Source organism: Panthera pardus, unplaced genomic scaffold (genome assembly GCF_024362965.1).
Source record: "Panthera pardus isolate Hobbes unplaced genomic scaffold, ASM2436296v1 HiC_scaffold_17, whole genome shotgun sequence".
NCBI lineage: Eukaryota > Metazoa > Chordata > Mammalia > Carnivora > Felidae > Panthera > Panthera pardus.
Window position 1 is genome coordinate 100,559,423 of NW_026526732.1, and position 72,089 is coordinate 100,631,511.

The window sequence follows — 72,089 nt, forward strand, 5'->3', positions numbered from 1 at the left end:
AATAAAGTACATACATATGCCTAGAGAAAAAAGTGCACAAATCACAAGTGATCAGCTCAATATTTTTCTCAAAATGAACACATGTAATCCTAGATCAAGAAAGAAAACTTTACCAGAATCTCAAAGTCCATGGCCAGACCACAAGCTCACACCCTCCACACTATCCTAATTTCTAACAACATAGATTGAACTTTATATAATACAGTGTGTATTCCAATGTACCTAGATCTTTCCTTCAATACTATGTCTGTGAGATTCATCCATGTTGTTATAGGGAGTAGTAGTTGATTTATTTTTGTTGCTAAAAAGTATTCCATTGTATAAATAATATACCTCACTGTATCCATTCTGCTATCGGTGGACATAGGGGTGTGGGGCTATAATGTCTAGTGCTGCTGTAATTGCTCTTGTATTTTGGTGAATGCACATAAACATTTCTGTTGCATACCTAGGAGGAGATTCACTGGGTCACAGGATGTGTGTATTTGGCTCGTGGACATATTAACAAACGGACTTGCATTTTGCAGTTCCAGTTGTTCTATGTCCTCAACGATACTTGATATTGACTATTTTTTGCATTTTTGCCATTCTTGTGAATGGTTTCCACATACATGTTCCTAAAGAATAATAGCTGAACAACTTTTCATATCTTTGCTGGTCATTTGGATCATCTCTTGGTAAATAGGTATTTATTTAGGCCCTTTGCCCACTTTAAAAAGCAGTCTGTTTATTTTATTTTTTACCAATCAGTAGTTCTTTGTATTTCTGGCTATGTATGTTTATTACATATATTACAAGCAGCTTTTCCTCTCCACCGCCTCCTTTTTACCCACTTGACGGTATCCTCTGCTAAACAAAAGTCCTTAGTTTTAATGTAAATTTCACTATTTTGTAGCTAGCACTTCTTGTTTCCTGCTTTAAAACTCTTTGCCTTCCCAAGCTCATGAAGATATTTATCTATGTTTCTTCTGTTACCTCAGTTGTTTTGTTTTCAGATCTCTAATCATTCCAAAGTGATTTTTTTTTTCTGAGTGGATTTTTGTAAGCAAGGGGTCAAGATTCATTTTTTCTTTTTCCATATGAATATCCAGTTAACTTAGCACCATTTTTTGAAAGGATTGTCTTTTTTCTGCCACACTACAGTAACACCTTTGTTGTATGTCAGTTGCCCACATGTGTGCGTTTCTGGACTCTGTTTTATTGGTCTATTTACCTTTTGTTGCACCAGTAACACACAGATTTAACTACTAGAGCTTCACAGTATCTCTTTCCTCTGGGTTTATTGAGGGATAATTGATAAATACAATTGTAAGATATTTAGAATGTACAGTGAGTGCCTGCCTATTGTCTTGCTTATTTATATAACACATCCATCACCTCACACACTCACATTTTTCACTTATTTACTTATTTATTTAACTTCTTGAGAACATTTAAGTTCTACTCTCTTAGCAGATTTCAATCATACAAACAGTGTTATCAACTCAAGTCACCATGTTACCTATTTGATTCTCAGGCCATATTCCTCTTACATTGAAAGTCTGTACCCTTTTACCAGCCTCTCCCTATTTCCCCCACCCACCAGTCCCTGGCAGCTACTTCTACTCTCTGTTTCAGTTAATTCAACTTTTTTTCATAATAAGTCTTGATGTCTGATAGTTTAAATCCTTTATCTTTGGGGTGTCTGGGTGGCTCAGCCGGTAAAGCATCCTACTCTTCATTTTGGCTCAAGTCAATGATCTCACTGTTCATGGGATCAAGCCCCCTGTCAGGCTTCATGCCAAAAGCCCAGAGCCCGCTTGGGACTCTCTCTCTCCCTCTTTCTGCCCCTCTCGGGCTCACACTTGCATGTTCTCTCTCAAAATAAATAAAGTTAAAACAAATTTTTTAAAATAAATCCCTTATCTTTGTTCTACTTCAGGGTTGCCTTGGCTCTACTTGGCCCTTTGAGTTTCCATATAAATTTTACAAGCAATTTGTCCCTCTTCCCAATGCCTTTTTAATCTGAATAATAGCATAACAAACATACAGGTCTGCATCTTGCTTTTTTCCAACTTAACAAGATATATCAGAAGGCTTTATATAACTACCTAAAGAGCTTCCCTATTTTATTTTTTGAAAGCTGAATAGTATTCTATAGGATGGATGAGGCATAATTTATTTTATCAACCCCTGTTGGGGGAGAATGAGGTTGATTCCAAGATTTTTCTCTCATTCTTACTTCCAATGAAGACATTTAGGCTTTATGTAAATTGTTTTATCTGGTGGTCATAAATAGAAGTTCACAGATATTAGTAAATTTTTCTTATTGTCTATCTACTGGGAATAATAAAATATAACAATACAGAATATATTCAAAAAGTCCTTTCTGGGGATTAGGAAGAATCCCGTGTAGCTATTGGCCAATATTCACCATTTAGCAACTATAGTAGTTGATGTTAAAAGTAACATTTGTACAGAGATTTAGGGCCATAGAGTTATTTAATACAGTCATTCTAGCTGCATTAGTCTCACCAATGAGTCAGGGATGTATTATCACTTTCATCTTACAGATGAAATGCAAAGAGGTCAAGTGACTTGCCCAAGGTCTGTAAGCAGTGACATGGGGTAGCCAGGATTTGAATTCCAGTTGTCTGATGTAATGTCTAGCAAAAAGGCAACTGAGCATGTATATTATTTAACGCATTAGAGCTCACTCCATACTGGTTCCATGACATCATTTTTTAGACTAATTGCTCAAAACTAAAGCCAAGCTTTCCAATTATAATCATGACTCTCAGGATAGTTATAGTTTAGGTCTGTCTTCTTAACTTAGGTTAGCACATTTTGAACAGATTTTAATCAAACATATTCTATTGATCCATTGAGGGTTAACATAAAGACATCTGCAAAGGGATCTGACTCAATATTTCCCACATCAAGTACAGAGGGGGGCCAAAACCTAATTCTTAGATTACTACCCATTTATTTTACTAAATAAATACTTAATCCTACTTAGTGAATATTTTACTTAACTGTTTTACTTAACATTTTTTTAAATGTTTATTTGTTAGAGAGAGAAAGAGAGAATGAGTGGGAGAGATGAAGAGAAAGAAGGGAACAGAGGATCCGAAGCAGGCTCAGGGCTGACAGCAGAAAGCCATATGTGGGGCTCAAACTCACGAGCCATGATATCACGACCTGAACTGAAGTTGGACGCTCAACCGAGTCACCCAGGTGCCCCCATTGACTTTTATTTTAAAAAACAGGGCAGACAAACCAGAATCCCGCATCCTGGGGCTTCCGGGGGAGCTTTACCTGGGTTGAAGGAGTTGCATTGGTCAACTCATCTGCACCCAATTCCTGATCAGGGACTGGTTTTGAGTCCCAAAGGTCAGTAATAGACCCAGGCACTTTCCCTTGGGAATCACTTCAATTCTTTTTTCAAAAGGTCTGTATTTAACAATTTCAAGGAGCCCTTTAAATGCAATTATCTTAGGTAGGAGGGGCAGTTCAGTCTAAATGGCCCTGACCTCTGCACCCTCCTATTCCATTTGATTATGTGCCTGCCTATTGTTTTTGCTGTCTAACACAAGTAAGCTTGGGAGCAATGAGGAAGAAAGACAGCTAGGGGCTCTCCAGGTCCACTAAAGTGTCCTATCTATCCTTTTTCACATTGCATTATTAATACAATAGCAATGCTTACTTAGTTATCTGCAGCATATGATTTTTTTAAATGCATACTACTACTGCTGGATTGATGTTTCTTGTATTTAATTATTAACTAGTAGAGATTCTGCAGTTTTAATGAGAACTAATGGTAACATATAAAACTGTCTTCCTCCCCTCTCCCTACAAATCTTAGGGCCAATTCCAGCCATACCCACGTATTGGAGGGGGTGAGTGTACCTTTGGGCACAGCAGGGGAGTCTGTTTACCACTCCCCAGACTCCCTCCTCCAAAGCTTCTGATGCAAATCTGAGACTCCAGAGCGGAAGTGGGAGGAGCTTGAGTTTGGGGTTGGTAGTAGCTTTTCTACTGGTTTGGTCCTGAATTTCTCTTCTAGGTAAGATAATCTAGATCTGGACTGTGGCGTTTGGTTCTCCTGAAAGCAAAAGACATCGTGTGCTCTAAACAGTCTTTAGATTTTCTAAAACAAAGAGAGGTTCTCTGAGATCATCTGCCACTGGTGTAGCCTAGGGAATGTGATCTGTTCAAATTATTTAGGTAACATTTTTTTCCCTGTATTTTTTCTGTCTCCCTTCATTCTATGTTTTTTATTCTCCAGCATTTCCCTTTGCCCCAGATCTCCCATCAGGCCTCATCCAGTTCACCTCGAGTCTCTTCAACTACAACATCATCAAGGAAGCCTTTAAACCTGAAAAAAGTAAGTGGTTTGTTATATGTTTACTCCTTTATGTATTTTTTTAAAGAATCCTACCTATTTAAATAATTTGAAGTTAATGTTATTTAAAGGTGTGAATTATTTTAGGGACAAATGGAATTATAATTATGAGCAAAGGTCCACTCCTAACTTTTCCTTTGCTCTTATTTTGGGAAGTCCTGCCTTGGTTTGCAGAAATTTGCTTTCCTTGTGGACTCCAAGAGCGCATCTTGGGTGTGAGTGAAACTGGCATTCTCCTGACCCTCACGAATAGGAACAGGTAGCCACGCCGGAGAGCTGGAAACAACAAATACAATGTGTGGGGTGAAAAAAAAAAACTGAAGTTCTCAATTTCACTTTCGAACAATAACTTGTGATTTGTGCAGGCTACTTAAACTTTTTGAACATTGGTATCCAGACAGGTCATTAAAAGACAAACTGAGGTATACTACCGTTTTGAAGTCAGTGAGCTAAAATCGATTCCATTCGGGCAGCCCCACCCCGGAAGTGCTTCGGAGCCCTCTGCTGACCTGAGGCAGGGGAAAGACTTGGGTGAAGCCCGCAAAGGAAATTATTTGATTGGCTACCGCTTAAGGCCTAACTGGCTGTGATTGATTATCTTTAGGTTTTGATTTCTTAACCTTGAGGCACTACAGGCTTAGGTTTTGGTTTTCTTACGAAAGCCACCAACGTGTGAGGGCCATTTCGGTCTAATGGCCTCTTTGCTCAGTTAACAAGGTAAACTGGAGATAGCGCGTAACTCTTAAGGCTATTGAAAAATTGAGTAAAAACGTGAAGGTGAAATCATGTAGTAAGTAGACATTCAATTCATTCGACATGTATTTGTTGTGTGTTGGTTTCAGGCTTGGAATGAAATACTTGAAGAGAACAAAACAGACCTAAATGTATTGTTTCGTGCAGTTAACGTTCTAGTACATTGCAGAATAAGTAGGTACCTAGGAAAATAAGTCAGAAGTTGTGTTTTGTTTTTTTTTTAAGTCTGTTTATTTTGAGAGAGCGCATGGGGGAGGGGCAGAGAGCCAGAATCCCAAGAGGGCTCTGCGCTGTCAGGGCAGAGCCCAACGTGGGGCTGGAACCCACCCACCATGAGATCATGACCTGAGGGGAAACCAAGAATCGGTTGTTAACCGTATGACTCATCCAGGCACCCCAATATGTCAGAAGTTAATAAAGCAATGTCAGACAGTAGAGCAGGGTCTGAGGGGTAAGGAGGTCAGTCAAGGTAAGTCACACTGAGAAGGTGACATCTGAGCAGACTTGAGGGTGACAGAGGTTTACCAGGCTGCTAAGTAGGGAAAGGAAAAGCATTGCAGATAGAGGGAATAGCCAGCACAAAAGCCCCAAGGGGAGCAGCCTTGTCTTGTCCCAGAAGCAGTGAGCAGGCCGGTGTATTGCGCTGAGTTAGGGACAGATGGGATGGGGTCAGAGAGGTGAGGGGTCGGGAGGCAGCGCGCTAGATCAAGTAGAGCTTTGGAGGCCATTAATCCGCTTTGGCTTTTGCTCAGTGAAATGGGGAGCCACTGGAGGGCTTGATAGGACTTCCCTTTAAAAACGCAAGGGCGGAAGGAGGGAGCGCTGCCAGGGGAGTTTGCTTTAATCTCGGTGAGATTAAAGTGAGGGGAGGTAAGGTGAGAAATGGTGAGCTGCTGGACAAATTGTAAAGGTAGAGCCAACGGACTCTCCTGACGGATTCTAGGTGGCACAGAAGGGAAGAGCGGTCAAAGCGATTGCAAGGATTGAGGCCTGGAAGGAAGGGCGGGCTTGCCTGTCACCGGAAGTGGGAACACAGGCCGCGGATGGAGAGGATGGAGAGGAACGCGGGTGTCAGCCCCGGGCTGACGCGGGGACTGCCAAGTTGATGTTGCTGTCTGTTAGAAGCTGGCCTGGCCAGGCCGGTGGGCAGCAGGGTAATGAAGCTCGGACCTCAGGACGGGGTTCAGGGCTGGGGGTGTGCATTTGGAAACATTAGCGTAAGAGCCTGCAGGAGCCTGCGCGCCAGAGAGCAGGGGTAGGGACAGAGGTCCTGGGGCCTCTGGTGATAAGGGGAGAAGAGGAACAAGGAAAAGAGATAATGAGGAAGCGCTTAGGAGGTGGGAAAAAAATCTAGAGGGTGTGGTGTCTCTGAAGCCTAGTGAAAAGGAGCTTTGGGGCCAAGAGAGTGATCCACTGTGTCCTGCTGCCCCCCACCAGGTAAGATGGGGTGAGAACTGGCCCCTGGTGCAGCCTCACCGTGGCCGTGGGACCGAGGTGCGTGCGGTGAGGTCTTCAGGGGGAGTGAAGGGCGAAGTATAAGTGAGACGTGGGGAAGAAGGCGTGTGGCCCTCAGGTGCAGATAATTGGGGATTTTTGCTGTAAATGAGAGCAGTTAATTAGTAGGGGCAGAAGGAGGCCAGAAAGAAGTATTTTTTGGTTTGATCTTTCTGTTTTTTGGGAGGTTTTTTGGTTTTGTTTTTAAGATTGGAGAAACGACAGCTTTTTGGTATGCTCATGGGAGTGATTTAGCAGACTGGGAAAAATTGATGAGGCAGGGTTGAGTGGAATTAGCAGGGCAATATTCCTGAGTAGGGAAGAGGGATGGGATTAGGTGGCTTTGGATTGGAGCACAGATAGATGAGGGGTCAGCAAACTTTTCTACAAAGGGCCAGACAAGTAAATATTTTAGTATGTGCGGATATACAATCTCTGTTGCAACTATTCATCTGTGTTGCAGAGCCGATATACACGATATACAAATGAATGGGCATGGCCATGTTCCAGTCAGACTTCATTTAGGCTCACTGAAATTTTAATCTCAGATGGTTTTCACATGTTGCATGATGGATTCTTGTGATTCCCCACCCCCACCCCAATTATTTAAAAACCAGCAACCATCCTTAGCTGGCATGATGTACTGAATGGCCCCCAGGCCATGGTTTGCTGACTCCCAATCTAGGTGACAGACAGGAAAGTTAACACAGATGGATACAAATAAACTGGGATATAAGTGGGGTGAGGAGAATCTGGGAATTCTCCCGAGTGCTTCGATCTTCTGTTTGGTAGGGCCCTGAGAAAGAGGAGAAAGTACAGAGTTTTGAGGAGAGGAAGAAAGGGCAAAAATACAGAGTGTGACTTCACCAGGAACCTAGTAAGTAGAATGATTCTCCATGCAGCATGAAGGCCCCCTTTGAGGTTTGTAGTCATGAATCTGAAGGGAGATCTGTTCAGTGGGATTGTGTTTTTCTCCAGCCACAGTCGGCCACACAGGTGGGGACACAGAGGTGTCAGAAAGTTGGGCTTTCGCAGCTGTGGTTTTGCCAAGGGAGTTTCAAGGCAGGAGGCCTAAGAAGTTGAGTTTATACAGGAGAGTGATAGTGTAGCAGGATTCTCGCACAGAGAGTCGTGACACCAAGACTTTTCTTTCCAGGAAGCAACTTTATTCCTACCGGCACTGCTCAGTTGGGTTTGCACCGAAGAACTGAGTCCCGAATGCCACGTGGCATAGTTTTTTACATATTTTCCACTTCTTTGTCTCCCATATATGATTACATACAAACATGTAGTCTAAGTGGTCTCATGTTACAAGGTTGTGAGGGATGTCACGTATGTGTATAACCAGGTTGCCTTGAGGTTTTTGTTTTTGTTTTTCTTCCTTTCCTTAGGGAGGGGACCCTACCATGATAGTCGTAGGGTTGTGAGGTCTAGCTAATAAACCAACAGGATGCCCAGTTACATTTGAATTTCAGCTAAACAACAAATAATGTTTTAGTATAAGTATGTCGCATGATTAAGAGGGAGGAAGAACATGAAGCAGTCAAGGCAGTGTTATGTGTTGGGGCATCAATGGATTGGAGGTTCTAGTCTGGGGGAAGAATGTTGGAGAGGGCCACCAGGAAGCCGGGAGGTAGAACCGAATGCTTGACCTTGAGATTATGAGCAGTTGCAGCTACTGGTGACAAGGTTTAAGGTTTAGGGTTCAGCCATAGGGATGAGCGAGTAACATTGGGTAGAGGACAAGATCCTTGGTAAGGAATTCAAGGAACTCACCGTTCTTCACAGGGATCATATGCATAGGTAGCGTATTGATAATGCTGGAAGAGGGCTGGAATAATTGCATGCTTCCCTTGTATCCAGCACCATGTCAGGACGTGAGATAAAGATGAATCAGTGTTCGAGTCTAGGTTGACACAGAAAGGCCATTTAGAACTAGGTCAGGGAGGTCCTTGACTGTTATGCTAAGAAATTTAGGAGCATTAGTTCAATATCCCTCCCCTCCCCTATGACAAGAAATAATAAAATCAGCACAACTCATCCATTTGACCTACCTGAATATGATAGGTTTTATTTTTATTTTTAAACTTTTTTAAGATTCTATTTTTAAGTAATCTCTACACCCAACAAGGGGCTCGAACTCACAACCCCAAGATCAGGAGTTGCATGCTCTTCTGACTGAGCCAGCCAGACACCCAGAGAGGCTTTAAATATGGACTCTAAACATTATGTTACAGTATTACATAAACTGGGGTTGGGTAAATTGCAGTTGGTTCTTTTTAAGCTTTCATAATCTTCTGGTTACTTCTAAAATGAAAGTAATTTAGAAAAGAGTTTAAGGATTTTGTTTTGTTTTGTTTTTTGACTGGAACAAGTGAGTAAAATCATACTGAACAGAAAGAGGAAGCCCTTGCGCCCTTAAAATTTGCACCGACACCTGTGGCCAGCCCCTCCAGGTTGACCTAAGGACGGGTTGACCTAAGGAGGGAGCCAGCATGGGCGGGGTCTGTGACCTGAACCGAGGTGTCAGGTCAGACCTTTGAGAAGAAGGAGGGGCAAGCTAACATTTTTTTGCTAATTAATGTCTCTGTACTGCTTCAGTATGCACTCACTGCCCCCCGCCCACCAAATAGTAGGTACAAGTTGTAACTGTCATTTGGAAACAAACTAGGAGTCAAGGAAGACATAAAGGGGCCTTTAGAGGTGCCGGGTTCTCAAACTACAGTCCGCGTTCTGCAAGATGTTGGCTAAGATGTGCGGCCGCTGCTTAAGGAGAAGTAAACTTCACCTTGTTGTCCAGTCAGAAATGGAAAATTACTGGCTTATTTGCACAGTATTGATAGACTAAGTTCAGGAGGAAACTGCTGCTTCAGTAGAAAAGCAGCAAACCAGCAGCACTTGCAGAGACCGTTACTGGGGCCTAGAAGGGATGCCCAAGCCTTAAGTGAACGGGAACAGGTGATGCTTAAAAACCCCCAACCTAAGTCCAGAGACTAAGGCACAGAAAGCAGAGAAGGGGTTTGTGCAGAGCGCATCCTCAGTCCTAGCACAGCTCTTGGCACTGATGGATCAGTAAATACTTGTTGAGTGAATGAATGAATACAGAATAGTGAAAGAAATTCTCTGGAATTTCCTAGGTTATATCTTTTTTAAGTTTATTTATTTGGAGAGAGAGAGAGAGAGAGAGAGAGAGAGAGAGAGAGAGAGAGAGAAAGAGACCACAAGCGGGGGAGGGGCAAAGAGAGGGGGAGAGAGAAAATCCCAAGCAGGCTCTGCATTGGCAGGGCTGGAATCCACGAACCCAGAGATCATGACCTAGGCCGAAACCAAGAGTCTGATGCTTAATGGACTGAGCCACCCAGGTGCCCCTCCTAAGTTGTTTTTGACTATTAACCAGATATGTGGCCTTGGGCAAGTTAATTCACATCCCTGAGCCTCAATTTCCTCATCTGAATAATGAGACTAATTCTGGTCAACACCTCCACACCTTTTGCAAAGATCAAATGAGATAGCACTTCACAGTTAAAAGTTGTGACTGTTGCTGTTGCCCTTAGGAAAAGACCTAGGGAGCAGTCATTGGTGGGAGCAGGTTTTTAGAAATAACTTGAGAATTAAAGGCGGGGGGTGGGGGGGGTGGGGGGGGTGGGGGGGGTGGTCTTTAACATTTTTGGAAACTGTGGAACCTAGGAGAGAATTTTCCAAGTAAAGTTAAAAAAGTCGTTTGCTTTCCACTACATGTCGACTCCTGTGGAAGACAGTTTTGTATGTGTTACCTGGAAACAAATCCCTGGAGATTTCAGGTAACATCCTGAAAAAATGTAACAATGTGCAAACAGCAGCAGGTAAACAGTGGAATAAGGACTTCAAACCAGACTATCAGATGTCAAAACCCATATTATTGGGGCACCTGGCTGGCTCTGTCAGTAGAGAATGAGACTCTTGATCTTGGGATTGTGAGTTTGAGCCCCACATTGGGTGCAGAGTTCACTTAAAAATAAAAAATAAATAAAAAAAAATAAACCATATTATTTCTACTCCACCAACATTTAGCCTCAAGTATCTTAGAATGGTAAAGGTGACTTTAGTCCAGCCCCCAGTACAGCCCACATCTCAGCAATAGTGACTTCTAAATTGGGGACTATAATTAGATCTCTTAAGACAGTCTTGTTCATTTTGAATGGTGCTAATTATTAAAAGATTCTTTCCAAAAAAGTGAAATTAGTCTCTATCAATTTGCCCCACCTTGGCACTGGCTCTGGCCTCTGGAGCTGCCCCGGGGGTAATCCAGACCTGCAGGACATGGGACCACATCCTTATGATTGCCCTGTGATCGTCCTTATGATCGTTGTGTTGCCATTCCACACAGCCGTGCACACAGTGGACACTCAGTGCTTGCTACATCAGACCTATCCTTGCCTTTTCTCACAACAACTGCTGACAGATGAAACAGCTCCTGTTTCAGTCACCCCAAGATGATTGTGTGCTGGTAGTGCATCATGTGAGATGCCGGTTCCAAGCCACAAGAACCCTTATGGGAAGATAAAGTTATGCTCTCCTTGATTCATTCAGTCATGAAGCATTTATTGAGGGGCTTCTGGGTGGCTCAGTAGGTTGGGTGTCTGGCTCTTGGTTTTGGTTCAGGTCATGATTTCATGGTTCATGGGTTCGAGCTCCACGTCAGGCTCCGAGCTGGTGGTGCAGAGTCTGCTTGGGACTCTCTCTCTCTGGCCCTCCTCTCTCTCTCTCTCTCTCAAAATAAATAAATAAACTTAAAAAAAAAAAAAAAAAAGGAAGCATTTATTGAGCACCTACTATGTACCAGGTGCTATTGTAAGTACTGGGAACATGTCACCGAACAAAATCGATACCTGCCCTTGTGGAACTTTTCTCTTGTGAGCAAATAGAGAATGCTTTTAGAAAGTGATAGGTACTAGGGGAAGACATTGAAGCAGGTAAGAGGAATTGGAAGTGTCAGAATGAGAAGTGTGCTGGTTTCAGTTTAAGTGGGATGGCCACGTAAGGGAAGACAAGGAGGTGAAAAAGGCATCTGTGAGGTTGTCAGGGGAAAGAGGAGGAAGAACAAAGGGAATGGGCTGTGCAAAAGTCCTGAGGTGAAGCCTGCCCAGTGGGCAGGAGCTGAATGAGCCAGGTGAGGGGGAGCAGGAGGCCCCAACAAGAGATGTGGGCTCGAGCTGTACCATCCAGCACGGTGGCCTCTAACCATGTGTAGCCCCTGAGCTCTTGAAATGTGCCTGGTCCAAACTGAGATGTGCTGTATGATTAAAGGGCGTGCCACACGTCAAAGACATTGAATGAAAATGAGAGTGTAAAATTTCTCAATTTTTATATGGGGTCCATGTTGAAATAATGATGTCTTAGAGATACCACACTAAATAAAATGTACTATTAAAATTGGGGCACCTAGGCGGCTCAGTCAGTTAAGCATCCCACTCTTGATCTCAGCTCAGGTCATGATCTCACTGTTCATGACTTGAACAGTGCCCTGACTTGGGCTCTGAACTGACAGCATGGAGCCTGCTTGGGATCCTCTGTCTCCCTCCCAGCAGGGGTTGGGGCAGGGGAGGGGCAGAGAGAGAGAGGGAGATAGAGGATCCCAAGCAGGCTGTATGCTGACAGCAGAGAGCTCGGTTTGGGGCCCGAACTCACAAACAGTGAAATCATGACCTGAGCGGAAGTCCGACACTTAACCAACAGAGCCACCCAGATGCCCCTTAAAAAACTTGGAAAAATATATACTACTAAAATTCATTTCACCTGTTTCCTTTTACTTTTTTATTATGACTACTTGAAAACTTAAAATGCCACATGTGGCACCTATTTTATATATATATTTAATATATTATAGATATATTATATATATATGTTATATATTTTATAATATAGATTACATTTATAGATTATATATTTTCTATATATTATAATATATATATAATTTTATATATTTATTATATATATATATATTTATTTTAATATTTATTTATTTTGAGAGAGAATCCCAAGCAGGCTCCACGCTCAGCTCGTAACCCGACATGGGGCTTGATCTCATGACAATGAGATCCTGACCTGGGCTGAAATCAAGAATCGTGCTCAACCGACTGAGCCACCCAGGCACCCTTCTCCTATCATATTTCTTCTATTAGACAGTGCTGGTCTAGAGTCCTATATACCTTTCTAAGGACCTTGCTTTTATTCTGATTAAAATGGAGAGACCATGGAGAGTTTAGAACAGAGGAAAGACATGATCTGGCCTTTTATAAAAGGATCAGTCTGGCTGCTATATTGGGATGAAATTGCAGAAACTCACATGTGGAACCAGGGAGACCAGTCAGGAGGCTGTGCACTAACTAATTCTGGGAGGGATGATGGTGGCTTAGCCCAGAGTGGAATCTGGATATAAGTGAAGGTAGAGCCTGTAGGATTTCCTGCAGGAATAGTCATGGGATATGAGAAAAAGGAAGGAGTCAAAGATGTCTGAAGATTTTGGTCTGAGAAACTGGAAGAACAGGCTGCCATTAACTGAGATAGAAAGACCATGGACAGAACAGTGGAATATCAGGACATCAATTTGGGTGTCAATTGAATGGTCATGTGGATAATGAGTAGTCAATTGGATGTGTAAAGTATGGTGCTCTGGGAAGAAGTCTGAGCTCGAAGTGTATATTTGGGAACAGTAACATCTAAATGGTATTTAAATTTAGGAGGCTAGAGGAGCTCACCAAGGGAGTGGGATTATGTTTAGAAAAAGAAGTCCAAGGACAGAGTTTAAGAATAAGAGACTGGGGAGAAAAGGTGGAAAAATCAGCAAAAAAAACCTAAGAAAGACAGAGAAGTCAGATAATGGTGACGCAGGAGACAATGAAGAACGTGTCATCAAGAAGCCAGTCACCAACTGTGTCAAGTGCTTTCTGTAGGTAAAGTTAAGACAAGGACAGAGTCGACCAAGTTGGATTTAGGTGATGTGCAGATCAGGAGGAGTTTCTTTGGAATGGTCTGAACAAAAGCCTGATAGCAGTGTGTTTAACGAAGAAAGGTGGGGAAGGCTTTGGAGACAGTATCCTCGAGCGTGGAAAACTCCAAAAATTTTACTGGAAAAGGAAGGAGAGAGATGAGGCCATAAGCTGATAGGTAATTGGGGCTAAAAGAGAGACTATAAATAATGTTGGGACAAATAAGAGCAGGTTTGTGTGTTCATGAGAGTCACACAGGAGAGAAGGAAACTTGATGATGTGGACAAAAAGGTGGAAAATTGCTGGAGTCCTGTTCCCATAGAGATGAGAGAGGATTCTAATCGGAGGCACAGGCAGGGTTGCCCCTAAAAGCCTGGGCAGTTCCTCTATAGTAACACGCAGGAAAGCCAACTATCAGGGTGTGGCTGTTGGCGAGGGTGTCTGGGAAGCTCTCTTCGAGCTGCTTCATTTCCTCTGTGAAGTGGGAAGCACGCCCATCGGCAGAGTGGGGACGTTGGAGGTGTGCGGAGTGAGTTGAAAGTATAAAATAGATGACTAGGAGAGGGTGTGAGAGTGAACACACGGCGACATAAAAGATGATTGAGGGTCCTCTGGGTATTTGTGGACACGGGTTTAAATTGAGAGCGGTTAGCACGGTGGTATGTTTTCTTTGACCACGTTCTGTGGCTATGGGCCAGGACTAGGGTAAGTGGAGAGTGGAATGACCCAGACCTACAAACGTTGAGGGTGTATTCAATGGAGTGGTCTTTTTTTTTTTTTTTTAATGTTTATTTATTTTTGAGAGAGAGACAGAGAGAGGCAGAGTGCAAGCAGGGGAGGAGCAGAGAGAGAGGGAGACACAGAATCTGAAACAGGCTCCAGGCTCTTGTGCTGACAGCTCAGAGCCTGACTCAGGGCTCAAACTCACGAACCTGTGAGATCATGACCTGAGCCGAAATCGGCCGCTTAACTGACTGAGCCACCCATGTGCCGTGGGAGCAGTCTTAATGATTGGTCATAGAGATCACTCGTTCCAAGAACTGTTTGCTGAATGCTCACTGCCATTCCAGCGGCAATGGAATCAACATGCTCTTTCAGCTCAGCTGCCTCTGGGATGACCCTGTTTGCTCTCGCACTGCTCCCTCCGGCAACCCGGGCTGAGGCTCCAGATAACACAGGGCTGCTACCTCCTGGCCTGTTGCTGCTACTGCAAACATACCAGGCCCACCTCTACTGTTTTCTCACCGACCTAATTTGGTGACTGGGAAAAACAAAGACCCGGCCAAAAGCTAGTCCCAGGAGGCCACCACCTTAGCCTTTCCCCACCCTTCAATTTTCCATTCTCATGCTCGGTAGCAAGCAAAGTAATTCCTGCTAAGGGGCTCTCCTTCCCTGGGAAGATTTCCATTTTAGCAGACAACTTTGAATATCAAAAAGCCCTCAAGAACCAAGGAAATGAAAAAGTCATTGAATTTCAAGTGTCCTATGGGAAACCAATGGAGGAAATATTTTAGATTGCAAGGGTCTGCAGTGTGACCATTCCCGCCCCCCACAAACACACACATACTACCTTGCAGATGAGGCACTACACTCAGAATAGTCTTGAGCATGAGTTGTTTTTTGTTTTTTGCTTGTTTGTTTATTTTTCAGAGACAGAGAGAGAGTGCACATGCATGCATGCATGGGATTCTCTTTCCCAGAATCCTCTGTTCATGATTATGGTCTCTGCTCATAATTATGGCCTTCTAGATACCTGCCCTGATGGGCTTTTCTTCATTGCTCTCCTGGAACCCTTTCTTATCCAATTTTCCCTGTTGGGGGGGGGGGGGAGTGTGGGAGTGTGGGGGTGGGTGGGAAGCATATCCTTCAGTAGCTTCCAGTGCACAGGAAGCAAAATCTTAATCGCAAGGAGGCTTCCTGCTGCCAGGGCAGAGTGCCCAATGCAGGGCTCCATCCCATGAACTGTGAGATCATGACCTGAGGGGAAATCAAGTCGGACAGTTAACCAACTGAGCCACCCAGTCGTCCCAAGTTTTATTTTAAGGTTTTTCAATCAGAATTTATATTAGATGTTTACTGATGGGGCGCCTGGATGGCTCAGTCGGTTAAGCTTCCAACTTCAGCTCAGGTCAAGGTCTCATGGTTTGTGAGTTTGAGCCCCGCCTCTGGCTCTGTGCTGACAGCTCAGAGCCTGGGGCCTGCTTCAGATTCTTTGTCTCCCTCTCTCTCTGCCCCTCCCCCACTTGTGTTCTGTCTCTCTCTGTGTCTCAAAAATAAATAAATGTAAAAAAAAAAAAATTAGGTGTTCACTAAGACACCATGATGCCCTAGGTCTCAAATAACATACTCATCACCCAGTGGTTTGGTTTAAAAAGCCTTGAATATTCTCCACTCTTCACACATATTGCCTGTCTTGATTTAAAATTTTTACAGTTAGTCTTTTTAGTATAATAGCACTGAAACCCTTTAAAAATTAAATAAATTATCTGACAGGAGTGGACAACATATCAAGCTTTATTTTATGGCTACATCAGATTAATTACCAGAAGGAATGGAGCTGCAAGTGGGCAAGCATTTTTCAGTTAATTTTAATTTTTATAAAAATAATAACTGAATATAAGTTCAAATAGTTAAAAAGGTTTATGATGAAAAACTCTAGCTGTTCTGCCTTTTCTTACCTCCTACCCTTGTACTCATGGAAAATTACCCGTATCCTTTTTTTGGCAATTTTTCTTAGCATTCATCTCCATGTTTCTGAACAATATGTTTATATTGTGTTTCTCAATTTATCAGTTTTAGATTTTACTGATTAATTTCCCTCTCCTCAGATAATTATACAAAGATTTTTGGCTAGTCAGTCGTAGGCATTTACATTTCCTTGACAAGCCACTATTCATTGCTGAGGTACAATCCTTTGTTTTTCCTGGAATTAATAATTATCTTATTTTTTTATTTGCCTCATTTTGCATGTTCCCTGAGTTAATTTACTTTATTGAATCTTTGCCACACACTAACTGGTAATATTTTCCATCCTTGCAAAGGCACTGTTTCTCGTTTTTTCCTGTAGACCTCTGTATTAGTTAGCATGTTCCAGAGAAACAGAATATATCCATATATCCATATATATATATATGGACATATGGATATGTACATATATGTATATATGGATATATGGATATATATGGATATATATATATATGTATATGTATGTATATATATATGGAGAGAGAGATTTCATTTTTAGGAATTGGCTCACATGATTTCTGGGGACTGGCAAATCCAAATCTGTAGGGTAGCCTGGTAGGCCAGACTTAGAGAAGGGTTGATATTGCAGCACAAGTCTGAAGGCAGTCTAGATATAGAATTCCCTCTTGCTCAGAGGACATCATTCTTTTTTCTCTTAAGGCCTACAATGGATTGAATGAGACCCACCTAACTATATAGGGTAATCTGCTTGACTCAAACTCTATTGATTTAAACATTAATCTCATCGAAAAAGTACTTTCTCAGCAAAATCTAGATTGGTTTTTAACCAAATATCCAGGATCTTGGACTAACCAAGTTGACGCATTAAAATTAACCATCACCAAACAAACAATAAAATTTAACTATCACATTCTCTTTCCCAGAATCCTCTGTTCATGATTATGGTCTCTGCTCATAATTATGGCCTTCTAGATACCTGCCCTGATGGGCTTTTCTTCATTGCTCTCCTGGAACCCTTTCTCATCCAATTTTCCCTATTGGGCGGGGGGGGTGGGGAGTGTGGGAGTGTGGGGGTGGGTGGGAAGCATATCCTTCAGTAGCTCCCAGTGCACAGGAAGCAAAATCTTAAAGTCTTTGAATATTTAACATTTTTTTTATTTTTTTATTTTTTTTTTTATTTTTTTTTTCAACGTTTTTTATTTATTTTTGGGACAGAGAGAGACAGAGCATGAACGGGGGAGGGACAGAGAGAGAGGGAGACACAGAATCGGAAACAGGCTCCAGGCTCCGAGCCATCGGCCCAGAGTCTGACGCGGGGCTCTAACTCACGGACCGCGAGATCGTGACCTGGCTGAAGTCGGAGGCTTAACCGACTGCGCCACCCAGGCGCCCCGTGAATATTTAACATTTTTATTCTTCCCTCACATTTGAATGATATAGCTCACTCTAGAATTCTGGGCTGAAGATACTTTTCTCTTGGAATTTTGGAGGCATCATCACTCCATCATCTGCTGGTTTGGAAGAGTTGGTACTTTTGAAAAATCCAGTAAAATTCTGATTTGCCTGCTTTTTCTCTCTGGAAGTGTAAGAATTCTTTCTCTTGACTCCCAGTGTCCTGAGATTTTGCAGTGATATGTCAGGGTAGGTCTTACCACGTTGAGCATTCAGTACAACTTTTCAGTCTGGAGTCTCATGCCCTTCAATTCTGGCTGGGAAAATTTCTTGTATCGCTTTGTTATTTTCCTCTTTCAATTATTTATCTTTTTGGTAGCTTTCAATTTTAGTTGGGTGGATTTTCTAATCTGATCCTCTAAACTTGTTTCCTACTTTTGTTCTCTTTCACTTTTTTTTTTTTTTTTTTTTTTTGAGAGAGAGAGAGAGAGAGAGAGAGAGAGTGTGTGTGTGTGTGTGTGTGAGTGTGAGAATGCACACACTCATGAGCAGGGGAGGGGCAGAGACAGAGGGAGACAGAGAATCAGAGAATCCTAAGCAGGCTCTGTACTGTCAGCCCAAAGCCCGATATGGGGCTTGAACCCACTAATTATGAGATCATGACCTGAGCCAAAGTCAGATGCTCAGCTGGCTGAGCCACCCAAATGCCCCTGTTCTCTTTCTTTTTTTTTTTTTTTTTTTTTTTTTTTTGGTTTGGTTGGTTTTTGTTTTTGTTTTTGTTTTAAGTTTTATTTTTTATTTTTTTAAATTTACATCCAAATTAGTTAGCATATAGTGCAACAATGATTTCAGGAGTAGATTCCTTAGTGCCCCTTACCCATTTAGCCCATCCCCCCCTCCCACAACCCCTCCCATAACCCTCACTTTGTTCTCCATATTTATGAGTCTCTTCTGTTTTGTCGCCCTCCCTGTTTTTATATTATTTTTGTTTCCCTTCCCTTATATTCATCTGTTTTGTCTCAAAGTCCTCATATGAGTGAAGTCATATGATTTTTGTCTTTCTCTGACTAATTTCACTTAGCATAATACCCTCCAGTTCCATCCACATAGTTGCAAGTGGCAAGATTTCACTCTTTTTAGTTGCTGAGTAATATTCCATTGTGTGTATATATATATATATATATATATATATATATATATATACCACATCTTCTTTATCTATTCATCCATCGATGGACATTTGCACTCTTTCCATACTTTAGTTATTATTGATAGTGCTGCTATAAACATGGGGGTACACGTGTCCCTTTGAAACACCACACCTGTATCCCGTGGGTAAATGCCTAGTAGTGCAATTGCTGGGTCGTAGGGTAGTTCTATTTTTAGTTTTTTGAGGAAACTCCACCTGTTTTCCAGAGTGGCTGCACCAGCTTGCATTCCCACCAACAATGCAAAAGAGATCCTCGTTCTCTGCATCCTTGCCAACATCTGTTGTTGCCTGAGTTGTTAATGTTAGCCATTCTGACAGGTGTGAGGTGGTATCTCACTGTAGTTTTGATTTATATTTCCCTGATGATGAGTGATGTTGAGCATTTTTTCATGTGTTGATTGGCCATCTGGATGTCTTCTTTGGAGAGTGTCAATTCATGTATTTTGCCCATCTCTTCACTGGATTATTTGTTTTTTGGGTGTTGAGTTTGATAAGTTCTTTATAGATTTTGGATACTAACCCTTTATCTGATATGTCATTTGTAAATATCTTCTCCGCTCTTTCACTTTTGATTTAACTTTCTGGTTGTTAGTAGGTTTCCCTGATTTCCATTTCCTAACTTTTTATGATTTTTTTCAGTTTGACTGTTGTATTTATGATTTCCCAGAGTCCTTTCTTGCTTTTTGAATTTTTTTTTTTTTCCTATAACATCTTGGTTGTCCCATCCTTAGGGTCTTTAATGGCATGGCTTCAACATCTTCCTGTACTCTCCTTCCTCCAAGGCTTGGTTAGTTGGTTAGTTTTAAATCTCTTTCATGTTACAGGCTTTTTCCAAATCTGTAGTCACCCTTGACTGTTTGTTCATATTTAAGAGTGAGATCACTTTTCTAAAAGCTGATGTGTAGCTTTATATGTAGGTTAAACTTGTGGACTGGTGGATTCTCTTTTAGGGGACTGGTTATTGAGCTGTCCTTTTTGTTATAGAACCCTAAACTGTTTGCAGTCCATTTTTCTAAGACTGCTCAATTTCTGTAGAAAAGAAGGGTCCTCTATTTCCTACAGCCAGCGTGGTGTCCAAGCACAGGCTCCATTGCTGATCTTCTGACAGCAGGGTTGGGAAAAAGGCTAAGGTCCCCACAGTTAATTTGTAGACTTTCATTTAATTAAGCTAATTTCAGCCTGGTTCTCATTTCCACCTTAACCTTATTGTGTCCCCAGATGGCATATGTCTCCAAATCCAAACCCTTGGTTGTTCAGTTTCCCAGGAGAACAAACCTCAGCTCTCCTGCTGGCTGGGGAGGCATTATTATCTCATGAGCAGAATAAGGAAAACAACCCAACTGCTCAGTCCTCCCACCAGTGCTTTTGCCTCACTCAAGCCTGTCCTTCCTCAGTCCCTGGGGTCACCAGGCACTCAGCCTGTGAGCCAGTGGCTTTCTTTTTTCGTCCACATCCACCTCCATTTAAGTTGGAGCATTCTTCCCTTCCTAAGTTGGTTCCCCTGATGTCTAATTTGTCTTTCCAAAAAATCATTGAAATCTCTCTTCTACTGTGGCCTCCTTGCCTGTTTGTTGTGGTTGTTAATTTTTAGCCTAATATCATTTAAAGTTCCTTTACAGTTACTCTAGCAATGGGTTTGGGAAAGGAGGGGAAATAAATGTCTAGAGACAATCTGCCATTATTAGCTAGAAGTTCCAAATAGGCAAGTTTTGATGAGGAGATGGGAAAAAGTGCAGAAGATGGGGCATTATCCAGAAAAGGGGCTCAGTATGCATGGTAGGGCTGGGTAGACAGGCATCTTGAAGGCACCAGGTCCCTGGGTAAAGCTGAGAAAGGTACAATCCATGGGTTTGCAAGGAGTCTGGAGCACTCAATGGGCAGTTAATCTGACCACTTCATAGCTTTGCTCTAAGTACTCCTAACTTGTGCCAACCATCAACTTAATCCAACCATCATACACTTAATCAACTTTATACCTACTTTTTCTAAACTAAGCATGAGGATCAAAGAGTAATGTTCCTCCTACTCAACCTGTACAACCTTACACTCCCCTGTCATTTTTTGCTGATTTTCTCTCACTGTTGCAGAGTCTTTAACAGAACTTGAGATGATTTCATTAACTAAATATATACATTAGTAGGTGCTTTCACATAGACACACCAGATTTAAAAAAAAAAAAAGAGCTCACTGTCATGGAAAACTGTCAAATTAAATCACCAGATTAGAAGGATCTTTTTTTTTTTTTTTTTTTTTAGTGCTTATTTTTTTGACAGAGAGAGCCCCAGCAGGGGAGGGGCTGAGAGAGGAGGACAGAGGATCCGAAGTGGGCTCGAAGGAGCCTGATGCAGGGCTTGAATTCATGAACCCCAAGATCACAGCTTGAGCCACAGTTAGATGCCCAACCAACTGAGCCACCCAGGTGCCCCAAGATTAGAAGGATCTTAAGATGTTGTCCAGCTTGTATTTCTTTGCTTCAGGGTGAAGTGAAATCATACTTAGGACATGACTTCAAATCCTCATTCACAGCTACTGACAGGGGTGAGGGACACAGCTGGAGTTCTTGTGAGACCTCGATGGTGTCCCCTTCCCCATGTTGCTGGTGATGAGCTAATGGCTGAGACTCTCAGCTTCTTCATCTATGAAATTGCACAAATAACTCACCCTGACTATCTTGTAAGATTCTTGTAAAATCAAGTGTGATCATTCAGATCAAAATGTTTCCCTAATTGTACACTACATTGATATATTCAAAGATAAAGTTAATGGAATTTTTCAGGAATTTTGCTACATTTTCTGTGGAATGTGAAACTAAATGCAGTACATTCCATGATCTTATGACACAATTTAGTAACAGTTCTTTAGAGAAGAGGGAAAAACAACAAAGACAAAAATCTGTTTTTCGGGTTTTTGTTTTAGTACTAGAATTTACGTCTCAAGTCTGAACTCCGTGCATACTTCTCTGAGCCATGTCTTCTGCTCTAGTTTCCTTTCTTTTTTATCTGTGTTGAGTTTCTCCAATCTTTATTTATTCTTTAAAGTTTATGTATGTATTTTGAGAGAGACAACCATTGGGGAGAGGCAGTGGGAGAGAGGGAGATAGAATCCCAAGCAGGCTCCACACCATCAGCACAGAGTCAGATGTGGGGCTCGAATTCACAAACTGTGAGATATGACCTGAACTGAAGTCGGACGCTTACCCAACTGAGCCACCCAGGCACCCCAAGTTTAAACAAAGGCTTGGAAAGCTTAAATGTACTGGAAATAACCCAAATGTCCATCTTTAGATAAATGTATAAACACAATGTGGTGCATGCATACAATAGGATAGGATTCAGCCTTAAAAAGGAAGGAAATTCTGTCACTTGCTACAACTTGAACCCAGAGGACATTATGTGAAGTGAAATAAGCCAGTCACAAAAGGACAAATACTGTATGATTCCACTGATATAAGGTACTTAGAGTTGTCAAATTTATAGAGACAGAGGTAGAATGGTGGTTGCCAGGGCAGAAAGGAGAGTTCTTATTTAATGGGTATATTTTCAGGTTTGCAAGATGTAGAGTTTTAGAGATGGATGTTGGTGTGGTTGCACAACAGTGTGAATGTATTTAGTGCCACTGAACTTTACTTCAAAATGGTTAATGGGGTGCCTGGGTGACTCAGTTAGTTGGGCATCCAACTTTAGATTTCAGTTCAGGTCATGATCTCACAGGTTGTGGGATCGAGCCCCGAGCTGGGCTTTGTGCTGGTTGTGGAACCTGCTTGGGATTCTCTCTCTCTCTCTTTCTCTCTCTCTCTCTCTGCCCACCACCCCCCCCCCCCCCACTTGTGCTCTCTTTCTCTCTCTCGAAATAAATAAACTTAAAAAATAGTTAAACCTGGGGCGCCTGGGTGGCTCAGTTGGTTAAGTGGCCAACTTCAGCTCAGGTCATAATCTCATGGTTTGTAGGTTCGAGCCCCACGTCAGGCTCTGTGCTGACAGCTCAGATCCTGGAGCCTGCTTCAGATTCTGTGGCTCCCTCTTCTCTGCCTCTCCCCTGCTCATGCTCTATCTCTCTCTCTCTCTCTCTCTCTCTCTCAAAAAGAAATAAGCCTTAAAAATTTGTTAAAACAGTAAATTTCATGTTATTTTTTACCACAATTAAAAAAATAAGAAACATAAAGCAGCTTAAGTACATGATAGATGTGTAAGTCCAGTAGCATTCCCAGAAAAATCAGGTGTGCATGCTTCTCTAGAATCTTACGTGTCTGCAGCACAACAGTAGGCATTCATTGCACTTGTAGGGCCTGTCGAATTGCATTTGGTCTCCACATATCAACTTTTTAAGTGATTTCCATGAATTGTTCTCAAGGCCAGATTTTCTGGATAAAGGTTGAAGAAATTACAAGAAAGGTGACTGAAATATGTTTCCATAAATACCAAGTTCCAAATATTACTCTAGAGAAAGAGGAAGAATTACAGGAACTATAGTTTCAAAAGGAGAGTCCATTTCAGCTGAGTTGTTTGTATTCCTACCTTCCAAATGACTGGAATTTTTGGTAAATGACAGCACTAGCAGGGACCTTGGGCAATGTCCAGACCATGCCTTCAGGCAAATAAGATATCATCATTCCATTTCGCAGATGAGGCAATCCTGGTGCTTAGAGAGGTAGAGAACCTCGTCTCAAGTCACACAATAAGTGAAGGAGTTGGCGTCCAGAACTTGGGGCTCCTGCCCACCAGGACCTGGGCTTATTTCTGCTATGTCATACTCTGTTTTCCATAAGTCCCAGGATCTCGTTTCTCTAGCACATTCTAGAGTTCATGTATTAGCCATCCTAATTATTGTGTAAAAAAGAAATCTTTGAGTGTGCCCCCAGGCTAGTGCTCTGGGAAAAAGCGGGTGGTTAAAAAGCTTCTCAGAGTTGGTGTGATGGATATCTGGAATTGAGTCCAAGACTCAGACTCTAGAGACAGGAATCCATGTGATGGTGGATGAATTGGTTGACCTCTCTGACTCTCAGATTCCTCCTCTGTTTAAAAACATGCCCAATTCCAAGAGTTCTTGTGAGTCAAATGAGATTTGTTTGTGAAGGTATTTTGTACAGTATAAAGAAAATGGTGTTTTTATAAGTGTGGGCCACAGAGTCTTGGGGGTCGCCCAGACCCTTTCAGGAGGTTTACAAGGTTAAAACTGTTTTCATGAATATACTAAGATGTTATTTACTTTTCTTCACTATAAATCTCTTATACATATTCAGTGAGGTTCCCAGAGCCTACATGACATTCACATGCACTGTAATAGATGGAACACAGAAGCAGGTATGAGATGTCCCACTGCACTCTATTAGGTTAGATATTAAAGATTGGCAAAAAATGTTACAGTAACTCATTCTATGAATTTTTGTTTTGAAGACCCAGTTATTTTTTACAGAAGTGCTATTTGTGTTAAAATGTACTGGGTTATTACTATTATTTTACACCAATTAATAAATATTTCAAATTTGTTTCAGCTCTGATTTCTAATCTGGTAAATATTGACGGATGTAACCACATAAAGCTTTTTGAGATTCTCATTCTTTCTTTTTTTTTAATTTTTTTATTGTTTATTTAGTTTTGAGAGAGAGACAGTGTAAGCAGGGGAGGCACAGAGAGACAGAGGGAGACACAGAATCCAAAGACACAGGCTCCAGGCTCTGAGCTGTCAACACAGAACCCAGCACGGGACTTGAACCCATGAATTGTGAGATCATGACCTGAGCCGAAGTCGGACATTTAACCGACTGAGCCACCCAGGCACTCCTCCCATTATTTCTTAAGAGTGTAAAAATATTTGAGCATTGCTGCCATAAAGTACTGTACAAATAGTAGATATTTTTACTTGTATCACCAACTTAAAAATATATATATATCATGGTTGAGTCAGTTGAGCGTCCACCTTCGGCTCAGGTCATGATCTCACAGTTCGTGAGTTCGAGCCCCACATCAGGCTCTGGGTGGACAAGCTCAGAGCCTGGAGCCTGCTTCGGATTCTGTGTCTCCCTTTCTGTCTGCCCTCCCCTGCTCATGCTCTGTCTCTCTCACTCTCGAAAATAAAAAATAAAAATTAAAAAAAATATATACATATATATGTATATATGTATATATGTATATGTATATATGTATATATATATATGTATATATGTGTATATGTATATATATATGTATATATATATATATATATATCATGATAGAAAAGGATGCACGTTTCTTACAGAAAATTTTTTTTCTGTAAGTTTTTTTTTTTTTTTAATTTATTTTAGTAATCTCTACACCCAACCTGGGGCTCAAAATAACAACCCTGAGATTAAGAATCACATGCACCTTCGACTGAGCCAGCGGGGTACCCCTCTTATGGAAAATTTAGAAAATTACAGATAAATATAAAAAAGGAAATAAACATTACCAATAATCCCATTATTGGTTACCATTTTTGTTGTGTTTTTTCTCAGTATTCTTTTATTTTTTTATTTATATTTTTTAATGAAGGTGTCATTACCACACTATGTTACGTTATTTTCAGGTGTCCCATCAGTATTCTTTCATTACAAATATCTAAGCTGTGATTTTGCCAGGCTTCAGAGTTTTGGGTGGCATCAATTGAGGCTGTCATGTGCTGGCCTTTGGCCCCACCTGCAGGATCCCAGCTCCGCACAGTTCTCTCTGGGATTGTGTTTTCTCGTGTGTGCTCATCACTGAGTCTCTTGAGTTACCACATTCGTCCACCACTCTCCCTCTCCTGCTCTGCCCTGTTTGGAGACAGTAGCTGCTAGAGCCCCCCTCCACAGCCTACCAGAGAAGGATACCCCAGTTGCCCTGTCCTGCATCTCCGAAAGGGCACACTCGTTCCCTCCACTGCGGGTGAGCAGGAACCGTCAGGCTACAGAAGCGGTGGGTGCTGGGTGTGTTGGAACCAGCCCTGGGGGCAGAAGAGCCTTGCTGTGGGCAGGACCTCCCTCCTCCTGGGATGTTTTGTCTTATGGACGTTGTCAGTGGGCCATTGTACTGAAAGCGGCTCTTTCTCCTTACCCTCTCCCAGCCCCCCTCCCTTCCTGCCATCTTTCTAGTCCTGAAATAGGAACCCACCACGGGCTAGAGATGTGGCAGTTTACACTCTGAGTGCTGAATATCACCAGAAGCCACTCTCCTCCAGATGACCAAGGTTTAGTACTTTAGGACTTAGTACTTTACAGTAGCAGTCGTCAAACTTTTGGGTCTGTTTTTACTCTTCAAAATTAATAAGAACCTTCAACAACTTTTGATTATGTGGTTCTATCTACCCATATTTACCATGTTAGATATCAGAACTGAAAACAGTTTGAAATATTTATTAATTCATCTCAAATAACAGTAACAACTTGTTACATTTTAACATAGATAATATTTTATGTTGACATTTATGAAAAATAACCATAAAACCATGTTTTTATGAAAACAACCATAAAAATTTTAGTTTTTATGAAATACAGTTTGGGTATCTCACTCCTTCCTGGAAATGGTAAAATCCTATTCCTGCTTTAACTATTCTATGATTCTTTTTTTTTTTTAATCTGTGACTCTTAAATTTTAAAAAGTTGGTGTTGATTTCCTAATTAGCAAAATTATTCAAGAAACAATAGTTTTCTCAATTCTGCTTTTACTCACATTGTTATCAAGCTGTAGGACATCCCATTTCTTGCTTTTTAGTACAAAAGGACAACAAAATATTTATAGGAAACTGGAAACAATCCACCATTTTTTTTTAATGTTTATTTGTTTTTGAGAGAGAATGGGAAGGGACAGAGACAGATGGAGACAGGATCCAGAGCAGGCTCTTCACTGACATAAGAAGGCCTGATGCGGGGCTTGAACTGACAAACCGTGAGATTGTGACCTTAGCTGAAGTTGAATGCTTAACTGACTGAGCCACCCAGGCACCCCCACTAGTATTTTTTTAATGTTTATTTATTTTGAGAGAGAGAGCACACACTCGTGTGCACACCGGAAAGAGTTGCAGAGAGGGAGAGATAGAGAGAATCCCAAGCAGGCTCCATCCACACCATCAGCCCAGAGCCCAACACGGGGCTTGGTCTCATGAACTGTGAAACCATGACCTGAGCCAAAATCAAGAGTCAGACGCTTAACCAAGACTGAGCCACCCAGGTGTCCCAACAGTCCACTGTTATGAATTTGAAAGCTTGTTTGTTTTTTGGTTTTTTCTTTTGTAAGGGGTTGACACTTGGGTTCATGGTTGTGATTTTGATATTACATACATATCTATCCATCATAGTTTCTATAAGTGAAACAGTTCTTAAGTCTTAGTGAATATTTTATCTTTCTTTTTCTTTTTTTTTTTTAAGTAAGCGTTGTGCCCAATGTGGGGCTCGAACTCACAACCCTGAGATCGAGTCACATGCTCAACCGACTAAGCCAGCTAGGTACCCCTTAAAGTAAATACATTTTTTAAAAATTTTTAATGTTTATATTTTTGAGAGAGAGAGAGAGAGAGAGAGAGAGAGACAGAGTGTGAGCAGAGGAGGGGCAGAGAGAGGGAGACATAGAATCTGAAGCAGACTCCAGGCTCTGAGCTGCCAGCACAGAGCCTGATGCAGGGCTCAAACTTGTGAACCGTGAGAACATGACCTGAACCAAAGTCAGTCACTAACCAACTGAGCCACCTAGATGCTTCTAAAGTAAATATTTTTAAATTTCACAATAGTTTCCAGAGAACACCATGACATCCAGGGGCTTCCCTACCTGAACCACCAATTAGAGATCTCAATGGTCAGCCAAGTCTGTCTTGTCTGCCCAGAGACTGAAAAAGAGAACACTAAGTCAGCCTCCTGTTTCTCACAACAGATGCAGCTCAGAATCCAAAGATGATGCAGGGTGGTTTTATAACTGAAGTATATTATACAGAACTTGGAGAGTTCTCCACATGAGAGCCACAAATGACTTAAAATTTGAGAAACCCTGAAGAAAACATCCAAAGTTCAGTTTTGCAAAGCTCTGAGAAGTCCCTTGGTTACCTGCTCTAAGAACTACACATGCTGGGGCTCCTGGGTGACTAAGTTGGTTAAGAGTCTGACTTCAGCTCAGGTCATGATCTTGCAGTTCCTGGGTTCAAGCTGTCAAGGCTCTGACAGCTCAGAGCCTGCAGCCTGCTTTGGATTCTGTGTGTGTGTCTTTCCTTTGTCCCTCTTCTGCTTGTGCGTGCTCTCTCAGAATAAATAAGTAAACATGTTTTTTAAAAAATGCATGTGCTGGTTTAGTGTCTAATTGGGCTGATGATGACAATTCTTTGTGTCCTGCACATTTGACTCAGGTGAGATATTACGAAGCGTTTTTCTGACTTTAAGGGGTATCTGATGAGTTCCTTTGGGTGCCCACCTTTCAAAGGATAAATAAAAGGAGAATGATTTATTTTGAAATCTGAGCTAACTTTAGGCTTACCTAGATGGGAGATGTGTGAGGTGATCTTTAACAGGTGCAAATTGAAGATCTACATTGAAAGGAGTGAAAGTGTATGTGGTATTTGTGGATCCTATAATTCCAAATAAGAGAAATGGAGTTGGCCACAGGCTTGCCTGAATGCAGGTCACATTCCTTGCTCTCCCTTTGTCTGTCTTCTTCTGCACAGAGAGAGAAGAGAATCCCAAGCTGGTTCTGCTCTGTTAGCACAGAGCCTGATGTGGGGCTCGATCCCATGAACCGTGAGATCATGACCTGAGTGGAAACCAAGAGTCTCCCCCATGTGTGTGCATCCTTAACCAACTGAGCCACCGAGGCACCCCCATTGCTCAGATTTTGCCATGTGACAGCAGAGATATAGCCATACAGCTCTGAAGCCAGGCTTACAATTTGGCATCTGAAATGAAAGAGCAATCTCTCCACCTCTGACTTGGGAAATTCTAAGGAAGGATAGTGTAGGTCAGACTGGGTCCCGTGCTGGAAGGAACAGAAAACTCTGATGGACAGCCTTTGGGGGAAGAGCAGTTTCCTAAAAAATGGTGAGGTAAGGAGGCAAGGGATAGTTGATATCAGAAAGGGCTTGTGTGTCAAAGAGATTTACTCTACCATGAAGGGAATGCCTTTTAACATCATAGTTTTCTAGTTGATATTTCTCCTTTGACCAAGATCAGATTACTGATGCCAAGAGATTGGCTACTTCATGATATTGTAGAGATTGAGTTACTTAACCCCTCTGTGCCTCAGTTTCTCAGACTAATGTAGCTTAATAATACTGTATTTCATGAGGTCATTGTGAGGATTCAATGTTTAGAACAATGCTGGACATACAACAAGGGTTAAATAGATGGCTTAGTTCATGGTAGAGGGACCAGACAATGGGTGGAGCTAGGGCCTGGAACTTCTATTGAGATAAGGTAGGCACTGGGAGGATCGACAGAGTTGTAGATACTGGAAAAGTTCATTCATCTAGTACAGCAAGGTGTCTGAAGGCTATGAATTGGAAACCACAGGTGGTAGTCTAGGCAAGCAACTAGACCTTGAGGGTCTACTTTGAGGGTCTGGCATACTTGTCCTAAAGCAGAGGCAGTACAATACCGCTCTCTCCCTGGCCCTTTTTAAACATTTGGAAATATAGGGGTAGGAGGTTATGGTTGACATTGTGACTTGGATGTGTTTCTGGACTTTAGTGTCTAGGGAAACAGTATTTTTATGGGACAGTCCTATACAGAGAAGAACTATCATTAAAAAATGCCTAAAGCACCCCACCAATGAAAGAAACCAGAATGACCTCAGGAGGCAGGCCCCAGAGTTACCAGGAACGCAAGACAGAGGTACTGAGAAATCCAAGCTTCTGTGGTTGTGATCAGTCACCACGCAATAGGGCCTCTGTGCACCTGACTTTTAGAGCAGGATTCCTGTGTTCTGGAAGGAGACAGAGACTGAAAAGAGCGATGTGGAGCTCTGAGTATATGGGAGCAGAGACAAAGACTCCAGACTCTGAACAGCACTGGATGGTTCATGTGGGACCATGGCCAGCGGGTTCATCTAAGTTCTGCCCCACCTCTGCCACCTACATGCTTGTGAGATACCATTTCTGTAAGTCTTGATTAACTCCCCTGTTAAGGGGGTATAATGAGTATAGCATCTACCACATAGGGGTGCTGTAAGGATCAAGTTTTTAGCATGGCACCTGCCAACATTGTAAGAGTTCCATCAAGGGAAGCAGCGATGATTATTGTTGTCATTAATAACAATGACAGAGATCCATTTAGGAGAATCTGGCTAAAAAGGTAGGATGTTGGCCTTAAGAAAGTAGAAGTGTTGTTACCAATCTGGGACATTAGGTCACAGCCCAATCAGAGTGTGGAGACAGCTCCTCGGTTCCTTCCTGTGTCGGAGGAGGGTTGGTTATTGGGAGGAGGATAGATGTGATGTTGAAATGGGGTTCTAGCAGGTCATTGTGTGAGGAGACAGGAAGTGGAAGATACCAACTTCTCCGTAAAGAAACTAGCAGCTTAGCTGGGGGGCCAGGACTAAAACTCATGAAGAGTTCACAGAATAGTATGTACATATACTCTTATAATTCTGCAAAGTAATATCTATGTTTGGTGATGTGTGTAGGGGAAAATAAAAGTCTGAAAGGACATGACCAAAATATTAACAGTGGGGATATCTAGGAGATGAGAACATGATGTTTTAAAAAAAGATTATGACTTTATTTCATAATTAGAAAAAGATGTTAGTTATAAGTGATCTAAGACAGCATGTCATTCAGTTAAGAGTTCTGGAACACCATAGAAATGAGAAACCATGTGTTCTAGAATAATATGGGAAGATCCATAAGGAGGTGGCATTTTGGGAGGTTCCTAAGGGATGGATAGGATTTAGACACGGATGGCAGAAGACCTAAGGGAGTAGATTATCATGATCGGTGTGCCAGTTACCAATTTATTTCCTCTTGGGTCTAAAAGCCATTCTTGGCCCTGCTTTGTGATTCTGGAACTGAACCATATAGACCTTTCTGTCTTGCCAGCTGGCACAGCAGTAGGCTTTGTCCTGCTACGGCATATTTGGGGATGTTGAAAGAACTCTCTGACCAAGGAGGGACTGCAAAAAGCAGATCAAATTAGTAAGATAAAGCACTAGAAAATGTTTCAGGGTCCCAACCTCCAGGCAGAAGAGAAATTCGTTCATGACCTGAAAGACTAGTGAGAAATCTTCTCAACATTGCCAAAGATTGCCAAGCGTCTTCCCAAGGATTTTGCCCTCTGGCCTGCTCATCCCTTCCTCCGCAGTCTGTCTTACATGGCCAGGACCTTCCTGACAGGCACCTACTTCTAATTCTGAGCACACTGCACTTTCCACACCACTTTACCTTTGCCCACAGTATTGCCACTACCTGGAACATACTTTTCCATTCTTTGATGCCTTGACAAATATCTGTTTGTCCTTTAAAAGGCTGATCAGGCATCATAATGGTGGAAGAAGTTTCCCCAGATTACTTTCCCTCCAGCTTCATACCTTCCCCTTTGATCTTCTTTCTAGACTGCCTCTATACCATATGTTATCTTCGGCTTATTTAGTGTTATTATTCATCTTTTCCTCCATTAAACTTTTTTTAAATGTTTATTCATTTTTGAGAGAGAGTGTGAACAGGAAAGGGTCATGGAGAGAGAGGGACAGATTGTCCAAAGCAGGATCTGAGCTGACAGTACCAAGGCCAACGTGGGGCTTGAGCTAAAGGAACCATGAGATCATGACCTGAGCTGAAGTCTCACGCCCAACCTACTGAGCCACCCAGGTGCCCCTCCACTATTAAACTTCTTCATGGCTTTAATTCTCCCTGAGCCCTGCAGACAGCCTGGGACATAGCAGGTGGGCTGAACTGACTTAGGCTCTGCCCAGATGGTTGAGGATATCTCTAGAAGGGAGAATGGTATTATTTTTTTAAAGTTTTTATTTATTTATTTATTTTGAGAGAAAGCACTAGTGGGGGAAGGGCAGAGCGAGAGAGAATCCCAAGCAGGCTCTGCACTGACAACATGGAGCCCAAGGTGGGGCTCGATCTCACAAACTGTGAGATCATGACCTGAGCTGAAACCAAGAGTCAGATGCTCAACCGACTGAGCCACCGAGTTGCCCCAAGAATGGTATGATTTGAGAGGATTGGAACACTCAGAATTAGCGGGGGCATCATTGGTACGTATAAAATAGCATTTTAGCATTTCTGGCTTAGGAATGTTTGCAATCTAATATCTATCCCAGTAAGTTCCATTTGCATGATATTTTCCTACCTCTGTCTGTCTGTTCTCTCTCATACACAGGCAGGGGTAAGTGGTAGGAGAATTAGAATCTACTGTTAATCCATCTGCTTTGGGCCCAACCTATGAAATTATGAGCAGGAAAACACCTGTACTTCCTCATGAGGCTCTTTTCAACGCCCATTTCAGTTAAAATCCCCTCTTAACATAAAGGAGGGAAGAGTTTAGGGGTGAATTATAGAATATCCATCACAGTTGGACTGGGGACAATTGGACTAGTTAAGTAACTCCCTGGATCTCTCTTCCCTATCTGATGACGCTGAGAGCATCTGGATTTTGATTGGACTGCTGCCAGAGCTCATTAGCATAGCGTACCTTGACCTGGATTAGGGAACAGCAGCTCCTGCGTAGAAAATGACCAGAAGCTGCTGGGACCTGAACCAGAGATGAGATTTTTATGACAGTGTTGGCTGCATCTCCAGAAGAAGTCAGAAGGTAAGGAAGCCACAAATCCTGCGGAGAGGCGAATGTAAGGAATGGGACCATAGGCACCCCATTCCTACTGAATTTCATTTGTTTTACTTCCTTTGGTTCTCTGTAGAAATGATGAAATCTGAATACACATTGGCCCAACTTGTTTTAAAAAAGAAAAAAAAAGGAAGTCTTTACGATTTATTTTCTTAATTCTGGAGGAAAACTGAGTTGAGTTGTTTATTTTTGAAAGGCTGCAGTCTTTACTATGTTTTGTTCTTAACTTTCAGGGAAATAGTAAATTAATGTTTGTTCATTTGGCAAAAATTTATATCCGAGAAAATCAAAAGAGCAATGTAGCTTTCATGCAGCAAGATTTGTTATTCCCCTCCCCTTAATTTATTTGTGTGTGTGTGTGTGTGTGTGTGTGTGTGTTAATTTATTTATTTATTTTGAGAGAAAGTGAGAGAGAGAAAGGAAGGGGCAAAGAGAGAGGGAGAGATCAAGAGAGAGAGAAAGAGAGAGAGAAGGGAAGGGGCAGAGGGAGGGAGAGAGAGAATCCTAAGTAGACTGTCAGCATAGAGCCTGACTTGGGGCTCGAACTCATGAACCGTGAGATCATGACCTGAGCCTAAACCAAGAGTCAGGTGCTTAACTAACTGATCCACCCAGGTGCCTCTACCCTCCCCTTAATTTAAAAACAAAAGAATTATGTCTATGTCGCATAGACTGAAAATGCAACAATGCTTTAGAATTTTTGAGATACGAATCTTGTCATTCAAGGTTTTTTTTTTTTTTTAAGATCAATCTATTCCAATTAGCTATAACAAATTTTAGACAATCTGAGTTACTGTTGTTGAAGTTTAAAGAGGTAAGCACATAAAACTGTTGCCATCACATTTACACTTGATCTTTGTGTCTCACAGACTTGTTATTTAAATCTTCTGAATTCAAGTCTGTCTGTGTCAGCATTTCTTCAGTAACTCAATGTTTATTCCCCAAACATAGAATTTGATTTAAAACTCCTGGGGATTTAACCTTACAAAGCAGCGTTTAAAATGAAGGTGATTGGGGCACCTGGGTGGCTTGGTTGGTTAAGCGTCCAACTTCGGCTCAGGTCATGATCTCACGGTCCGTGAGTTCGAGCCCCGCGTCGGGCTCTGTGCTGACCGCTCAGAGCCTGGAGCCTGTTTCAGATCCTGTGTCTTCCTCTCTTTCTGCCCCTCCCCTGTTCATGCTCTGTCTCTCTCTGTCTCAAAAATAAATAAACGTTAAAAAAAATTAAAAAAAAATAAAATAAAAAGGTGATGGACTACATGCTCTTTGAGTCTTTGACCACTAGGTTATAGGTGAGTGTGGTAGGCGGGATAGGGAGAGAAGAGACCCCTATTAGCTTGTTATGTAATGGTTATATGTTCAGGTCAACAGTCTTCTCTATCCAGATACTTTCCCTCAGCGTATCTCAGTGATTGACAAGTATTAGGGTTATATAGTTTTTGTTTGTTTTGGTTTTGGTTTTTTTAGTTCTTTTTTTAAATTTAATTTTATTTTTTAATTTACATCCAAATTAGTTAGCATATAATGAAACAATGATTTCAGGAGTAGATTCCTTAGTGCCCCTTACCCATTTAGCCCATCCCCCCCTCCCACAACCCCTCCAGTAACCCTCAGTTTGTTCTCCATATTTATGAGTCTCTTCTGTTTTGTCCCCCGGGTTATATAGTTAAATAAAGGTACATAACTAAGGAACAGAGCTCATGAACTTCCTAAGGTGGAGACTATTAAACTTTTAGTTCAAGTTTACTATTAAGTTGTTTTATGTAACATCATTATGTCCCTTGCTTTTACAAGGGCACCAGCAGTGGAAGTGTCACACTTGTAAACATCTTTCACTTAGTGTTCTAATAAGCATATTTCATCTGCAAAATGATTAATTTTTCCTCAGAGTAGAACTACCTTCCTTTCTTTTCTTCCTTCTTTCCTTCCTTCCTCTTTCTTTCTTTTTTTACCTTCCTTCCTTCTTTCCTTCCTTTCTTTTCTTTTTTTGTAAATCCTCTTTAACCAATTAGAAACTAGAGCGGTATTTCTAATGGGGGGGAAGAAATGCAGTTTGCACAAACATTTTTGAATGTCTATCATTTACATAAATAATTTAATCAAAGTAAAGTGAGATGGAATTTTCTTGGAGGGGGGAGGGAAGCAGGAGATTGCTATCAGAAAGTCTTGAAGAGTGCTTTGAGTTATAGTAGAAACATTATTTTTAAGCAATAGTTCTCAAACAGTTTTGCCACCCAGGGGACATTTGGCAATGTCTGGAGACATTTTTGGTTGTCACAACAATGGGATGGGTTGCTACTAACACTTAATGGTCATAGACCGAGGATGCTGCTAAACATTCTTTTTTTTTTTTTTTTAATGTTTGTTTATTTTTGAGAGAGAGAGGGAGAGGAGAGAGCATGAGCGGGGGAGGGGCAGAGAAAGACAGAGAAAATCCCAAGCAGGCTCCATACTGTCAGCGCAGAGCCTGACTCAGGGCTTTATCTCACAAACCATGACATCATGATGACCAGAGCCGAAATCAAGAGTCACATGCTTAACCCACTGAGTCATCCAGGTGCCCCTGCTATTAAACATTCTACAATGCACAGGATAACCCCCCACAGCAAAGAATTATCAGGTCTAAAATGTCTTTAATGCCAAGGCTTTAGAGGAATCTGATGAAGATATCCATTGATAATATTTGAAGATACAAAGTGCACACTGGATTTATTGAGGAGAGGAAAAATAATCTCTGTGGCAATTTAGATTTAAAAAATTCTTCTAGATACCTTTGGTTGTGATGTTTCCCACTTGTAACTTGAACCACATGTTAGCTAATGTACAAAAGTGTATCCATGAAAATAACTCCAAGCCAGTTCTTCCTCCTGCCCCAGGGAATATGGGGGAAAAGGTTCTAGTCATTGGCTGCAGATGACAATGGTCGCTACTCAGGCTTTCCCAACCTGGAGACGTCTAGCTGTGAGAAAGGAAGCCCACGCCTGAGGTGAAAACGATGATCATGGTGCTTCTGATTCCCCATGGTCAAGCTTTATTTCAACAAGATACTAATGGCTTCTACATTGTTTTTATTTGTATGCTGGTGCTTGAAAAAATGTCAATGAAACAGGTTTTTCTAGCAGACAAGCCCTGATTTTTATTTCTAACGGTCAGTGTTACTATCATTTATTTTTTAGTGTCAGGAATCAGTCTCCAGGTCTAAGCTGCTTGAATAAAGAGTGGACTGATCAAGTCTACGAAGCGCCTTTGAAAGCAAAAGTCTCAACCACTTCTGCGGGAAGTTGGATAGACAGAAACCTGTGGGTGATCTGACTATCATGGAGCCTGAGGACTTTGATTCCGAGGAAAAAGAGATGTTAAGCTGGGATATTAATGATATGAAGCTGCCACAGGTATGTACTTGTTATAAGAATCTGCCTTCAGTATGTGGCTATAAAGCTGGACTCTTGACTTGCTAAGACCTAGAAGGAAATTGGAGAGTCCAAGCTGGGGAAATTCCTCTCCTGAAAGCTTCAGCTGGGCATCCAATTGAGGAATTTTAAGAGGGGAAGCCATGACCTATAATTTGAGTGGGTTTTTACTTATCAGATTCCCCCCACACACATACACACACAATAGTCATAGACTGAAACAAAGAAAATGCGACTTCCCTTCTCTTTCAAAGTTGGCTTGGCTGATGTTGCCCCCAACTTAGCTAGCTAGTAGAATAAAATCTATGATAAAGTATTTGCCCGTAGATTGACTCTGCAGAGTACACAAGTTCTCATACAACCTTATTTGCTATAGTAATGATTTTAAATTAAATCTGTAACTGGAACGTCCAAATGATAGTGCTTTCATGGGACTTAGCAGCTCTTCTAGAACTTTTGTTGAGTAATACATGGTACATACATGCTGGGTGTTTTCCAGCGACAGAGTGACTTTCATTTCATATTTTCTCTACCTTTATTTTTGGCACTTGACTTTTTAATTCTTAATTTGGTGGAAAACATTAATTGTTTAAAACTGATGCCCTTTCTGGCATTTGAAGGATGCTTTCCTTGGAGGTTGTTGGAAAGGGTGTTGGGAAGGTTGACTGGAGACCAGCAGTACCTTGTAATGAAAAGGCCAAGCTAGTCTTCCTGATTCCAGGGAACAAGAAATTTGGATTATCCCAAGTGGAGCAGAAAAAAATGAGGTTCCATAGTCTTGATTTATAACCATTCCAGATTTCGTTCTAATAAAGACTTCCACATCACTCCAAATTTCACTCTACTGAATATTTTCTTTTGTTTCTGTTTTCTCCTTAAATTCCCCTCTCCATTACCTCTTGGTAGGTCTTGGAGGAGCTGGAAGACACAAAGTGTACCCTACTTTCCACTCATCTAAGGATAGTTAAATAAACCATAGCTAAATCACATAAGTACCTATTGTAAGGATTTGTCCTTATGGTTTCTCTTAATGGTTTATGATTGTTGTAGCTGTTTTCCGGGAAACTTGAAAGTACGTTTTAGTTATTCCTGGTTCAGGGACGTATATTGATGCTTAGTCCTTTTCTTGATTTCTTGATGTAGTTCACAAGTAGAAGGTGCGTGTCCTAAATATCAAGAGTGGAAGTAAGCAGATACATAGAAAATTTACAGTGTCACATCCTAGAGCAGGGGTTTTAACAGGGCTGGAGAACACTCTGAAATGGGAGGGACCACTGTGTACTAACATGCACTTTTTTTTCTGGGACAGAAGATCCATATGATTCATCAGATCTGTAGACAAAAGGAAGAACCACTTCTCTGGAGGGAAATTCAGGGCTCATAAAAGTTCATTTTCCCCCATGAATTTCCCAAAACAAAAACAGTCTCAGCTACTCAACACATTAAATTCAGAAATTCACAGCAAAAATACACATTCACTTTTGAAAATGTATCATTTATAGTTAATCAAAAAGTTTGATTGCTCATGGAAATAACTCCGTGACCCTCAAGTGCCCTTGTAAATATGCCAGGGAAATGATTAAAAGTGCAAAATCTCTTAATATTTTCTAAGCAGAAACAACACCATCCAAATGTGGGTATGTGCTGGCTCTGGAATCCTATCAAGAACCAGCCGAAGTGAAAAATAAAAAGATTTCTAAGCAGATTAAGTTGTATATTTTGTGAGCATATCTGGAGGCTGAGCGGTTACATTGTGTAAACCAGGGTATGGAGACAAACGCCTGGCTTGGGATTCCAGTTCTGCCTCTTTTTTTAACCTGTAAAGCCTTAGGGAGTTGTTTACCTTTACTGAGACTCCCTTTCCCCTTCTGAAAATGAGGCAGTTGTACTCACTAGTCTCTTATAGAAGCTTTCAGTTCTAATGGTCTAGGATTCTGTGACCTGAGGTTAGGAAGGCAGCCTGCCCTCTAGAACTGGGGGCCCAGTGCTAACACAATGCCTGGCATGTTAACATGCCAGCAAATAACAAATGTGGAATTCATTAACGAATGGCTCCACTGCTTAGAGTCTGTGGGACTCTAAACAAATCGATTTTCTCAAGTCTCAGTTACCTGCTCGGTAAAAGGAAAATAGTAATTCCTTATATACCTTGCCTCAGTCTCTAAACTCTTTAGAGCAGTGTTTCCCAAAGTATGTTCTATAGAGTATAAGTGACGAGGTATTTTTGTGGGTATTATAAAGAAAGAGAAAACAGAAACACTAGATTCAACAAAGTTAAACAGATTTCTTTGCTGCAGACTTGAAGACTTCCATCCATGCAATGGCAGTGCTCCCAAGGAGAGGCTGTGTTAGGCACTTTGGCCCTGACTTGTTTTTGGCTCTAGAGCCCTCTTTGTGGAGCCCTGCCGGCGAGTAATGTTCCTCATGTCACCTGTTTGGGCACAAAAAATGTGGTTTAAAGGATCAAATGCAATTGCTTGTCATTGTTATAAATTTCCCCAGTGTCATTCTTTGTCACATTCATACAAGGAATTTAGAATTTATTTTTCATGATTTTGTGTTCTTGCCAGAATGATTACTTCTGCAGTGTGTAGGCAAATACCTATAACTTGTAGACCAATTTCTTTCCTGCTAATCTACTCACATGCTTCAAGTTTCAGGATGGTCACCTGAATGTTAATTGCATCTTCTGTTACCCTAAATTCCATGTCCCCTTGTACATCTCAGTTATGTCAAGATATATGGATTAAATTTTGGCAACAGTGAATGGTGACGTCCTCATTAGGACATCTAACATTTCCAAATGACTAGAATGTGCCAGACACTACAGCAGTCTCCAGGGATACAGAGGCCATGAAGCTATGTTAACTTTCATGGAAGGGCTCATGATCATCTGGGCAAATGTAACAAGGTCCGTGCCTGAACGGAAAACCTATGTCATACAGAAAAACGCTGGAGGTACTTGAAAGAGGAAGTCTGTAATTCAGGGCCCCTTGGGCATGGGAAGCAAGGCAGAGATTCTGGCAAAGGGCTTTCTCTGGAGAAGCTGTAAAATGTAAAAGGATTAGGGCAGGGGAAGGAAGCAAACAGGACAGTCAAGGTAGAGCAGGTCACCAATGTCCGAAGGCTATTCAGCCTCTACAGTTGAGGGAGCTTGTGCATAGGCATTCGGCCAGGATATTTGGGAAGTTACTGGCAGGAAAGGTGGCTTGGAAGCAGGCTATCCTAAGAGGATTCCATTGTTTTCTAGGAAGTGGGCAGCCACTAGGCTTTTGGGGCTGGACAGGATCATGATCAGATCCAGGGCTCAGAGTCCACTTGCCCTTGCTAAGTCATCTCTCCCCTCTATTTGTTTCATGTGTGCTTCCTTCTTTCAGCTGCATGTATGTCTTTATCAGTCTTCATTTCACTTGTTTCTGGTCGCTCCTCTAACTTGTGGTTATTTTTATACCATTTCTCCTTACTCCAGCCCCCAGGGACCCAACCCAGAACGGCAGGCACTCAACTTACTCAAAAGCATCATTGATAAAATGCCTCTATTCCAGGGTAATGTGATATACCAATTTTGCTTTCCTGTTTTATTTCTCCTTAAATTACATTTTTCATTTTAAAAGTTCAAATATAATTGCTTTAGGGTTTGCTTGGTCCAAGCAGCATATGTCTGGTGTTGGTTTAGTCTTACCTTCATTAAAAATGTTAATTACAAATTCCTGGAAAGTGGCACAATCTCATTAATACGACTCTAACACTTGACAGCCTTGAATACCTAGGAAAGTTCTTTTTTTCTTTTTGTTGGTTGAAAATTGGGAAGGGAATCACTTCTTTTGCTTCCTAAGTAGTAGCCACTTCAGCAGGGTGCCAGTTTCTGTGAGCACAAATACATGGTGTTCCAGTGGCACCACAGCAGACAAACCCTGAATCATTTTGTTCCTACGCAGGGGCAGTGTTCAGATTAAACCTGTGACCAAGGGTGCCTGGCTGGCTCAATTGATAAAGCATGCAGATTTCGATATCAGGGTAGTGTGTTCAATCCCCACATTGGGTATAGAGCTTACTTTACTTTTTCTATTTTTTTTCATTCATAACTTTTCACTTGGGTCTTTTTTTTTTTCTAAATATAATTTATTGTCAAGTTACCTAACGTACAGTGTATACAATGTGCTCTTGGTTTCATGAGTAGATTTCCATGATTCATTGCTTACATACAACACCCAGTGCTCATCCCAAGTGCCCTCCTCAATGCCTATCACCCATTCTCCCCTCCCTGCCATCAACCCTCAGTTTGTTCTCTGCATTTAAGGGTCTCTTATGGTTTCCCTCCCTCTCTGTTTTTATCTTATTTTTCCTTCCCTTCCCCTATGTTCATCTGTTGTGTTTCTTAAATTCCACATATGAGTGAAATCATAGGATATTTGTCTTATTTCACTTAGCATAATACCCTCCAGTTCCATCCATGTTGTTGCAAATGGCAAGATTTCATAATATATACATATATATATATATATATATATATATCCATTCATCAGTTGATGGACATTTAGGCTCTTTCCATAATTTAGCTATTATTGATAGTGCTGCTGTAAACATTGGGATGGCAATGATTTCATAATATAAATGGCAAGATTTCATTATATATATATATATATATATATATATATATATATATATATATATATCTCCATTCATCAGTTGATGGACATTTAGGCTCTTTCCATAATTTAGCTATTATTGATAGTGCTGCTGTAAACATTGGGATGCATGTTAGAGCTTACTTTAAAAAAAAAAATCCGGGGCGCCTGGGTGGCTCAGTCGGCTAAGCATCCAACATCAGCTCAGGTCACGATCTCGCAGTTCGTGGGTTCGAGCCCCGCGTCGGTGTCTGTGCTGACAGCTCAGAGCCTGGAGCCTGTTTCAGATTCTGTGTCTCCCTCTCTCTCTGACCCACCCTGTTCATGCTCTATCTCTCTCTGTCTCAAAAATAAATAAACGTTAAAAAAAAAAATTAAAAAAAAAAATCCATGGCCAAAGCCACACAAAGTCATTAACTCACAAAATCGCAAGGTTTAAGTACATTCTTTCATAGAGAAAAGATTTTTAAAAAATATACATAGGCTAAACATAAACACAGGCCAACCTAAAACCTAGTGAATCAACCACAAAAAAAGCCATGTCTTCAGTTAGTTAATTCCTGGACCGTGATTTTAGCCAGCAAGGTTGTCTTTGCCTTAAACTCGTAAGCAAAGGTGAACCTTTGAGCTCTTTCAGTGAATTCATGTGGTTAGTGTAATCACAGTGAGCCAGTAATCGTAATCAAATGTGTCTTGGTGTCAGGTAAACCAGATTCTGGATCTCTTGTCAATTATTATCTGCCTGCGTGATCAGGCATTGTTGGTCTGACAGGGCCACCTGTGACTTTGTCCTCCTTGTTGGTGTTCTCCTTGATCTATGCTGGGCCCCCTTGGTCATCGAATCCCCACTGCTGGAGCCAGTTCTGCCACCCCGTGCTTCTGGTGTGATGGGGATAGGAACATTACTGCATCTGTGGTAGGAGAAACTCTTCTCTGGGTGCCTTCCAGAAGGTCTCTTGGTTAGTCAGGTAGAGTAGAAAAGGGAAGGAAGAAGAGAAGAGAGAGGTAGGTGATGAAGAATATGGAAAGTGGGGTACTCTGGCCCACCTTAGTGTTGTCCAAGCAAATAAGGAAATTTTTGTTTTGAGTTTTGTCCCTTTAACGAAGGTAGGAAATTGCCGTGTTAGCCTAAGAAGTTATTTGTGAGCTAACTCGAAAACATTTTGTTGAGTTGAATTTCTTCCTTTCATAACACTTGAAGTTTGGTTTCCAGTTGGCCAGAAGAGCTAAGTTCCTGAAAAGTTGTATATAAATCAAAATGCTGGTCGAATTTTTTTTTCCCTGTGTTCCATAAGTAACATCCAATTTTTTCACTCTTATCTGATTTGCTTAAAGGCATATCTGTTTGCTATCCCTGTTTTATTTGGAAACATTAATTATAAAGAATTAAGCTATGAGGAGGCTGGGTGGCTCAATTGGTTGAGCATCTGACTCTTGATTTCACCTCAGGTCATGATCTTATGGTTGTGAGACCGAGCCCCAGTTTGGGCTCCATGCTGTGCATAGAGCCTGCTTAAGATTCTCTCTCTCCCTCCCTCTCTGCCCCTTCCCACTTGCACATGCAAGTTTGTGCATGCTCTCTCAAAATAAAATAAACTTTAAAAAAAGAATTAAGCTATTCTTAGCATTAAAGAAAATCTGCAGATAATTGCTTTATATGAGAGTGGATTATATTCTAAGTGAAATCTATTTTAATGTAAGTAACAACATGATAATGTAGGTGTTTTGATGCCTTATTTCAGAATTTTGGTTTTCATTTTATTAGTTTTATATAATAGTATATATTTAATTCTTAAGGGACCCTATTAGAACTTTAAGTAGTTAAACTAAGCAGAAAGAGGAAGGATGGGTGCTCCAGAATTCCATGGAGTTGCAAAGATTTTTAGTGAGAGGATTAGATCTCTTAGTAAAAAAATTAGAGAAGTCATAGAAATGTTAGTTAAACCCCCAGTGATGTTACCCATGAGATTATAAAATATAAATTACTTAGATTTACATGTTGGAAACCTTAAGAGTATTCCCTTTAAATTATAAACTTCTTAACCAAGAGGAAAAATAAAGAGTTACTCATGAAAAGTTAGAAATTAAAATAAACAGATCTCTTGAAAAGAAGAAAATATTTTATGGAGATTTGCTAAACAAGATTAAGAAATGATTATTCTTTCTTTTTAAATTTTACCTGTCTGGTGCCTTAAATTTACAAGGCTTTCAGAGATCACTATCATTCATTTGACACCTGAGTTCCTTTGAATTATTGGAATCTGGGTTTTGTCTTAATTTCCACGTCCACTAAGCATTCGACTCAAAAGACTGGGCATAGAGAGTAGCTTGATACGAATACATTTACTCCTAGTAATTTTCTCAAGTCCATACATTGTCAGAATTATTACTGCATTACTGATGAAACTGGAAAAGTAGGCTGTCAGTGGAGAGGCTATCAGGGGGAAAAAAAAAACCTTAAAAGATAGTCAAATGTAGAGGCACCTGGCTGGCTCAGTCAGAAGAGCCTGTGACTCTTGATCTCCAGGTCACGGGTTTGAGCACCACATTGAGTGTAGAGATTACAAAAACAAAAAAAACAAAAAAACAAAACAAAACAAAAAAAAAACCTTAAAAAATGAAAAGATGGGGCCGCTGAGTGGCTCAGTCAGTGGAGAGTTCAACTCTTGATTTTGGCTTAAGTCATCATCTTCCAGTTCTCAAGTTTAAGCCCTGTGTTGAGCCCCTGAGCTGACAAGCGCAGGGCCAGCTTGAGATTCTTTCTCCCCATCTCTCTCTGTTTCTCCCCTGCTCTCATGCTCACCCGCTCGCTCTCTCTCTCTCTCTAAAAATAAATAAATAAACTTAAAAAAAAGTGTTTAAAAAAAAAGACAGTCAAATGTAGAAAATACCGTAAGCTCTAAAACCTCAACAATGTCAAAATAATTGAAAACACACAGTGTTCTCCAGCTACAAAGGAATCAAACTAGAAATTAATAGCAAAAGGAAATAGGAAAATCTGCAAATACATGGAAACTAAGCAATATATTTCTAAATAATCCGTAAGTCAAAGAGGAAGCTTCCAAGAGAGATACATTAAACTGACCTGGGGGGAAATACAGTGGAGATCATTTCTTCCTCCGAACATCTGAGACACTTGTACGTATAAGTTCCCCTCCTGGTTTGTGCGTATGGTGCTGACCAGCTGCAGGGGCCACTCACGTTTAAAATGAAAATCTCCATTTTTCTACAAGTTTGCTTTGCCCTTTTCTCTGCTATCCTGACTGTTGTGCTTTGTGTTTGACCAGTAGATCTTTATAGTCCAAATTGTTAAAGATCCACATCTGAATGTTTTTTTTTAAAGTTCATTTCTGAGAGAGAGAGAGAGAGAGAGAGAGAGAGAGAGAATCCCAAGCAGGCTCCAAGCTGACAGTGCAGACCCCAACTTGGGGAGAGAGAGAGACAGAGAGAGAGAGAGAGAGAGAGAGAGAGGGAGAGAATCCCAAGCAGGCTCCGAGCTGATAGTGCAGAGCCCAACTTGGGGCTCCATCCCACAAACTGTGAGATCATGACCTGAGCTGAAAGCAAGAGTCAAACACTCTGAGCCACCCAGGTGCCCTCACATTTTAATGTTTTAACCAGAATTTTTATTACTTCAGAAGATAAATACTGTGTGTTCTATGGTATTACTGTGACCACAGAAAACAAGAGGACGTTGTTTAGAGCCTTGGGTTAGAAGGAAGAGAAGGGGTAGGGGGTAGAACAAGCTGGAGTGGGGCTGCCTGAGGTGAAACTTACTTAGCTCAGAATTACCAGACAATTGGGGGAGGGGAGGGAAGACCTGGAAAAAGCCCACAATCCATTCTGCACCTTAGCCTGGGCATGAGTGTTTTCTGGAAGCTCTGTTGTGGAGCAGAGGGGACTCTCTGAACACCACACTGCCTTCTCCTTGCACAGCTTCCTGTTCCCACACCACGACAGGTACAGTGTGGCAGAGGAAGGGCTCACCTGTGCCATTCTGAAAAAGAAGGCTGTGGAAGAAGTTGTGCCACTAAAGCTTTTGCTTTATAGGGGCTTGGACGCCCATCTTGCATTTGGCTTGGCAAAGTTGAAAGCATGAAGTGACATCTTTGTGGGTCTTCTCTCTCCTGAAAGTCAGTGGCTCTTACAACAACACTGCTTGTGGCCTCAGATCTAGTAAAGTAACAGCTAAAATTGATACAGGACCTGCTGTGCTCCAGGCACTGTTTCAAATGCTTTGTGTATGGTAACTCATTCAATCTCATAACATCCCTATGAGGTGGGTACTCCTGTTCCCTCTGTTTTACAGAGCAGGACGTGGAGGCACGGAGAGGACAAGGAACTTTGTTAAGACTTCACAAGGCTGGCTGCCTCACAGGTCTTTTTTTTTTTTAATTTTTTTTCTACATGTATTTATTTTTGAGAGACAGAGACAGCGTGAGCAGGGGAGGGGCAGAGAGAGAGGGAGACACAGAATCCGAAGCAGGCTCCAGGCTCCAAGCTGTCAGCACAGAGCCCAACGCGGGGCTCAAACCCACGAACCGTGAGATCATGACCTGAGCTGAAGTTGGACGCTTAACCGACTGAGCCACCCAGGCGCCCCTGCCTCACAGGTCTTAACCAGGAATTAGGAACCATCCTGTAATGGGCCAGACAGTCTCGGCTATGATTACTTGACTCTACCGTGGTAGTGTGAAAGTATCCACAGACAACACTTAAATGGATGAACATGGCCGTGTTCTAATAAAACTTTATTTACAAAAACAGATAGTGGGCTGGATTTGACCCATGGACCCTAGGTTGCAGACCCCAGCTCTTAACTGTTAACTAGCACTACACCTCATGTACATGAAACCTCTCATTTATGTTTCCTCAGATTCCTGTCCGTTCCCACGACATTCCATTCAAATGGCAACTGTCATTTTAGGAAACTTACAGTTTACAACACATCTGCTCTTCGCAGTATTTTTTGAAGAATGTTTTATCACTGTCCAAAGAGTTTATTTATTTATTTATTTTGAAAGAGACCAAGTGGGGGAGGAGCAAGGAGAGACAGGGACAGAGAGAAAGCCCCAAGCAGGTTCTGCACTGATAGCACAGAGCCCAACGTGGGGCTCAACTCACGAACCGTGAGATCGTGATCTGAGCCGAGATCAAGAGTTGGACACTCAACCAACTGAGCCACCCAGGCACCCCTCACTGTCTCCATTTTAGAAAAGAGCAGAATGAGGCTTCAGAGACAGTCACTTGCCCAGGGTCTTGTGTTACGAAGTTCTTTGGCATGTTCTAAACTTGAGATCTAACTCAGTAAACACCAACTTTCCCATGCTGCCCTTCCATTCTAATGTTGATGTTCGCTTTTTTCCTTCTAAAATGCTTTTTTCTCATAGTCTATTTTGTGCTTTCTTGTTGGGGAATCAAAGGAGAAGCACCCTGTCTTCTTGTGAACCTTATAGAATCTTCTCTCTGAGCTTTTAGAATCTTCTTGATGAAAAGTCTTATATCATGCCAGGTCTCTGAGGGCTATGGGGATGGACACAATCTAAGCTTGAGTATAGAGACTACTTAATGATTGTCATTCTTTTTTTTTTAATATTAAATTTATTGTCAAATTGGTTTTCATACAACACCCAGTGCTCATCCCAACAGGTGCCCTCCTCAATACCCATCACCTACCCTCCTCTCCCTCCCACCCCCCATCAACCCTCAGTTTATTCTCAGTTTTTAAGAGTCTTTTATGTTTTGATTGTCATTCTTAAGAACTAGGAGGGATCTGTCAAATGCAGGATCTATGCACCAAAGGGCCAAAGGAATGTGAGGCTCAGCATCAGTGACTAACATTTATTTAGAATGTAATCCATGGTTGGTGCTGTGCTTAGTATTTTTATATATTATCATCTTCTCAGAACCACTCTTGGGGTAGGCAGGTCTCATTATCCTTCTGCAGATGAAGAAACAGAAGCAGAAAAAGCCCAACAACATATGCTATAAGGATTGAATGTAATGTCTCTCTGACCTTTTTGAGGAGAGCTTAGATGTTCATGTATCGGAAATACTGCCAGTGGCTGGGCAATAAACAGAAGTTTCCAGCCAAAGTAAACTCTTCCTTATTCCTCTGCCTTGTTTGAGGCCCATAGATATGCTAGCAGAGAAAAAGGAAGAAAATCTCCCCAGGAGAGACAGCAGCTCTCAGAACCCTCCCTAACCAGGCCTCCTCAGTTTTCCCAATGCTTATCTCTGGTGCCTTTGCCTAAACCCTTAGCATTCCCAATAAGGTATCTACAGTGTGGTATGAGACATTATCTCACTACCCTGCCACGATGTTTTCCACTGTGATTGTGTAAGAGCACAAAAATATTACTTCACCCTCAAAAATTCTTTGTTTTTAATGTTTATTTATTTATTTTTGAGAGAGAGCACAAGCAGGAGAGGGACAGAGAGAGAAGGAGACACAGAATCTGAAGCAGGCTCTATGCTCCAGGCTCCGAGCTGTCAGCACAGAGCCCGACACAGGGCTCGAACTCACAAACCATGAGATTATGTCCTGAGCCAGAGTCAGATGCTTAACCAACTGAACCACCCAGACACCCCTCACCCTCAAAAATTCTTTGTGGGAAACGGTCAGTTAAGTCTTATCACCAAGTTCTAGAGAAACATCAGTGGGGTAGAATTCAGGGGAAGCCGGGAGACTTCCAACTTCCGAAATTACAACTCATTTTGGTCCGGGGAGCAAGTCTTCTGTAGACACAGCATCTTCTGTTCCTGCCGCCGCGCTGTGCCCAGCTCCTGCCGTCAGAACGAAACCCTGGTTGGTCTTTGCCAAAGGTCTCGGCAGCTCTTGGTGCCAAACCATCTTCGCATCTATGAACAGTTGTGTTTTCTCGCTTAAAATACAGCAACATTGTTTGTGTTTCTGTCAGAACGTGAAAAAGACCGACTGGTTCCAGGAGTGGCCAGATTCCTACGAGAAGCACATCTATAGCTCAGAGGACAGGAATGCGCAGCGGCACCTGAGCAGCTGGGCCATGCGCAACACCAACAACCACAACTCGCGCATCCTCAAGAAGTCCTGCCTGGGCGTGGTGGTGTGCAGCCGTGACTGCTCCGCCGAGGAGGGGCGCAAGATCTACCTGAGACCTGCCATCTGCGACAAAGCCCGGCAGAAGCAGCAGAGTGAGTAGGGTCCCCTGGCACAGTGAGGAAGCTGACATCCACTAGGAGGCTCCTCCCCAGAGGCCAGCACATCCCAGCACATCCCGAGGGGTGTGGAGTATGTGGAGACCAAGGTTGTTCCTTATGTAGAACACATTATGGAGAGCCGACCAGCCTCCTCAACCCCCAGTATCTGCCCCACGGATCTGCTGTACCCAGAGCACCCACCAGTAAAACTGCTCCCCTGGGTCAAGGCACCTGACTCCAGGCCTCTGTTAGAAAGCAGACATGTCACTTCAGGGGCGGACATGAGTTCATCGTGCACTCACAGAAAGTTTAGGTGAAAGTTGTTCGCCACACTTGCCATCTTGGGAATGGGGCCGAAGATGAACTCAGTGAATGCTTTGATCTGGAGTGGGAGCGGCAGGGCTGAGTTTGAGATGAGACTCCATGCCACGTCCTTTAGATCCATGCCATAATCACGTTTGCTTGGTTTTTCTTTATCGTGTTCCTGGGATTTTGAAGCAGATACGTTCAGCATTCCCTGTGTCTCGCCCACTCCAGCCCCCAAGTTACCTCACGTTCTGTCCTTGTAATTTGTCTTTAAAACTTGCTCTCAGGAAAGGATCTGCTATCAGTCATTTACACTTTAATGAAAATTTCGTGGCTGTGCTCTTTCTCTCCTGTGACTTTGCTCCTTGACCCTTAATTCTAATTATGAAGTGAAAGAATTCTTTCCTCTTCTCTACCAAGAATTTCAAGTATCAGTAAATAAGTAGGGAGGGATTTTCTGCTCAAAGAGCTCTCCCCTGATCTGTGAAATACCCTGCTGTGGAAGAAACTGCTTCCTTTTCCCCCTGTGTGAGACCTGGGCTGGGACACTTCAATGGCCAGGCCTCCTAGGGTCAGGGGTAATGCCCAGGAGGGGATGAAAGCTCATAAAGCTGTGCCCACCTATATTCTCTGCCATCCTGGAATCAGGCCTGCACTGCTAGAGTCGCACAGAGTCAGGAGTCAGTTGACGTGGCCTCCCTCCTCTGCTCTCTTACAGGGAAACGCTGTCCCAACTGTGATGGGCCTCTCAAGCTGATTCCTTGCCGAGGCCATGGGGGCTTCCCGGTCACCAACTTCTGGAGGCACGATGGACGCTTCATATTTTTCCAGGTTGGACTGGATTTAGAGTGAGGAGATGCCATTTCTCTTTCATTCAAGCAATGTGTACAGAGCACAGGGAGAAGTTTCGTACAGGAAGTGGACGGGTGGAGAGCCTGTACCAAGCCTGAGGCCCACGCTGGGCAGGCAGATGTCTATACCCATACCTCAGCAGACGCACCATGTACCAGGGAGCCAGCTGACTCTGCCTCGGGCTTCTTGGGAGAGGCAGCTGTCAGTACTCCTATCCCACTCGGGCTAGCGCAGTGCAGGGGCATGCAGTCGGCTTCAACAGACCCGAGGTCGAATACCAGCTCTGACCTCTAACCGACTCTGTAAACCTAAACATGTTACTTTGCTCCCCTAAGCCCACAGTTTTACATAAAATGTGGATGTTAAGAAGGACTTTACAGGGGGGCGGTGGTGTAAACAGAATAGAGCGTAGCCTCTGATGGCAGACTGCCTGGGTGTCAGGATCAGTGTCCCTGCAGAAAGAGAATGTCCTGATTTGCTAGGGTGTGCCAGCATCTGTGCTACAACTATTTCCACCATGGCCCACTTGAAGCCACCAGCCATTTTTAACAGCCAGCTCACAGAATTCCTGAAGGTCCTAGAGCTGGCTCCCCACTTGCTAAGGGGGTTGCCTGGCTGGTATAGTTTCTCCATGCTTCAGTTTCCTACTCTGTGAGTGAGGGACAGTAATAATGGTGGTAATACTAATGTGCTTGAAGGTAAAATGAGATCATGTGTTTGTGACCGCATCCTCTACGTACCATAAGAAGCACTTAGAAAGTGGCCCTTGTGATCATTGTGGGTATGACTTGGCCAGATGTGCAAGAGGCACCATGGAAGGAAGGGGCACCATGACCAAAGGCAGGCAGGAAAGCACATGGTGGGTTTAAGAGGTCTCATCAGTCTCATGACAGTCATCAATGGCAACAACGCCCCGTCAGGTGGCAGGGCACAGGGTAAGCCTTTATATACCGTGAAGTACAATCTTGTTATTTATTTTACCTCCCTGTCTCCTATAAGTCAAAGGGAGAACACGATCATCCCAAACCAGAAACCAAGTTGGAAGCTGAGGCAAGAAGAGCAATGAAGAGGGCACAGACGGCATCCTCCTCTGTCTCCTTAAAGCTGAAGGGGAGCCCAGAGACAAAGGTAACCTGTCCCCCTATTTGTTCATAATGTACAACTCACCATCCATGTGGTGAGGGCAATAGATGTCCCTGGTCCCTTCCCACCTACCAATGAAGTTAAAATCATACTATCCAGCTCATCTACAAGCTAGCATCCACCAAACAAATGGAATCTGGGGGTTTCCTCTTAATTTCTACCATCTTTGTGGTATGTTCTCAAATGTTCATTAAATCCCATATATTTTTAGAATCATCGTCCCCACTACAATTGAAAAAAGAGATTTGGATTAGTACTTAACCTATATTTGGCACTTTATCTTTCGGTTTTATCAGAAAGGAACCTAAAATGATCACCACAAAATAATTAGCCTTGTGTTTAGAATTTTTACCCCAAATTTCCATTCTTCCTCTAAATAGAATATTTCCTCAGCACATTGTCTCAAGATGAAAAACCCACTGTTCTGAAAATAATGGCCATCTGGAGGGTTGGGGTGGGAAAGCCAAACTGTGAAGTGAAGTCTGTGGGTCTGTGGGCATCATACCATAGGTTTGTGGGTATGTCTGCCTCACAGTGGTGCTAATTCCTGTATTTTACTACTGCTCAGGGCTCTACATTTCTTTTCATGAGAACAGAGATGGAGTCAGTCCATCCCTAGAGGTTGTAAATGTGTCTCACATAGGAAAAAATTGTCATTTGAGTCTGTAGGGAAATGTGAGTCCTTGAAACCAAATGGCTGGTCCCTCGTCCCTTCTCCAAGCCATGGGACAGGTTGAAGGACATTTCCTCCCAGTCACTCTGGCTGGTCATGGTCTCTCCACCTCTACCCTCTTGTTACATAAACAAAAGGATAACTTAATTCTCAACCAGATTCTTTTCCTGTGACTTACTGGAAGGTAGTACACTTCCTTCATTTATAAAAATAAATTTACTACTTATATATTCTACAGGTCCTATTTATGATTCAACAAAATTCCCATGAGTTCAGAGAAAAATCTTGAAGGAAAAAAATAAATAACCCTAGTCTCTCAGACTGGAAACAGCACTAAAATACAGGGAAGTCAAGGAGGGAAGTGATATATGTGTGTGTGTGTGTGTGTGTGTGTGTGTGAGAGAGAGAGAGAGAGAGAGAGAGAGAGAGAGAGATCCCCTGAGAGTTATACTGAGTATAATATAAATCTTTGAAGCCATGATTTGATTCTTCTTAAATAGTCTCTTGCAAGTTCCTCACAAAGGCAGTTAGAATATCAGATTTGTGCTTGAGGATGAAACATTTTATTTTTTTATGATTTTTTTTTCAATGTTTATTTTTGAGAGCAAGAGAAGAGAGTGTGAGCGGGGAGGGGCAGAGAGAGAGGGAGACACAGAATCCGAAGCAGGCTCCAGGCTCTCAGCCGTCAGCACAGAGACCGACATGGGGTTCGAGCTCACAAACTGTGAGATCATGACCTGAGCTGAAGTTGAACACTTAACCAACTGAGCCACTCAGGCACCCTGAGGATGAAACATTTTAAACACACTCACTCTCCTCAGAGTAAAAGGAGTAAGAGTAATTCAACTCTTACTGGTTAGTAGGCTTTAGAGTGGAAATGGAAGAAGCTTCTTTCAGGCTTTAAGTAGTTGTGGTAAGACTCCCCTGTGCATTTGTGCTTCAAGTATGTGAGGAATGAGGAAAATCGGATGGAGCACTGATTTGTGTGGAGTAACTCTGGGTGCCTGTGGTAGTTGTGTCAATTTGCTTAACTTATTAATGTGAGCTTTTCACTTTCCTTTCTAGTCTCTTCCAGGTGAAACACAAAGTTGGGGAAGTTTACCTTTAACTTGGTCTATCCAGGAAGGCATCCAATTGCCTGGTAGTTACGGTGGACGTTTAATAGCTAACACTCCCCAGCAGAAGTCACTGAATGATTCTTTATTCTTCTCCAAGAGTTATTGTTTGGGGGGAACCACTGATCTGGTAGACCCCGCTTCTACCTTGGGCCCCACTAAACTCTATGAGAAATGCAAATTGTCCAGTAGTTGGATTTATAATAGTGGGGACCTGCTTCATCCTGTTTCTGGAGTCTTCTCTGACTACGATGATCGGCAAACATGGAATAAAAACACTGCTTTGGGGAGAAATTCTCTTAATGACAATCATTGTCCCAATTATCCTTTTGCTTTGACCAGCTGGCCTTATGATTTCTCCCCTTCTCAGAACTCTTCAGAACCCTTTTCCCAGCAGATTCCCGTGGAACCACCTGCAGCCGAAAGTAGCTGTCACCCACTATGGCCAAATCCAGGGGGTGATCTTTACGAAGAGAAGGTGCATGTGGATTTTAACAGCTGCTACCCTTCCACCACATGCCACTCACGTCAGGAAGACCCCTTTCTCCTCACCTATACCCCCCACCCCCACCATCAATATTCATTGACAGGCAAGAGCAGCGAGTGGGATTTTAATGAAGAAATGAGGGGCATGGGTTTGGATCACTACAACAATGAGATGCTTCTAAACCTCTGTTCTTTAAGATGATCCAAATAGAAATCCTTGGACACTACTAGCAGGAATGTAATTTAGTGCAGATGCTGTGGAAAACAGTTACAGAGGTTCCTCAGAAAACTAAAAGTAGAACAACCATGCGATCCAACTATTTTACTTGTAGGTGTGTATCCACAGGAACTGAAATCCTTATCTCAAAGAGGCACCTGCACTCCCATGTTCACTGCAACATTATTCACAATAACCAAAGTACAGAAACAACCTAAGTGTCCATCAACAGATGAATGGATAAAGAAAATATGGTGTGTATACACACACACACACACACACACACACATATTCAATGGACTATTATTCAGCCACACAAAAGCGAGGAAATCCTACCATTTGGGATGACATGGATGGACCTTGAGGGCATTATGCTAAGTGAAATCAGTCAGACAGAAAAAGACAAATACTGTATGATCTCACTTACACGTGGAATATAAAAAAATAAATGCAGACTCCTAGAAACAGATCAGATTGGTGGTTGCCAGAGGTGGGGGATGAGAGGTGGGGGGTAAAATTCAGTGAAGGAGATCAAAGGATACAAACTTCCAGTTTTCAGATAAACTAAGTTCTGGGGATGTAATGTACAACATGATGACTCTGGTTAATAGTACCGTATCGTTGTATATTGGAAAGCTGCTAAGAGAGTGGATCTTAAATGTTCTTATCACAAGGGAAACAATATTTGTAACTATGTGAAGCAATGGATAGTAAGTAAGCTTCTTGTGGTGAAAATTTGGCGGTAATACATATATCGGGTCATTATGTTGTACATCTTAAACCTATACAATGTTATATGTTAATTGTATCTCAATAAAACTGGAAGAAAAGAAAAAGGTGACCCAGATTTTTTACAACCATTCAAAATAACTGTTTTAGTAAATTGCTGAAAGAATTTATTTGGGAAAGAGTTTTCAAAAACATAACCACACATAAATCGAAATTATGACAACAAGCAGAAGGCACAACTTCCTTCCTCACACAAGGAATTTGGGTGCTCCTCCATTCCAGTCCTCCCATGCTTAGTGAGGAACTCATCCCGTCTGTGGAAGGAAATGGCCTCTGCTTTTTTTTCTCCCCCCACACTACGTGGGGTTCTCGGCACCTCTGCTGCCTTAACTGTTACATTTTCATTGTCCTTGAATCCTATCAAACAGCAGAGATGTGAAAAGCCCACCTACCTAGGAACTCACATATGCCTTCTTGAAAACTGAGGATGAAGCAACAGAGATTAAGGGTAAAAGAGCTTCGGAGGTGTAGAAAGATGAAGATTCTACCACTGAGGTATTTAATGCTTTGTCTAGTATTGTGGGATTTGTTCATGAAATATGTGTTTTCTGGTTGATTTCTAAGACTTGTCAAGCAAGGAGTATGAACTAATTGCATCTAAGACCATGAGCAGCAAGATTAAACAGCCACAGGAAGAAAACTCCCCATGGGGCCAAATGGCCTCTTGATCTTTCCCCACTGCCTTCCCCTTCCATGAAGGCTTAGATTTTGTCTTACTTACCTTTGTTTTTATAGGACCTAACCAGTGCCAAGTTCATGATACGTGCTTGAGAAATGCTTTCTTAGAAAAGTCCTTATGTAATTAACACAGCCATGGTTGGCCCCCTGTATCTGGATGCCAGTTCCTCTTCTTTGCTAAAGTATTTTATAGTGAAAGATGAGCCTGGACATAGAATCTGGAAAGAACTGTGCAATAAACAAATATTTTCCAAAATTAATTTGCATTGCTATTTGAATGATAACCAATGGACATAATACAAAATTTGGTTCCCGGTCTCCTCCTTAAGGGAATATTGACTCATTTCTTGTCTGTTCTTCCAGATATATATATATATATATATATATATATATATATATATAGAGAGAGAGAGAGAGAGAGAGAGAGAGAGAGAGAAAGAGAGACAGAGAGAGAGAGAGAGAGAGACAGAGACAGAGAGAATCATACCAGGTTCATTGCTAGCATGTCTCTTGTCATTTGGGGACACAATCTGGACATCAGGTCCTTATAAGCACATAGGACCACAGTTGCCTCCTTTTTAATGGTACAGAATACATTACATGACTGTATTATAGTTAATTTAAATAGTCCCCTATTAGTAGACATTTAGATTGGGTTGAATCTACTTTATTTTTTGTCCATGTGCATAAAACTTGCATGTTCAGTTTAGCAGAGTTCTAAAGCAAATTCTTATACAAGCACTATCCAGGTCAAGAAATAGAACTTCCTGCTAGTTCAGTAAATCAAGGTCCCCTGGTTGCAGCCCCCAATCTCACCCACTCCTGATCTTAAACCCCTTCCTGTATCCTGAAGGTAATTGCTGGAATGACTTTTTATATTTTTACTGCCTTTGCATGACTATTAAAGGACAGTTTGGTTTTGTCTTTTGGGGGGAACTTAACAAATAGAATCATATGGGAGACTGTAAAAAAAAGTATTAAAATATAACATACGTACAGAAGAGTGCACAAATCATAGTCTACAGCTCAATAAATCACAAGCACACACAAATCTAGCCATCACTTGGTTAGCATATATTCTGCTCAACATTGTGTCCATAAGAATCAGATTGTTGTGTGTAGTTGTAGCTGGTTATTTTCACTGTTACATTACATTTATTTATTTTTTTTCTTTTTGGAAGTTTTATTTTTTTAAAGGTTTTTTTATTTTATTTTATTTATTTATTTTGAGAAAGAGAGAGAGAGAGAGAACACAAGCAGGTGAGGGGCACAAGCAGGTGAGAAAAGGAGAGACAGAATCCCAAACAGGCTCTGCACCATCAGCACAAAGCCTGATGCGGGTCTTGAAACTACGAACTGCGAGATCATGACCTGAGTTGAGATCAAGAGTCAGACATTTAACCGACTGAACCACCCAGGTGCCCCACATTTATTTTAAGTTTTTTTATTTAAGAAATCTCTACACCCAACGTGGGGCTCAACTTTGACCCTAAGATAAAGAGCCACATAGTAAGCCAGCCAGGTGCTCCTCAATTTATTTTTATTTCACCCCAAATGTCTTTTTCCCATGCTCTAAAATAAGGTGTCTGCTTGCTAAAAATTTTGGCTCAAAATTCTTTGGGAAAGTAGTGTGTCATGAAATTCAGCTCCTCTCTGAGATTCCAGGATTTTGTATCTCTTCATCCTGCATGGTCCTTGAGTATATACAACCACTGGATCTGAGAGTTTGAGCTAAGTTTAAAGGTCACTTGTGCAACAAGTGTCTGAAGACACAAGAATCTCTCTTACTATTTGCCAAACAAAAGTTTACCCAGCATGTTTTCATTGCTTTGCAGAGAAGGGAGGTTCTTTTCTTTAGAGCATAATCACCAAATAAAAACAATAGACTTAAAGTGAACTTTAATGTACCTTGAATGTTCTGATTTTCCTTGTTTTTCAAAGGGAGAATTCTTATTCTTATTGTTCCACCTCTGAGCAGGGATGGAGTAGATTAGTGTGTGGGTTTAACTTTTTTTTTTTTTTAACTGGGATATAATTGACCCTACCATATTAGTTTTAGCTACACGACATAATGATTTGGTATTTGTATATATTGTGAAATGATCCCCACCATAAGTCAGCATCCATCATCACACAGGGTTACAAGTTTTTTTCTTGTGATGAGACGTTATAAGATCTACTCTCTTAGCAACTTGCAAATATATAGTTTCATTTTATCTCCTGTGCATGTTTAACTTTAGCAGAAACTGCCAAACTGTTTTTATAAAATGGCTATATCATTTTGTATTCTCACCAGTAATGTACATGAGTCCCCATTGCTTCTTGACCCAGTCTTTTAAATTTTAGCCATTCTAATAGGTAGGTAGTGCTATTTCAGTGTGGCCTTAATTTGCATTTTCCCTGATGATGTATGATGTTGAACTTCTTTTTGTATGCTTATTTGCCATTTGTATATCCTCTTTGGTAAAGTGTCTATTCAAAACCTTTGTCTACTTTTTTTTAATGTTTATTTATTTTTGAGAGAAAGAGTGTGAGAACGAGTGGGGGGAGGGGCAGAGAGAGAGGGAGACACAGAATTGAAGAGACTCCAGGCTCCAAGCTGTCAGCACAGAGCCTGACATGGGGATCGAACTCATGGACCGCGAGATCATGACCTGAGCTGAAGTCAGACGCTTAACCGACTGAGCCAGAGCCTGACATGGGGATCGAACTCATGGACCGCGAGATCATGACCTGAGCCGAAGTCAGACGCTTAACTGACTGAGCCACCCAGGTGCCCCTGTCCACTTTTTTATTGGGTTGATTTCCCAATAAAAAAATTGTAAGAGTTATATATTCTGGTTATAAGTCTCTTATCAGATATAAGTTTGATTTTTTTTTTTTTTTTTTTTTTTTGGGAGAGAGAGAAGGAGAATCCCATGAGGGGCAGAGAAAGAGATAGAAGCGGGGCTCACCTGGGGCTTGCATTTTACCCAAAGTGGGGCACAAGCTTACCTGATGTGGAACTCGAACTCACGAACTGTGAGATCATGACCTGAGTTGAAGTCAGATGCTTAACTACTGAGCCACCCAGGTGCCCTAGATATTTCCTTTATATCTTTTCGATAAAAGTCTATAATTGGACATGTCTTGCATGTTTTTTCTCCAGTTATTGTGTCTTATCAAATACAAGACCACCAAGATTTTCTCTTAGCAATTTTATTTTTCAGCTCTTAAATCTAGGTCATTGCTCCATTTCTAGTTATAAGGTATGAGGTAAGCACTGAGCTTCATTTTATTTTGCACATGGATGTAAAATGGTTTCAGCACCATTTGTTGAATCAAATTTTAATTATTATCTTTGGTTAAATGAATATTCAGAATTTCTGCATTTATGACTATGGTTACAGGTAGACCATTTGGTGTACTATAATTATCTTTCCCTTCTTAAACAACAGATTGTTTATCCCAGAGTTAATAATTGTCTCCTTTTATTGCTTAGTTTTCTATATAGCAATAGTTTATCCTCAAACACTGTCCAAGCTATACAAGTTGTTTTCTTTTTTTTAAGTTTATTTATTTTGAGAGAGAGAGTGAGCAGGGGAGGGGCAGAGAGAGAGAGAGAATACAAGCAGGCTCCACACTGCCAGCATGGAGCCTGATGCTGGGCTTGAACCCATGAAATGTGAGATCATGACCTGAACCCAAATCAAGAGTTGGACACTCAACCAACTAAGCCACTCAGGCACCCCAAGTCCTTCTCTCATATTTTTTCTTTTTTTTTTTCAAGTTTGTTTATTTATTTTTGAGAGAGAGAGGTGCAAGTGGGGAAGAAGCAGGGAGCGGGAGAGACAGAATACCAAGCAGGCTCCACGCTATTGGTGCAGAGCCTGACGCAGGGCTCGAACTCACCAACTATGAGATCCTGACTTGAGCTGAAATCGAGAGTCAGATGCTCAACCAAGTGAGCCACCCAGGCGCCCCCTCATATTTTTCTAAAAGACAATCCTGGAACTTTCCATCTCTCCTCAACTGTGGACAGACTGTGCAATAATCCTGATGCTCTCCTGTCCTGCTGTTTCTCTTCACCATCTTCTTTGGACTTTCTTCTCCTTTTTGTAGGATTCCACATCTTTCTCATTGGTATAGTTCCTCATTTGGTGGAGCACACACCCCACTAGTTTCCTATGAAAAGATGGATGAGAGATAGTTTTTGAACTCTTGGATATTTGAAAATGTCTTAATTCTATTCACATATTTGACTGAGGCTTTAGCTGAGAATAGAAGTCTAGGTTGTGGGGCACCTGGATGGCTCAGTCTATAAAGCGTCTGACTCTTGATTTTAGCTCAGGTCGTGATCTTGCACTTTGTGAGATCGAGCCCCGAGTCAGGCTCTGCACTAACAGCATGGAGCCTGCTTGGGATTCTCTCCCTCTCTCTCTCTCTCTCTCTCTCTCTCAAAATTAGAAGAGAAGAAGAAGAAGAAGAAGAAGAAGAAGAAGAAGAAGAAGAAGACGTCTAAGTTGGAAGTATTTTCCCTAAACAATTTGAAAGTATTCCATCATCTTCTAGCTTTCCATGTTGCTATTGAGAATAGTGGGATGTTGTTTGATTTCTGGTCCTTTGAATGTGGCCTACTTTTTCTTTTTAGAAGCTTTAAAAAAATTTTATTTTATTTGAGAGAGAGAGAGAGAGAGAGAGAGAGAGAGAGAGAATCTTAAGTAGGCTCCATGCTTAGTGTGGAACCTGACATGGGGCTCGATCTCATGATTGTGACATCATGACTTGAGGCAAAGTCAAGATTTGGACGCTTAACTCACTGAGCCACCCAGGTACCCCCCTTTTTAGAAGCTTTTAAGATATTTTTTGTTATTTCTGATTATCTGAGATTTCATGCTAATGAGCTTCGATGTGGGTCTTTATGTAAGCACCAGGTGCTTACTGAATTCAGTTCTGGGTCATGTTCTTATATTTAAAAGGATCATAATTTTATTTTCTTTCTTTTTCTGGTTCTCTTTTTGAAATTTCTTTTAGTTGGATGTTGTAGCCAACAGATTGTCATTGTCACCTACTCATTACTTGCCCTGGGCATGGTACTTGTGCCGGCCACTCTGCCAGGCAACATCACATTGCCTATGTTTACTTAGCATTGACTAATTGCAAGAACCATACTTGGGCCTAGAGAAAGTTAGAAGATGTAATACTTGATCAAAGGAATCCAAATCTATTGAGGTCAAGATAAAATACAAATAGAAAAATATAAACGGCAAATAAAGTGGAAACAGATATTAGCAATTACTCTAGCACTAAAACTTACTTTAATTGTCATGCTTCATCTATTCATAAATAGCCTGTCACCTGGAGTAACACCAGGTTTCTAGCAATGACTTAGAATGGCTCAAATGTAAAGAAATGTCAACAGCTGATCAAACCCAATGATCAAGACTATAATTCTGACTTTGATAAACATATAATAAGAACAAAGTGTCCAGAGTAGGAAATAGTTCTACCACCTTTATTTTGTATAAAAACAAAGTCATTTATTGTTGAGTTCAGGGTGGCAGACCAAATTTATGCCTTTGTCACCTCTTCTTGAGATGTTCCTCAATGTCCATAATGAAGTACAAAGGAGTGCACTTACAAGCCAAGAGAACATAAGGGAGATCATAAGGGCATAAGAAAGGTCGACACATTTCTGGGAGATGGGAAGTAGATGGAGGGTACACAGACCCATGTAGTGAGGAGGTGTAACAGTGGAATAGAGGTGGGGTTCTGGAGAGGCTGCGGGCTTCAGGTCACGGAGCTGGAAAGTAGGAATGGGGAAGGTGGGAGCTCCAAAAATGGGACCAACACTAGAAAGATTTTCTAGAGATCAGCTGCTACCTGTCAGGCCCTCTCCTAACGGGTGTTCATCCAAACGTGTATCCTAGGGATTAAAAACAAAATAACTTTTAAAATCAACCACAGACAGAATACAGAAGACCTCATAAAAATTACAGCACAGAACATAACTTTTGCAGAGTTAAAGGTGTAGTTGACAGATGGCAAAGGGGGAAACATGGAAGGAAATTGAGATAGGGTCCCTTATATCCTTGTGTGGAAGGGAGTCACCAGATGCTGACCAACATTGATGGGATAATAAGTAATGGTTTAATGTGTTATTTCAAAGCTTCCAAGTATCTACTAGAAGCATTGAAGAATAATTCAATAACAACATATGACAGAAAAATCATGAAAAGGAAGGTAGAGGGGAAGAAGAGGAATGGCCATGCCCCTGAGTTAAATTCATTCTGGGAAATCTATGGGTATCCAGACTAGATAAACTAAGAAACAGAAGAATAAGAAGAGGATTTAATATTTTTAAATGTTTATTTACTCTTTGAGAGAGAGAGGGAGAGACAAAGCGTGAGTGGGGAGAGGAGCATAGAGAGAAGGAGACACAGGATCCAAAGCAGGCTCCAGGCTCTGAGCTGTCAGTGCAGAGCCCGATGTGGGTCTTGAACTCACGGGCCATGAGATCATGACCTGAGCCGAAGTCAGAAGCTTTATCAACTGAGCCACCCAGGTGCCCCTGTCACAAATACTTTTGATTGGCTTCCATTCATTGTGTGTGATTAATAATATTTGTGTTTATGACATGAGCGCTAACAGCTGTGCTTCTACTCTGCATCTTCCTAGTGCCAAATATACTAGCTGGTTCTGAGTGGCCCTCCATTTAGGGAGTGCTTTCCTGGGTCTTCATACATAAGATTTAATCAGGAACCAGACAAATGGAGAGGAGTGAGCCCAGAGAGGCAGGTGAGAAGACCCCTGGGCTGATCAGTGGAATGAATGGGAGTAAGGACAGCCTGTAAGTGGCCTTGACTCCAGAAGGTGCCCTAAAGGCCATTGCTTTTCTTTTGTCAATGAGACCCTACCAGTAGGGGTCAAAGTTAAACTGCCCCCGGACATCAGGGCTTTATTGGAGGGTGGAAGTGACTGTCTTGGGGGCCAAGTGGGTCCTTTTAAACTCACGGATGAGGGTGAGTGAGACAGGAAGACCCTTTAAAAGTGGGGTGAGGGGATGGTTGGGGGAGATGAATAATCACGTGTGGTGACTGAGGAAAAAAAGATAGGATGAATTTTAAAACCAGAACCAACTCCCACACTTCATTATGATGTTCAAAACAGAATAATTGTGTTGCTTCTGACCAGAATCCCTCCCTCAGAATTGAGGTGGTGTTTTCTGAGAAGAGGAGAAAGCCTCTGGCCCTGGGTGATTTCAGTGGTCTCTTCTCTCCTGCAAATATTTACATGGAGGCCCTGTCCACGACGGTTTTGCCTTGACCAAGAAAGAAGAAATATATCCTGCATGTTTCTTTCCTTAGCTATTTTTTGTCCTGCTAAGAAAACAGTATTTTGGAAATCTAAGCATCCTCAGCTAAGCCTTGGAGAGGCTTTCTTTTCTTTTTTAATCTGACAGAGAGACCTCATGTTTCTTTTGTTATAAAATATAATACAATAATTGCACAGTAAGCAGAAGACCCAGGGTTCTTTGCACTGGTGCAGGGTGAGATATAAAGGTCTGGGAGCCCTTGCTTCTTCACACTCCTGTGTAATTTCATGGTAGCAGGTTCTCTTGTGCACACAGCAGGAGCAGAGCACATAGCTCGTATTTAGCTTCCTATATCAGCTGGGGCTCTTCCACACTCGGCAGATCTTCCCGGGACTGTCCTTTTCCCACCTCTTGGGACCCATTTGGTTTTGCTCTGGTTATAAGGGAGATGGAGAACATCCCCTGGAGGAACAGAAGTGCATGAGCTGTTGAAACTCCATTCTGAGATGTGGAAATTTGTCATAAAGCCTGGGGAAAGGAGGTCAAATACTCATTGTGCCAAATGCTTTCTACACATTACCTTAATCCTCAAAACGATGACGTAGAAAGTGGTTAACTGTCTTCATTTCACAAGGAAGAAAACTGAGCTCCAAGATGTTAAGTAACTTATAGTACAGAGTAAGGGTTAGTTAAGAGCATGAGCCTTGGAGGGTGGGGGTGGATTGGGAAAAGGTTGGTCAAAGGAGACAAATTTGCAGTTAGAAGATAAGTTCCAAACAAACAAACAAAAAAAAACAAAAACGAAAACAAAAAACGTGAATCAGTTTGGGGCTCTTAATGTACTGCATCATATACTTGAAAGTTGCTAAGACTAGATCATAAATGTTCTCATCACAAAAAAGAAATAAGTATGTGACATGATGGAGGTGTTGGTGGTAATTGTATTGCAGTATGTAAATGTGAAATCAACACTTTGATGGGAGGTAGCCTTTTTCCTGTGTACCTTTATTCCTCTGGGTGTTTTGAACCATGTGAGTGTATTTCCTTTTATATTCACTTCCAAGTCCCCTTTTCATAAGCACCAAACTTTCATCCAGTCCCTTGGATCCAATCTGAGTATGTCTTCTAGTGTTCAAGCACCTTTTCGTGGTGCCTGGGTGGCTTAGTCGGTTAAGCATCCAACTCTTGATCTCAGAGTTGTGAGTTCAACCCTGCACTGGGCTCCACGTTGGGCGTGAAGCCTAGCAGGAAAAAAAAAAAAAAATCATGTATCTTAAAAAAAAAAAAAAAAGGAAGCAAGCCTCATATTTTGGGGGCACCTGGGTGGTTCAGTTGGTTGAGTGCCTGACTCTTGGTCTCAACCCAGGTCTTGATCTCAGGTTCTTGAGTTTAAGCCCTGCGTTGGGCTCCATGCTGGGCATGGAGCCTACTTTAAAAAAAGAAGAAACAAGAACCTTCTCACAAAGCTTCACCTCTGTGGAAACCACTCTTTCTGCTAAAGGATCTGAATAAGTTACCCTCATATGATTTAATGTCTATATTCTAGCAGGGCCTTTGTGAGACAATGATTTGGCCCAGGCCTGACTTGAATGGTGGGAAGTGTACTTTGGCGGGATGATGGGAAAACACTCTAGGACTGGTGTGTGCTCTGTGAGTCCACCTTAATCTATATTCGATCATTTTGGCCCTGCTTGTTTTATAGTTAGTGGTTCACATTTACTGAGCACCTTCTCTGTGCCAGCTTCTGTTTGAAGTGTTACATATTCATTTACCCGTTTAAGATACACAGCCACACTATGATGTGGGTGCTATCACCATGACTCTCGTAAGTGACAAGCCGTGGCTCTGAGAGCAGTAACTTTTCCAGGGGCACTTAGTTTATCACTTGGGAGAGTCAGGATTTGAACCCAGGCAGTTCTGCTCCTGAACCTGTGCTCTCAACCACCCACAGTGTTTGCCTTGGTCTCACAAAGCTCTGTGGTGCTCAAAACCTGGGGAAGGAGGGCAAATGGCTAATGGGGTAAGGGAGAGGGCACTCCCAGCAGTTGCCACTGAGCAGAGGGCTTGCAGGGGAAGGCTTAAGAAGGGAAAATTCACTCCCCATCCTTCAGGAAACGCCACACCAGGAAAAGTCTACATGTTCAACAAGCCCCAAGTAACTCAATTGAAAGAGAAAAAGATGAGCCAACCTAATTCTGACCAAAAAAATGGTCTCAGTGAAACAGAAATTATGAATGTTTACTTCCTTGAAGACTTTTTCAAACTCAGAAAAGACTATGCCGCGTGATGCCTTTAACTAATGAGCTCAGATTTACTATAAATGTAGCTTAAATGAAACTTTCCCAAGAAAAGAGAGGCATGTGGGTAATATTCCTAGAGGTTCCTGATACTCCTCAACTGGAATGTTCAGGCTCAGAGAGCCAAGGAGCTTTGCTGAAGGTCCATGGGAGAGGTGGTCACAAGGCCCTGAACAAACCAGCCCTTCCCAAATTGTGAATGCGGTTCCAAAAACAACACATCAGGGTTCTGGCTTGCCTGACACCCTTGTATTAGTCACCTGAACACATGCCCTTCTCTGGCCTGTGAGTATAAATGTCACCATGTTAATATGACAGAGTCACCTCAATTCTGTAAAGAGTTGTGTGATTTGTTTGTTTTTTTACCATATTCTGATATTTATGAAATCGGGATGCATCTAGTTATGTAGATATGTTACATAAGAGTGTTTCTTGTTATCTTTTTTTTTTTTTTTTTTTAATCTCCCAGAAAACCTGTCATTAAAGCAGTGGCTCTTTTTGCAATAATAGCACCTAGGCATTAAGAATCTGGGCAAACTCCATTCTCTACAGCTTGCAGTCTGTATGGGTTCCCACTGGAAGGGCAACCCAGGGTGAAATTCCTTTCTTCACGTGTTCTGGGAGTCCCTAAGCACTGTGTGACAGGCATAACGCAGGTAGGCCTTCTGCTCACCGCGGGTGTCAGTCTGTCCTGAAGTCCACCCCACCTGCTAAGGTGGGGGGCTGGGGGGCACCTGCAGGACAGGCTGGCCACGGTTGGCAGCTCCCGGCACCTTCTGGCCACTGGTCTGCTCCGTGCTTCTCGGCCCGTTCACGCTGACCCGTTTCCCAGGCTGCTCTGCCACCAGGGCCTTTGTCCACATCTCTGCCATCCTTCGCCGGCCTGCGAGTGCCTGGCGGCAACGCCGAGATGAGACCTGCCCTCAACCTCTGACCCCTTCACGGTGCGGAGCATCGATTCACCAGCCTCACGCCTGCTCTGGCTTTCCTCCATCCCTCTCCTCACACGCAACTCCCAGGGGCATCCCACTGGGGTCGTGCATGCTGGGCTGGAAGACCAGTCGGTGGCGAGGATGGTAGGTGGTGGGTGCTGCCCTCTGACTGTAGTTTCCCCAGGACCCAGGACTTGGTGCTGAGTCTGGCCTTACTGCCCTAATCCCCCCTCATCGTTAGCAGTCGTGATTTGTCCCCACGGACCCCCACCCTTCTTCCCTGCAGCCTTGCGTCTAATAAGCCTCCCTCCCCACCTTCTTCAAGCCTCTCGGCTGTATCTGAACATGCCTGCATCCCTGTCATGGAAGGGTCCAAGTTCATTCTCACTGAGCTCCTGACCTACCTCAAGAGTTCCTTGGCTCAAGAAGCAGGAGGAAGATGGACTGCCACGTAACAGAGGGGGCAGACTTCAGGACAGACTGTTAAAATGACCAGCCACCTCTGACACCCAAGCAGGTGACCCTAAAGTATTCCTGGTTTATGCCTGTCACACAGTGCTTAGGGACTCAGGGACTATGGCTAGGCACTCACAACATCCAGTGACACTTACTGGCATAGCCCCCTATGGAATACTTATTCCAAATGTGGGTGTCCCCACAGTTGCAATACACAACACACACATACACATACATACATGCACACCTTTGTATATCAGTTGTTATTCCGCATCCATCAGCCTTTCTCAGAGTAGTTGGCTTCTGCTGGATTTTACTGGTTTCATGGTAGCGAAAGCTGTCACAGCTTAACCGTGGGATAGAGACATGAAGAATTCTGGGCTTTGGATGTGGAAGTGTGTTTGGATGAGCAGAGGTCACAAGGCTGACTTTAAATGACAGCTTCCTTAGAAATGCTGGACATTTCTCAGAAACCATCAAAGCCTGCCATGGTTTGCATGCCTAAGTGTATTATAAGCAAAGAAACTCCTTGATGCTTTCTCTGGCTTCTGGTTTTGGCTAAGCCACATCATCACAACAGAGATGAGCCATAGGCAGCTGGCTCTGGGCTACCGACCCTGAAGGATACCTCTGGGGAACTCATGAAATATTGGCCATGAAGATTAAGATCTCCAGACTCACCTCAAAATACAGCATGTGTTTTAGGGAAGCAGCCACGGCAGTGACAAGGTCAGGTGAAAGGAGCAGATAAAGATTGAGGATTGAGCTGACCCGGGAGATCTTCACTGCTGACTTGGGACTGTGGGGTCCACATCATGGACACAGGACCAAGTGTCCGAAGATGTTGGAGCAAGGGACACCTTCTCCTCTATCCTCTTGGGTTGTGACTGAGGCCCTGGAAATTAAACTGTCAGAGGACAGATGAACAGGATTAAAAGGTTTATTTCACATGCATGTGGAGGGCCTCTTAGACATGAAACGAAACCCCAAAGACGTGGTCAGACCCAGAGGCTTCTACAAAGGACAATAAATGTGTAGAGAAGTGACAAGACATTTTAAAAATGGATTTTGAGCTTCTGGGGCTGGTAAACTGTGGGAAGATACATGTATGAGGAAACTAATGGCTGATGAGGGTTCAGTAAGTTTTGTTATGTCATTTCCTCCCTGGGCCATCTTGAAGCTGAGGAGTCTAGAGTCCTCTCCAGTGATTCAGTGCTTCTGCCCTTCCCAGTACAAGAGAGGGAGGAGGTTACCTTCACAATGGGAAATCCATTCCCTGCTTTTAGGCAAGTGGGGGAGGGGAGAGAGCTTTGTCTGCAGTCTGTTTCTCCATAGTCTTCAGCTCAAAACAATTCTTATGCCAAAGTGGAATATTTGGAGGTGGTGTATTCTGTTCACATTCAGTTTCATATAAATTATTGACAGTTCTCTCTCCTGCTAGGCTGAAAGCAATCTGAGGGTGAGGACCATGTCCGTCTTGCCCACCATTGTATTTCGAGAACCCAGCACAGCACCTGGCCCACTGATTTGACTACAAAATCCTAGGTGACTGATTTTGAGCTACTTTGGGCCTCAATATCCTTGTCTGTAAAGAAAAGACAATAATTTTGTCTTAACATCACTAGATCTCTGTACATTGATGCAGAGGTTTCTGTGGCGGGCATGAGAATAAAACAGTATAATCTCTTATTTTGAAAAAAAATAGCGTCAAGTGTAAAAACATTTTTGTCATTTAAATGGTAGCTCATCTGAATTCGAATGCTCCAAGGGAAATATGGGAAAAGATATGATGGAAAGCAGATCAAGACAGATCACAGCAAAGTGCCTGTGACAGTTTTCTCATTTGTCTCCCTGCCCCCTGCCCCCCCCCCCCCCCCCGTGACACATTTCGCAGGAGGTTGACATGTGTGGATGCACACCTCTCATATTCCTTCTGGTAAGGAAATTGCACCAAGGTCAGGATCCTGCAGGGGCAGCAAGTGCTGATTTCCCAAGTGATACATTCACAAAGGCAGGAAGGATAAGGCAAATCAGAAACCCATCTTTGCTTGGCTGCAAAATGGGGTTTTTGAAAAATGTGGCTCTGCAATCTCTCCCCTGTGTTTTTATCAGAAGAATGATAGTGGCAAATCTATGGCTTAGAGGAGAAAAGTCCTTAAGGTTGGAGTTGGGCATCTTGGATCCTATCCAGGGCACACTCTGTCTTGGCCTTGGGCAAGCCACACTTCTCTGGGGCTCAGTTACATCCTTTGATCTTTTAACTTTTTTTTTTTTTTTGAGAGAGAGAGAGAGAGAGAGTGCAACTGGGGGAGGAGGAGAGAAAGAGAGAATCCCAAGCAGACTCTGCACTGTCAGCACAGAGCCCAACATGAGGCTCAAACCCACGAACAGTGAGATCATGACCTGAGCCGAAATCAAGAGTCAGATGCTCAACCTACTGAGCCACTCAGGTGTCCTCCTCTTCCTTTGATCTTCAAGTCTATAAGGCCCCTCTGGGTTCCAGAGTTTTTAGGCAGGTAATATCAGTACTAATTTGGATTAGTCAAATCCAGGCGCTGCTCCTTCAGGGCATCTCCTCCCATTCCCAGGTGATGCATCCCCTGATGCAAGTCAGCAGGGCTAGCACCTGGGTCAGCTCCCCCAGGGTGCGGGAGGCTGCTTTGCTCATTAAGAGTCCCTGGCCCAAGATCTCAAGTGACCAAGGATGCAGCTAAGAGATGCAGGGCATGCCAGGGGAAGAGTGGAGCCCTGTGGAGGGGCTACAAGGAGAAGGGGGAGTTTTGCAACACGGGCAGCACGTCCAAGGATTCAGCGTAAAACTGGTGAGTCAATCAGGCAGTCTTCCAGGTCTGAGTTGAGCTAGGCCAGGATAAACCCAGCTTAATCCCTTAAAGCTGGAGCTTTCAAGAAGCCTTGACAGTCATCCAGTACCTACAAGGAATATCCCAGGGCTTAGTGGGGGCAGGCTGGGGACTGGGGAAAGGACTCTGCACAGGAGTTGCTTACAGTTCTTTTTCTTAAAGTTTATCTATTTATTTTGAGAGAAACAGATACAGCACAAGTGGGGGAGGGGCAGAGAGAGAGAGAGAGAGAGAGAGAGAGAGAGAGAGAGAGAATCCCAAGCAGGCTCGCAGAGCCCAATGTGGGGCTCAAACGCACGAAACTGTGAGATCATGACCTGAGCCAAAACCAAGAGTCAGACGCTCAACCGACTGAGTCACCCAGGCACCCCATAAGTTGCTTACAATTTAATATCACAACTTTTCTCTGATGCCTTCTGATGTGTGGTGCATGCCACAATATGGGAGAAAAGTACAACAGAAGGGAAACTTTGAGAATGCCCTGAAGGCCCAGGGGGAGTAGATTGTATATGATTACTCAATTATTCTTCGGCTGGGGGTAATTCAGGGAAGGCCTCCGGAGGAGTAGAACTCTTGAAGTAGAGCTGGAGGAAGTGGGAGAAAGGCATTGCAGAGCCAGCAGAGTAAAGGTGCGTGGTGCAGGAAGGTGCCTCAGGTGTCCTGGGATCCAGAGCTGCTCTTGGTTAGCCAAGGGACCAGGAGAGCGGGAGAGAAGACTGGAAAAGTAGGTCATTGTTGAATCTTTCTAAGCCTAGAATGCAAAGTTCATGATTTTGGATTTAGCCTGTACACCAAAGTCAAAACCTGGCTGATTCCATTTATCCTGCAGGTGGCTTTTGTTTGGACTGCATAGCGTGTGTGTGTGTGTGTGTGTGTGTGTGTGTGTGTCTGTATTTGGGACAACTTTTAAAAATACAGACCTCCATTTCACATAATACCCGGATTGCCAGCTTCTCATTAAACACGGGAAGATGTGGCCTCATGGAGATAATCCACAGGAGCTGAGTAGCCAAGTCCCTTTTTGACAAGCTGCCTGGGGTCCAGCTAGCGTGTCTGCACACCCGGTCCACCCGGCTCGGCTCGTCTGTGGTACCCCCCAGACCCAGGCCATAGAAGGTTGCGACTTGGAGTTAACAACAGGGGTGTAGCCTCAGTAAGACTAATCAGGGGGTGGCATTTAGATGGGGCAGGAAGGGAGGCAGGGTGTCCACTAGAGATAGCTGCAGAGGTCCGAGCAAGAACCTAGGCAGTAGCCATGAATGAAAAGAGAGACCTGGCTTTCTATGGTGCAAGAATAGGTGCTGCCTGGTGTGATGTGACAGCCGCCAAAGTCTCTGTCCCAAATCCATTGCCAACAAGTGTGAAGCCCACGCTCAAACTATAATAACGTCTTCCAGCTCATTTTGCATTCCTCATCTCTGCCACACCCTTGTGTCACCTCCATTCTGCGGGTGAGGAGGCTGAGTCTCAGAGATGGTCGGTTATTTGCCTAAAGCCACTCAGCCAGTAAACAGAAGAACCTGAACATACTTTACCTTCCGACTCCCAGCCTAAATCCACCCCCGTTGGTCGGGTGCGTGCCTCCATGTTGCAGAGGGTGCTCCTCTCTGTTTTTAGCTTTAAAAAAATTTTTTTTAACGTTTATTCATTTTTGAGAGGGGGGGTAAGGGGGAGGGGCAGAGAGAGAAGAAGACACAGAATCCGAAGCCGGCTCCAGGCTCTGAGCTGTCGGTACTGAGGTTTGACACGGGGCTCAAACCCACGAACTGTGAGATCATGACCTGAGCTGAAATCAAGAGTCAGATGCTCAACTGACTGTGCCACCCAGGTGCTCCTCTGCTTTTTAAAAAATGTTTGTTTATTTTTGAGAGAGAGAGAATGTGCATGAACTGGGGTGGGTTAGAGAGGGAGGAAGAGAATCCAAAACAGGTTCCAGGCTGTCAGCACAGAGCCTGATGTGGGGCTTGAACTCACAAACCATGAGATTTTGATGTGAGCCGAAGTTGGAGGCTTAACTGACTGAGCCACCCAGGTACCCCTCTTTTTTAAAGAGTGCTTTTTAAAAAAAATTTTAATGTTTATTTTTGAGAGAGAGAGAGAGAGACAGACAGACCGAGTGCGAGCAAGGGAGGGGCAGTGAGAGAGGGAGACACAAACTCCGAAACAGGCTCCAGGCTCTGAGCTGTCAGCACAGGGCTCGGACTCATAAACAGTGAGATTGTAACCTGAGCTGAAGTCAGATGCATGACAGACTGAGCCATCCAGGTGTCCCCCCCTGTGCTTTTTAAAAGTGCAAATCGCATCTAGGTGTGAAAGCACTCTTGTTCCCCACAGAGCATGATGGTCTCCTGATGGGGGCCGCACCATAGCCTAGGGGGCCAGGCATAGATTCGGAGCCAGACTCCCTAGCTGTGAATCCCATTGCTCCCACTTACTGGCAAGTGACTAAACATCGCTGCCTCCGTTTCCTCACCCGTAGGAAAGGGCGACGGCAAGGTGGTTGTGAGGGTTCAGTGAGCTACTCTGTGTGTTTGCTCACTGTTATCCACATTTTTCCTAAGCCTGTTCACAGCCCTGGGTGTCTTGTGCTGAGCAGAGAACAGCGGGGGGTCAGGGAGACCTGGGTGGATGTGGCTAGAGCACTGGCACACCCTCTCTGCCCGGTGTTTGCCAACAGGAGACTAGAGAGGAAGGAGAAGATGGGACTTGATCTAGCTTTAGACCCTCCTCCTAGGAGATCAGGGCTGGAGTCTTCGGTAGACTGCCTGCTGTCGTGTAATAATCATGGGCGCTAAATAGCTGGTACTGTGCTGAGGGTGATAGTGGCCTGGTGACACTGTCTTCTGAAAACACTGAGCTCATCACCTGCACACAGACCCCTCAGAATGGATCACCAAGTCTGAATGATGTTGACATAGGCCAGGCAGTTTGCACAGCTGTGGCAGGCAGAACGATGCCCTGATAGCTAGGACCTGTGACAAAACGTTACATGGCCAATCAACGGTGCTAATGTGATTAAATGAAGGACTTTGAGATGGGGAGATGAGCCTGGATTATCCAGATGGGCCCAATCTGATCACGTTGCTCCTTAAGAGCAGAGAACCATTGCCAGCTGGGGTTAGAGAGAGGGCGGTGTGGCTCAGGGAGAGTGATCAGAGATGCACTATCCCTGGCTTTGAAAAAGGAGGAAGGGGACTTTGAACCAAGAAACGTGGGCAGCTCCTAGAACTGGCAAGAGCAAGGGAATAGAACCTCCCAAAAGGAACGCCACCCTCCAGACACCTTGGTTTTACCCGAAAGAGACCCATCTCAAACTTCTACCCCCCAGAAGTGTAAATGCACACATTTGTTTTAAGCCACTACAGTCACAGTAATTTGTTGCAGCAGTAATAGCAAAGTAACAACAGATGAGAATGAAATTGGCCATGAGACAAAGAGCCATGAATAGGAATGGTCTTGGATGGACGTTGGAAGATTGCAGTGACACAATAGAGCAGGTACACACACAGGGCTAGCCCCAGGCTGCCGATGGCTGACCAAGATGAAGAAAACTCTCCTGGAAACGAGAGATAGGAAGTGGCACGGAGAGATTTCAGAGAGTCTAAGTGCTTGGGCCAGAACAATGGTGAAGGAGCTGTCGTTGAAGTCAAAGGTCAAACCTAAGGAAATATGCTTAAGGAAATGTGAGCCTAGTCTTAGCTGGGCCTTGATGTTGAGTGAATTTGACCCCCAAAACTAGGCTGTCCCTGAAGCCATCTCTCTACTGTGTAACTTGTTCAAGCCTTCTGGTTAGTTCTGTCTCCTTCGGGATAATGCAGTTCTCAGTGGGGCAAGGACAGGGGTGGTTTTTCCCTCAGGAAACGTTTAGCAATGTCTGGAGAAATTTTTGGCTTTCACAACGGGGACAGGATGGGGCTTCTACTAGCATCTAGTGGGTAGAGACCAAGGATGTTGCTAAACATCCTACAATGGACAGGAAACCCCCACCCCCACCCAACCAATACTGATCCAGCTGCAAATGTCAACAATGCTAACATTGAGAAACCCAGAGGGAGAGAAACTGGGAGAGATGGGTTCAAATCCACATGGCTGGTATGTGAGAAATAACCC

General features: G+C 42.6%; 1 protein-coding gene across 3 annotated transcripts; it reads left to right on the forward strand.

Annotated features, from left to right (window-relative positions):
• Positions 1–4,081: 4,081 nt before the first annotated feature.
• Positions 4,082–54,405, forward strand: GCM1 (glial cells missing transcription factor 1). Of its 3 annotated transcripts, none has more exons than XM_019457424.2 (6): positions 4,082–4,366; positions 35,840–36,055; positions 47,622–47,874; positions 48,905–49,017; positions 50,038–50,166; positions 51,920–54,405. In XM_019457424.2, the coding sequence occupies exons 2-6, from the start codon at positions 35,981–35,983 to the stop codon at positions 52,655–52,657; spliced, it is 1,308 nt and encodes a 435-aa protein (XP_019312969.1). In that variant the 5' UTR covers positions 4,082–4,366; positions 35,840–35,980; the 3' UTR covers positions 52,658–54,405. The 3 variants fall into 3 exon arrangements, with proteins under 3 accessions (XP_019312969.1, XP_019312970.1, XP_019312968.1); XM_019457425.2 differs by lacking the exon at positions 4,082–4,366 and adding an exon at positions 6,462–6,574; XM_019457423.2 differs by lacking the exon at positions 4,082–4,366 and adding an exon at positions 32,530–32,630.
• The last annotated feature ends 17,684 nt before the right edge of the window (positions 54,406–72,089 follow it).

Coding starts and splice junctions, on each gene's coding strand:
- GCM1 (XM_019457424.2), top strand. CDS start 35,981: ATGGAGCCTGAGGACTTTGATTCCGAGGAAAAAGAGATGTTAAGCTGG. Junction 36,056..47,621: donor ATGATATGAAGCTGCCACAG/GTATGTACTTGT, acceptor TGTTTCTGTCAG/AACGTGAAAAAGACCGACTG. Junction 50,167..51,919: donor AGGGGAGCCCAGAGACAAAG/GTAACCTGTCCC, acceptor TTTCCTTTCTAG/TCTCTTCCAGGTGAAACACA.